Source organism: Schistocerca serialis, chromosome 2, assembly GCF_023864345.2.
Source record: "Schistocerca serialis cubense isolate TAMUIC-IGC-003099 chromosome 2, iqSchSeri2.2, whole genome shotgun sequence".
Taxonomy (NCBI): Eukaryota; Metazoa; Arthropoda; class Insecta; order Orthoptera; family Acrididae; genus Schistocerca; species Schistocerca serialis.
In genome coordinates, this window is record NC_064639.1 from 274,876,845 (window position 1) to 274,948,933 (window position 72,089).

Below are 72,089 nucleotides of genomic sequence, written 5' to 3' on the forward strand. Positions count from 1 at the left end.
AGTGGCGCTCGCTGTATTGCAGTAGCTTGAGCAGCGAAGATTTTTGTGAGGTAAGTGATTTGTGAAAGGTATAGTTTAATGTTTGTCAGGGCCATTCTTTAGTAGGGAATTTTGAAAGTCAGATTGCGTTGCGCTAAAAATATTGTGTGTCAGTTTAAGCACAGTCGTATGTAAAATTGTTGAAAGGGGACGTTTCACACTATTTCAAGTAATACAGTTTTACACACAAATTTCATTAAGGAACACGGTGCCTCGGCCATAAAGACCAATTTATGGCAACAGTGTCCAATCTTAAGTGAACAGAATTTCACTACAAGGAACTTTAATGTCATTTAAGACAGACACAGCGTAACTAAATTAATGACCAGAGGCTAAGTGAACAAATTTTACAGTTGGTGAAGGTGCTTCAGAATTTACACGAATTTGTTTAAAATCCAAGGGATCCAATAGCAACCATTTTGAAGGATCTTATGCTTACGTCTGAGCACTCATCCACGGGCAGTCAGGGTACCAAACTTACAAAGGCAGTGAGCTTTACGGCGAAACGGCCAAAACATCAGGTTGAATTCATACCAAATGACACTTGTAGACGGTGTTGCTCCGATTTATTTAAGAGGGATTCAGAAGAGCCCAGCTGGATTGAATCATATACAGCTGAAATATAAAACACCAAATCGAGGCAAACGCTTAATTTCAGAGGTTACAAGGAAACAAACAGTGGCGATAACTGATCAAATGTACCTAAACCCGGTTGGCAGAAACGGCAAATAAACAACGCATAAGATAATTATTACACTGGCGGCTAGTTAAGATAATAGTTAATGTCAAGTAATTTTGACTTACTAGCATCAGCTGGCCAGATGTCTTCCATAGATGTACGAGGAATTTACAGAATGATTTCGCGAATGCCACAAGAAAATGCCACAAGACCAACCAAAGCATACAATAAGGCCCCTTTCAAGGTTTGCCACTGGTTTCACTAAATAAGGTATTGAATAATGGCTAATCTGTCCTGTAACGCACACATATAAGCAGAATTAAATACTGTTCTTGTAATGGGCTATAGAAACTCCAAGGGATAAAACAGTTTTGGCAGTCAGTGAAAGTTTGAAACACTATTGTAATGAAATACAGACATACTGAACATATTAATGCTTGGTAAGTACTGAACACAAGTAGCTGCCAGTAGCTTCATAGTAAATGAGTTAAATATTCTAGTAATAAATTGATAAAACACCAATGAATTAAAGGTTAGCGATCACTGAATAGGTAACACACCAGACGGACTCGACAGGAAGTGCGTTCTTGCGTACACAAACAACATAGTCAGGCTACACACTTGTGTGACGAGTAGGCAACAAAAACTTAATTATAATCCTCATTTACCACAAATTGTGAATGCGTGTTCAGAAAAACACAAAAGAGCGGCTTTGCTCACAACAAGAAATAGGAGGAACGGCCACAGATATAAACTAGACCCCAAAGGAACCTCGATGCAGTTGGTCACAAATCAGTAAAGCACAAAATAACTCCCCGTTACACAAGGCCTCACCATATAGTCCGCAATATAGGCGCACAACGGTTCCCCAAGCAGGCTCGCTTCCTCCAACGTTAGCGTAGTTGACAGTTGAAACTCCGACCTGTCTGAAGGTTTCAGCAACTCTCCACAGGCCACGCTGCCACCTTCCAGCTATTTTCAGCCGACAGAGTGCTCACACGTCATCGGTAAACCCAGACAGTCAGTCATCTCCCTCCTGACTCGGACACGCCCCTGTATCACGTCCTCTGCTGCCTACACGCTTACTTGTCGCTCTGTATGTCAGTTTCATTATTATGTGCCCAACATTTCGTTAACAGTCATGTTAATTTTGATATTTACGTGGAAGTAAGAAACTGCGCGAAATTCGAAAATGTTTGCAATGAAAAATAGGTGGCACTATGAGTTTGGGTTTGATATATTTTATGTTATGTAATATGTTGATGTGTATGAAATATACATACTGAATTTTTCTTTAAACTTGGATGGAGGTCTCTATCTGTCCCCAATATCGAGAAAATTGATCTGACGTAGCACACTCATTTGGGATCGCGCCGCGCCAGCGATAAAGCCAGAGTAAAATATTTACAACATTCCTCGCATTTCATAAGCGGTTTGAGATATCGAAATGAGTTTTTGGCAAATGATAGCACGCAAAGTGGAGATTATTCTACCATATGGTTACTATGCATAACTTCATTATCTACCGTGTTATTTTACTACATGCTTATCACGCATAACTTTTTTATGGGTCGTGTTATCCCACTAACAACAATGAATGAATGTAATTTCAATGAAAGAACGTATTTTTTTTGGGGGGGGGGGGCTCTTCGATATCTGGTGAAACGAGAAATGCTATGGATTGTGGAATAACACAACTGAAGGCATTTCACATTTGTTTTGTACTGAGGGTGTGCTTTTTCATAAGATATTGACCTTATTTTCCCGCAGTTCCTCGCTTAATAGAATTAATCAACAACTGTTTCAAAATTCTCTCGCAGTTCCATTTGGGTAACATTTTAGTTAGGTGAGACTGCGTAAAATCTCTTTTTTTCTGCAACAGAGGGAAAATTTAGCATGGCAACAAGAGAAATGTGTAGGTTTTACTCAAAATTTGTCACTCATAAACTCTCCTCTGAAAGTTACAAATGGTGAAGAATACTAAAGTCTGCCCAAACAGGCCGTAAAGGCCCAACGGTACCGACGGCCACCGTGTTATCCTCAGCCCACAGGAGTCACTGGATGCGGATATGGAGGGGCATGTGGTCAGCACACCGCTCTCCCGGCAGTTTGTCAGTTTAAGAGACCGGGACCGCTACTTCTCAATCAAGTAGCTCCTCAGTTTACCTCACAAGGGCTGAGTGCGCGCCGCTTGCCAACAGCGCTCGGCAGACCGGGTGGTCCCCCATCCAAGTGTTGGTCCAGCCCGACAGTTCTTAACTTTGGTAATCTGATGGGAACTGGTGTTACCAGTGCGGCAAGCCGTTGGCATAAATGGTTAACAAGCCAGGCGAAAACAAATCGCTGCATTTTTGGCAGAGTTCTCTTTAAATATTAACCAAAGCAGAGGTGACAGGCATTTTTGAATGATCACCAAGCAAGTATAGGCATGGAGGGGGCCTGCTTAATATTTACAAAAGAATGTGAGTGTAGGCTTCAGTTTAGAATGGCACTTCCCCTCCAGCGTTCGGCATTTACCCAACAGCGCCTTCCCAAAACCCCCACCACTACCACTCTCCCTACATGTGTCCTGTCATCTGCACATCCAGTGGCCCCAGTATTCTGCGCAGACTCCATAATCGATTACCTACCACCAAGGATGCCGTACGCGCACGACACAGTTTATTTTTGTTACGTTTCAGGTGACGGGTAACTTAGCAGCTAGAAACGAGATAGGATAAAGTGTAAATATCGACTGATGTATTTTTTATTTAGTTTTCCACCACAGTTGCATGTGACTTTAAAATGTGTAAACGTGACAGAGAATTAAATAAATAATAAATAAACTGTGCTATTGGTTCTTTATGTCAACGCAATGTAGGAATTGCTCAAATAGTTTATATTTTCTGTTGCAGAAATGGTATCAACGTAAACCAGAAATAATGCAACAATGGACCCATATGGAAACCATTTTGCATCGCCATGAATGGAATAGCTTGCCATAATTTTATTTCCCTATGTATGAGATCTATCGAGATATGTTACTATCTAGCGCAAAAGCGATTGCTTTAGGCGGTGTGGAAAAACTGATCATCATTGAGGTGATAACAATGTCGAGTGTTAGGCAGCTTACGAGTAAAAACCTAGTGACCTACACCTGTCCAATTCACCACATCTGGCCCCATGTGATATTTTCCTCTTCCGTAAGGCACCTAAAAGGTGAAGCTTAATATCTGTGGGTACTTCGTGACAAGATCTATGGATCAAGGGCCTTAAATCCGATGGGTACTGCTCTGAAGATGACGTAATTTTGTAAACGTTCTGTGAAGTACAAATATCTAGTTACTCTGAGCACCTTGCGCCTACATCTGTTCGTATAGATTAATTCACAACGCTCTAACACAGGATGATAAGATCAATTCAGATTAAATAGACCAGATGGATTGTAATGGCACTGTGTCTCCCACAGTGAGCACAGCAGCTGTTGCCTACATTAGGGAAGATTTTCTACAGTTGTCTAGGAACATGGGGTGCTCATTACCCATTTCTGTAGTGTCCATAGAGTTACATATCGAATGTACACACATCAAACTTTATACACATCACAGTGAGATAGATCACGCGAATTTCCTCACTTACTGTACCTGACACATGGGCAACGGCTAGAGCAACCAAAAAATTAAAAGAATTGTCTTCTTACGATTGGTATCCGCCTTTTCTGAACGTTCTCATGCTACTGCGTAACGATATTTTTTTCGGGGGGGGGGGGGGGGGGGGGGGAAGGAGGGGCGTTCCAAGATCCCTATTCCCCACTGTGCTTATAACAAAATGACATCCTGGATAGAGTACATAAAACATAAGTTGTTGTGTTTTGCAGGGAAATAAGGTGTCTTTCTAAGTTCTTAAATTGCAGTCGCCCAGCTTACCAGTAGGCCGATATCTTAGAAGTCTTTTTATCTTGTCCAGTTACACAACATAATAAATAACTGACACATTACGTTGAAATGTTTTTCATAATGAGCTAAAAGTCGCAGTTAACGCCAAAATTAAAAAGGCACAATCAGACAAATCAAAATCCATCTCACAAGATTCAGTACAGGATCGCTACGACGGTAGAAGTGTCAAAATTTGCATGTGTAACGTTTCTTGCCTCAATATATGCTTGTAGCGCATCACAGATTGTACTTAATTTTCGATAGATTTAACTGTCTCAGCATAATTGTGTTGCAGATATCACGCTGTATTTATTATACAGTGTATTAAATAACTTGTGAGACAACACTCTGGAATGGACAGAGAGGACTTAAAAAGAAACAAAGAAGTTCATGTACAATATGGTAATTTTTTTAATTTCTTAGTTACAGACAATTTTATTTGTTACTCAACTCGTTTGTTTTGGAAAGTGTTAGGTTAGAGCCTTCTTATGTTTATTTTAGTTGTCATGGTATTACTACAGAAACAAATGCTTTAATATTCTGCGCACAATCAGTAATGGAAGTTTACTGTTATTCGATTAGTGTTTACTGTGTACTGAACATTCTCCCCCGCCATTATCGACTCTACGCTTCTGGCTAAAATGTATTATAATTAGCGTATGGCGGACACGAAACTGAATACGTCTGAAGCCAGACGTTTGTATGCTGAAACATCTCCAAAGAGACGTTTACGAATAATAAATCGTTTCAAAGAATAGATGAACGTATTATGGAGACAGGCTCTTTTGACAAAAGGTCCTTTCATTCCGGAAGAGGAAATATTATTAGAACACTTGGTTTAGAAGGTCCGGTTCTTCATCATATTGAGGACAATGGCAGCAGTATCAGAGAAATAGCAGAAACTGAGAATGTGAGTCATGTGACACTGTGGAAAGCGTTACGAGGTCAATTCCTTTATGCATATCGTTGTAAGAGTGTGCAAGGTCTTTTAGAAAGATTTTAAATTCAGCAATTACACTTTGTACTTGATTGCTGGCGATGTACCGTCCGGACCAACGCTTTCTATTTACCATATTGTTCTCTGATGAAGCAAAGTTTATCAAGAATTAAGTCCAAGATTTTGACAACGCTCTTGTATAGGCGGATGACATTCGTTTTGCTGTTTTGGAAACAAGACATCAACAACAGTTTAGCATTAATGTATGGCCTGGTATAATACACTCCTGGAAATGGAAAAAAGAACACATTGACACCGGTGTGTCAAACCCACCATACTTGCTCCGGACACTACGAGAGGGCTGTACAAGCAATGATCACACGCACGGCACAGCGGACACACCAGGAACCGCGGTGTTGGCCGTCGAATGGCGCTAGCTGCGCAGCATTTGTGCACCGCCGCCGTCAGTGTCAGCCAGTTTGCCGTGGCATACGGAGCTCCATCGCAGTCTTTAACACTGGTAGCATGCCGCGACAGCGTGGACGTGAACCGTATGTGCAGTTGACGGACTTTGAGCGAGGGCGTATAATGGGCATGCAGGAGGCCGGGTGGACGTACCGCCGAATTGCTCAACACGTGGGGCGTGAGGTCTCCACAGTACATCGATGTTGTCGCCAGTGGTCGGCGGAAGGTGCACGTGCCCGTCGACCTGGGACCGGACCGCAGCGACGCACGGATGCACGCCAAGACCGTAGGATCCTACGCAGTGCCGTAGGGGACCGCACCGCCACTTCCCAGCAAATTAGGGACACTGTTGCTCCTGGGGTATCGGCGAGGACCATTCGCAACCGTCTCCATGAAGCTGGGCTACGGTCCCGCACACCGTTAGGCCGTCTTCCGCTCACGCCCCAACATCGTGCAGCCCGCCTCCAGTGGTGTCGCGACAGGCGTGAATGGAGGAACGAATGGAGACGTGTCGTCTTCAGCGATGAGAGTCGCTTCTGACTTGGTGCCAATGATGGTCGTATGCATGTTTGGCGCCGTGCAGGTGAGCGCCACAATCAGGACTGCATATGACCGAGGCACACAGGGCCTACACCCGGCATCATGGTGTGGGGAGCGATCTCCTACACTGGCCGTACACCACTGGTGATCGTCGAGGGGACACTGAATAGTGCACGGTACATCCAAACCGTCATCGAACCCATCGTTCTACCATTCCTAGACCGGCAAGGGAACTTGCTGTTCCAACAGGACAATGCACGTCCGCATGTATCCCGTGCCACCCAACGTGACCTAGAAGGTGTAAGTCAACTACCCTGTCCAGCAAGATCTCCGGATCTGTCCCCCATTGAGCATGTTTGGGACTGGATGAAGCGTCGTCTCACGCAGTCTGCACGTCCAGCACGAACGCTGGTCGAACTGAGGCGCCAGGTGGAAATGGCATGGCAAGCCGTTCCACAGGACTACATCCAGCATCTCTACGATCGTCTCCATGGGAGAATAGCAGCCTGCATTACTGCGAAAGGTGGATATACACTGTACTAGTGCCGACATTGTGCATGCTCTGTTGCCTGTGTCTATGTGCCTGTGGTTCTGTCAGTGTGATCATATGATGTATCTGACCCCAGGAGTGTGTCCATTAAGTTTCCCCTTCCTGGGACAGTGAATTCACGGTGTTCTTATTTCAATTTCCAGGAGTGTATAAGACAGATTAACTGGACCTTTCATTTTCAATGGAACATTAACTGGAGCATCATACAGAGAATTTTTAACGGAACATTTAATTGTATTGATGGAAAACGTGCCACTACACTTACGTCGGAAGGTGTGACTCTTGCACGGTGAGGCACTACTTCATTTTGTTCTCCAAACAAGAACAATTAGATCGCGGGGCAGCAGTATCTCCGCCTGCTCCATCTCCTAATCTGTCTACTGGTTTTTTTTTCCGGGCACTTAAAGTAGACCGAGTTTTCAAGATCTGCTTAGAATGTTGATATTCTTCACCGTTACGTTCTAGAAGGGTTTCAGCACATACAGCAGACACGTGGAATATGGAAGCGAGCTCCACAGTCCATAATGCAGTGTTTAGAAGCTTCTTTTTGAGCTAGTGGTAGATATTTGGAGCATTTCATTTAGGCATTAGAAGACTAGACCCAAGCTAGAAGTCTGAAAACAGGACAACAACAAAAAAAAGCTTCTGTAACCAAGAAAATAAAAAAGTTTTCTGTATATATAGTTGAACTTTTTTCTTCTTTTTAAGTCCTCTATCGATTTTCCAAAAGTTTCCTACATATCAGTTAACACACGGATACAGGGCTACCCAGGAGAATGGGACAATATTCAGGGACCTGACACAACCTATCCTTCGAAGCAAAAAAGTCTTGTAGACATGGAGTCTAAAAATCATACCTTACCTTAAGAGCTATAAGCACTGATTCATCTTCGCCACTGTGAAACACATCTCTTTCACTGAGCAAGTGCTTATAGCTCTTGAGGTATGCTCGTTAGAGGCCATGTTTCCTGGATATTTCTTCCGTATTTTGGTCCCCAGTATCGCTTCCCAAAATATTGATAGTAAAATACTTACCGCAGAAAAGATCTGTATCACATTATCGACGTTGAAGAAGACCTGATAGCTCTTAACGAATGCATTTTAGAGCCCATATTTACTAGACTTATTTGCTTTGAATAGTCATTCCTGTCATATCCATGAAGACTGATCATTCCTCCTGGGATAGCCGGCCGCAAGTGGCCGAGTGGTTCTAGGCGCTTCAGTTTGGAACCGCGCGACCGCTACGGTCGCAGGTTCGAATCCTGCCTCGGGCATGGATGTGTGTGGTGTCCTTAGGTTAGTTAGGTTTAAGTAGTTCTAAGTTCTAGGGGACTGATAACCTGAGATGTTAAGTCCCATAGTGCTCAGAGCCATTTGAACCATTTGAACCTCCTGGGATACTCTGTATTTATGGCAGGGATAGACGGTAGCAGAAAAAAAACTAAACGTACTCGTAAGCTACAATATACGTAAACATAATATTGATAGTGGTAGTAACGAAGAATCCACAAATTTCAGATATAAAGAATTTCAACCATTTTTCCTTTTAATCACGTAATGTAGAGAATTTATTGGATTCTTTAACGGGCATATTTCGGTCTCTTCAATGATTACGCAACAACAACGCCACCAATTTAATATTTCCTATGAACCTATTGTAAAATTTTATATAGCCACATTTTTTGTTCCGTTTAATTATTCCACGAATTTAAGTCTGTGGACACGAAAAGAAAATTCTGTTTGAGTCGCAATACAATTTTCAATGTTACTGAATGTAACCTCCGTGTGGTTTTGAAGTTTTAGTCTAGTAGGAAACATATTATTTGTATCTATATAAAAAAAAATATTATGAGTGCGGAAGTGGCAGTCGATTAGCGGATAGTTCGTGGTGGGATTCGAGTGTGTTTGAATTAAGAGTTGAAACGTGGAAGATCAAACAGTTTATGGGAAGAAAACGGTTTTATCAGCGGTGGAAGGTGGATAAGATTGGAAGATCTCGATGATAGTGTACTGAAATACAGAACACTGTAATTTACAAGCAGAGACGAGTGGAACTTAGGACCTTCTGAAAACCCTTGCTTCACTATTGTTGCAATAATTTATCAATATTTCGGAAAGAAGTTTATTTTCTTCGAAGATCGAAGCAGAAGAGGCAGGCGCAAGCGAGAAGATATATTTCAAGATCAGTGTAGAAGACGCTGGGAAGAAGACGAAAGCAAAGATACATCGAACAGCCTAGAACCAGTAGCAGTGGCGTTAATAAAAGCAAATACACCGTGACTCTGAAAGCAGCTAAGCGAGAATAACACCTCCAGTATCAAAAGACAGTTAATGCCTTATCTACTGAAGCAACAATCATGTCAACCTTTACCTCTGTACGCACTCATTACCCTATTACGTCCTTCTTTGCATCCAGATCTTCCTCTTTGCAGTCTACTTAAATTTTATTTGCTCAGAACTTGATATACAAGAAAATATCGCTCTTGTATCCCAATAAATATTTTTGTACCTGCACTTGCACTAGTATTATTACCGTTATCATCATTATTATCGTTACTATTATTATTATTATCATCTTACGGGCAGCAGTAGTTGTCGTAGTACTAGGAACTAGTAGTAGTACTGCTGGTATTAATTTTTTTATTTCTCAGTCAGTACTATTTGTTCCCTTTGTCTCTTCATACATTAAAAATTGTTTTCAATTCTGTGACCGCTATTTTTATTACTGCTTTTCATATTAAAATTCTTATTATTTCTATAGCGGTTACAGCATGAAAAATACTTTATGTGTGAAACCCTGGACCGATGTAAGAGAGAAACTGAAGCCCCTTAACTGATCAGGTTAAAATATCCCGCCCCATATCCCACTCGGAGACGAAAGTTTTTGCAGAGTGTGTCCGATACCAGAGTACGTTTCGGAGCAGCAGCTGTAAATTGATTTAAAATTTTGGTAATTAATTTTCTGATCAACCAGCTTGCCGCCGCTATTCTGCTGTGGTCCAGTAGCCATCGCAACAGCAGCAAAGAACATCCTTCACCGCAGGTGAGCCATATCTGCGATTCGGCAATTATCATTCAGCCGCAACCGTCGTTGTTATGTAGTGTGAAAAACAGAATTTAGACAAACTGTCAGATTAAAGTGAACAAAGACAGGGTAGCACTGTCAGTTTTTTCTTAATAGAATATCATACAATGTAGGTTTTCACTGCCGATATTGTCTACACTTCAAATGACCAATCGACTGGTGAAAGCTTCATTCCCCTCCGACGATAATAAGCTGCTTTGTAAAACAGAAACGTGCCCACCTAGACTTTATGGTTTACCCAAAGTACATATCCCTGAGGTTTCGCTGAGGCTAATTGTCAGCGCTATAGGCGGTCCCACCCACGAGTTAGCTAGACACCTTACCTCATTGCTACAACCTCATGTCAATAGGAGTGACAGTCGTATTAAAAATTCAGCTCATTTCATTGACACGTTAAAGGAAATGAGCATGGCTCCGGATGATATCTTCGTCAGTTTTGATACTGTGTCGTTATTTACCATGATTCTGGTAGACGAAGCTGTCTCATGCATAGCGGATATTTTTTCTACCGATATTGTGGCATTATTCCAACACTGCCTCACCACAAGCTATGTTCAATACAATAATGACTTTTATGAACAGATTGACGGGGTGACTATGGGCAGTCCTCTTACAAGGGAACCTCCCCATCGCACCCCCCTCAGATTTCGTTATAAGTTGGCACAGGGGATAGGCCTTGAAAAACTGAACACAGATCCATCGAGAAAACAGGAAGAAGTTGTGTGGAACTATAAAAAAAATAAGCAAAATATACAAACTGAACAGTCCATGCGCAAGATAGGCAACGTCATGGTTATTGTGAGCTCAGCAGCGCCGTGGTTAGCGTGAGCAGCTGCGGAGCGAGAGGTCCTTCGTTCAAGTCTTCCCTCGAGTGAAAAGTTTAATCTTTTATTTTCAGTTTATGTGACAAACTCTTATTTTTTCATCACTTTTTTGGGAGTGATTATCACATCCACAAGAAAACCTAAATCGGGGAAGGTAGAAGAATCTTTTCAGCCATTCGCTAAGTGTACAAGTTAGGTGGGTCGACAACATACTCCTGTCATGTGACGCACATGCCGTCACCAGTGTCGTATAGAATATATCAGACGTGTTTTCCTGTGGAGGAATCGATTGACCTATGACCTTGCGATCAAATGTTTTCGGTTCCCATTGGAGAGGCACGTCCTTTCGTCTACTAATCGCACGGTTTTGCGGTGCGGTCGTAAAACACAGGCACTAAGCTTATTATAGTGATCAGAGACGTCAATGAACGATCGGACAGATCATAACTTTGCGAAAATAAAGAAAGTATACTTTTCACTCGAGGGAAGACTTGAACTAAGGACCTCTGGTTCCGCACCTGCTCACGCTAACCACGGGACCACGGCGCTCCTGAGCTCACAGTACCCTCTATGTAGCATATCTTGCGCATGGACTACTGGGTTTGTATATTTTGCTTATTTTTTCATAGTTCCACACAACTTCTTCCTGTTTTCTCGATTGATCTGTGTTCAGTTTTTCAAGGCCTATCCACTGTGCCAAGTTATAACTAAATCTGAGGGGGGTGCGATGGGGAGGTTCCCTTGTTAGTCCTGCTGTGGCTAACTTGTTTATGGAGACGTTTGAACAACGGGCGTCGCAGATTGCTAGTAAGAGACCAGCCAGATGGTATCGCTATGTCGATGACACTTTCGTAGTATGGACACACGGAGCAGAGGAGTTGGATACATCTAAACAGCATTAATCCGAAATCCAATTTACTATGGAGACAGAGAGTAATGGGCAATGGAATTTTCGGGATGTGTCTGTGATTAAACGACGGGACGGAACGTTGGGCCATAAGGTGTATAGGAAAACCACATATACTGATCGCTATTTGCATAAAGATTCACCACCACCTCAGACAAAAAAAAGAGGTGTAACAAAAACCTTGGTAGCCAGGGCGTACAGAATTTGTGAACCTGTTTATTTAAAAGATGAGAATGAACATCTACGGTCGACTTTCGTGAAGAATGGCTATTCCAGTAAAAAGACAGACCGTACACTTCGCTCTAGGCACAGAATCAGGAGCAACGACGAACAACAGCCGCCCAACCGCAAGGTCTTTCTTCCCTTCATTAGTAAGGCAATTGGGAAAGTGTTAAATAAGTATGGGGTGGAAACCAATTTCAGACCCACCAGGAAAATAAAAGAATATTTAAGATCGGCAAAAGACATCCTTTGGCTATACCAGGGGTATATAAACTTCCTTGTACTTGTAGACAGGTTTATATCGGTACCATTAATACAAGTGTGAAATCCTGTCAGGTTGAACATAAGAGGAATTACCGCCTGGGTCACACGGATAAATCGGCCGTAGCAGAACGTGTTTACCAGGAAGGTAATCGTGAAATAAAATTCTGCGAGACGAGCGTTATATCTAAAACCTCGCATTATTATGCGCGCATGTATACAGAGGCGGTCAAGATTGGTAAACACCGTAATAATTTTAACAGGAAAGACGGTGTTAAATTGGATAATATTTGGATGTCAGCATTGCACCGGAAGTGTGACGATCGCTTACTTTCAGTCGGCCGTGCGGTTCTAGGCGCTACAGTCTGGAGCCGAGCAACCGCTACGGTCGCAGGTTCGAATCCTGCCCCGGGCATGGATGTGTGTGATGTCCTTAGGTTAGTTAGGTTTAATTAGTTCCAAGTTCTAGGCGACTGATGACCTTAGAAGTTAAGTCGCATAGTGCTCAGAGCCCTTTGAACCATTTGAACTTTCAGTCGAGAATGTTGGCATTACTAGAGACAGTCTCTTAGCCGACGCTACGTGATAGGCAGTGGCGCCCTCTGCACTGCCTATATAATCAGCGCTTCCTCGAGTTCTCTTTGTAGTTCGCCACTTTACCTCTGAGGATGTCTCCCGCAGTCGGAGACGAAACGTCACGGGAGAGTTTTATACATCGACCACGGTCTGTCAGCCCGGAAGTTTTAAGTGTAGACTTAATAAAATAATTAACAGTATTCTACAGCACGTAAAACACATTAGCGTCGATGGAATTCTCTCTCTCGCAGTTTGAATTCTCAGTAATGCACTATAATAATGTGTAAGTAAACTGCACGGGCTGTATGCGATCTCACAATTGTTGTAAGCTGCATAGACTCAACAAAACGGTTATTGTCAGCGCTAGTTACTAAACGGAGATAAAATGCGTGATTTAATATGAAGGAATTAAACAACAGACTTGATTTCAGATGTCATGCAGATGCACCGTAGCCGTTCTCCACAGGCCTTAGTGTGAAAGGTATCAGAAGATTACAGAAACCTTGTCCGCCTCGGTAGCTGATTGGTCAGCGTGACAGACTGTCAATCCTAAGGGCCCAGGTTCGATTCCCGGCTGGGTCGGAAATTTTCTCCGCTCAGGGACTGGGTGTTGTGTTGTCCTAATCATCATCATTTCATCCCCATCGACATGCAGGTCGCCGTAGTGGCGTCAAATCGAAAGACCTGCACCAGGTGAACGGTCTACCCGACGGGAGGCCGTAGCCACACGACATTTCCATTTTTACAGAAACCTTGATTTCAGAGCTCATGCAGATCTGCTGTAGCCATTCACCACACCAAGCGCCTCTCTGGTACCACAATAACATGACTCTTCTTTGACTCTACACATCCATACGTGATCGATGCTTACGATAGTCAACATTCTGCTATTACGTACAGTATGAATATCGCGCAACACCGAACAGCTAATACAAGTCTATAGACCGTTTCCGTTCACTTGTCCTTTGCACAACGATTGCGTCAAACGTAACTGAGATACATGTTCCATTTCCAATAAGCAAGCAGTTAAAGTCTCAGTAATCAACATTACAATAGACCTTCTGGTATACGTATCTGTTCATCTACGTATGTATATATTCGCTTTACAGGAGTGACTGCAAGTGTGTGTGTGTGTTGCCTTGCTCATCTCAGTCTAGTAAAACAGGAAAGCTATCCACATGACGAATTCAGGGATGGTTTTAGTCAGATTTGAAGAAGTGTTAACCCGAGCCTGTCAAAGGAGCTTGGTACTTCATGCTAAATTTGGTCAGAAAGGTGTTGTTGTGACCACTCTGTGCACTAAGGTGTTAAGTATTTGTGACAGCGTAGTGAACGCTTTCTATCAGAGCATTACAAACAAGGTGGGGCGAGAGCACTGGATTCCCTCATTCTTACCACTTATAGCAAGAGGCACTGTGCTTTACGTCAGTGAATTGATACTTAATTAAAAGTTGTACAACTCTCTTAGCTTGTAAAGTAGCCATATTAGTAGTGATAGGTTGGGTTGGTCGGAAGAATCCCAGAGAAGTAAATTAGGACTGATTTAAGTTCTTGTGTGTGAAGTGTAACTTTTGTAGAGAAAGAGCTAGTACTGGTGATTACAGCTTGCACAGCTGTGGAGAAGAAAACATATCGAGTAGCTAAGGGCTGCATTAATTAATATCCAGATGCAGAATCTGGCCGTGGTAAGCATCCAGTTATTCGGTGAAGTGGCTATCGTGCCTCAACGACGCAAATAGTCACACCATAGGTGCAGTCACGTTGGAGGGCTGTCGTGTGGAGAGACCAGGTTAACATCAGCCTCCTGAACACAGGCAGCAGCCTTTTGAATAGATGCAGAGTCTGGTTAACAGACTTACCTGGCATTGTAACATTAACCAGCACGGTCTTGCTCTGTCGGTACTGCAAACAGATGAAAGCAAAGGAAAACTACAGCCTTATACTTCCCCAAAATATGCAGCTCTACTGTATGGCTTAATGATGATGGCATCCTGCTGAGTAAAATTTCCCGGGATAAAATAGGCCCCCTTTCGGATCTCCATCTGGGACTTCTACGGAGGATATTGTCACCACGAAAATCGTAACTGATGTCCTACAAGTCGCAGTATGGAATGTTAGACCTCTTAATAGGAAGGGGTAGGTTAGAGAATCGAAAAGAGAAATGGTTAGTAAGAAGTTATAGTGGGAAACAGCGAAAAGCGGCGGAAGCAGAATAGTACTCCTGGTCAGCACAAAATCAAATAGGGGTATTGGGGAATACATCCATAAATTAATATGAAAACAGGAATCTGCAATGAACATCATAGTGACCAATTTATCGCAGCCAAGATAGATAATCGAGACACAAGTACCGGGTGTCCCACATAAAACCTGAACACCTCACGTACCGATTAATCATCTTTAGTCGAGCTTCCCGTGAAGTGGCAACACTGCTTCAAAAGTTGGTTGCACTCCCATTTGATCCGGAAGCTGTGTGCAGGCAGCTTTGTGTTGGTGTGTCACTTTTGAAAAGCTCGCATTGTTTAGTTGTTATGAAAATGGGCACTTTGCATTAGAACAGCGAACGACATTGTGAAGCGTTACTTAAAGGGCTCCATTAAGGAACGTAAACAACTGTTTTAAGCGAAGTATCCTGGTATTAAACTCCCCACGATCAGCAGTGTTCAAGATACAAAAAATGGAGGGCTATAGGAACCGTTCAGAATCTGCAGAGGAATAGGCGACCGAGAGTGAGGACACCTGAAACTATAGACAGAATCCAAATGGGCGTTACTAGAAGTCCCCGCAGTTTGGTAAGGAGATTATCGCAGCAGGTTGGTGTTTGTCTATATGGTGTACTAAATGTTATGAAATGAAAAACTTGTCGTGTGAATGTGGTGCAACTGTTGGAATTTGAGGATCAGGATAATAGAGTTTTATTGTAAATGGCTGTTAACATCAATTGCTAATGGTTACTTGGACGCCTTCCTTTACCTCATATCAGGTGAGGTCTGGTTTCATTTTTCAGGTAATGGATAGCCCCAGAATTGCAGATGCCGGCCACAGGACAATCAACATATTCTGCATGAAGAACCTCTCCATTCAGAGAAGATAAGTGTTTGGTTTGCTTTTCCGGCATGAGCATTATTGGCCCCATATTTTTCAATTACAACATAAATAGTGCCGGCTATCTAGAAGTCTTTCTATGCACAATTGACAGTTGCAGAGAAGCTGTACGCAGTATTATAAGGGGCGTTCAAAAAGAAACAAGTCGGAGGCATAATTACGGAAACCAGAACCTGTATGTTAAAAGTATTGACCCTGCCTGTTGAGACACTTTCCCCACTGTGACACAAGGCGGTGAATGGCTGTCTCATAAAATTCCCAGGGCTGTGACGTTAACCAGTTCCGCACGTACAGCTAGACGTCGTCGTCTACACGTGTGCTGGAAAGGTTCTGCTGAGGTTCTTCTTTGACCAAGATGGCCCCTTGTTATTCACTTCCTGCAGCATGGGACAACAGTGAATGACCAGCGTTACCAGCAAACCTCGACCACACTTTGTCAAGCGATCAAATCAAAAGACCAGGCAGTCTCATCCGTGGGATCATTCTGCTCCACGACAATGCAAAGTTTCATACGGTCAGCACAGTCGCGGCACTCCTAAAGAAATTCAAATGGGAGGTTCTCGGTCACCCTCCGTACAGTCCGTACCTCTCTCCCTGTGATTACGACATTTTCGGTCCCCTTTAAAAGGCTCTGAGGGTCAAACGATTCACCTCGGACGACGACGTCCAGCTGTACGTGCAGAACTGGTTCACATCGCAGCTCCAGGAATTTTATGAGGCAGCCATTCACCGCCTTGTGTCACAGGGGGACCAGTGTCTCAATAGCCAGGGTCAATACTTCTAACATACTGGTACTGGTTTCTGTAACTATGCCTCCCGCTCGTTTCTTTTTGAACGCCCCTTATATAACAAGATGGAGCAACGGCTCACACATCTGACCAAAGTATGGCCCACCTCTCCAACGTCTTCCCAGAAGACTGACTTGTCAGCACACGACACTGGCCCCCAACCACCACGCAGTTAACATCGCGTAATTTTTATTTATGGGGCACACTAGAAAGCAAAGTGTATGCTGACAATCCCCGCACAGCAGACGACCTTAAACGAGACATTATTAGAGAAACTAAAAACATCACGCCTGCAGAATTACAGCGTGTTGCTGGTTTAATGTCATCACGCAGAAGTCAGCGATGCCCGTATGCCCATGGCCACCACTTCCAGTATCTGTTATAAACAGGCAACTGCAGGTTTTTAACACTACTATTGTCTATTCTTTTTAGTTGGTTTATTGTCACTAGGATCTCGGGCGTGAGGCGTACCAGTTTTATGTGGGACATCCTATATAACTGTAATGGGGAAATGGAATTCTGTATTAGGAAAATGGAAGAGAAGGAAAAATAGTAGGAGAAAAAGGTTAGTGGCAAGAGATAAGTCACTTTGTACAATTTTGCATAGAGGTCAATTTAATCATTCGTAACTAATGGTTTAAGAATTATGAAAGAAGGTACTAGCTAGGGTATTAACAATACCAGTGATACGAAGACGAACGAGCTACATATGCACCTAATGGTTAAAACAAGAACACATACATTCGTCAAGAAGAAGCTGAAATTTAAAGTTGGTTATCTTCAGAGTATTGAGAATGGGAATAGTTTGGAATGTATATAATCGGTTTGAAAATACTGAGGTCAGACGCGTCGTAAGGAGTCTCATGGTGCTATTTCTTATACTGAAAACTGAGGAATTGGAATGGGTAGTGAGGTGAGTTAGTTATAGAAAGTTCTGAATGACATTGTTCTGAACGCCTACGACTTTTAATATAGGCTCAATAAACTTAGATGACATTAACGTACGTCTTGCATAAGGTTCAATGGCTCTAAGCACTATGGGACTCAACTGCTGAGGTCATTAGTCCCATAAAACTTAGAACTAGTTAAACCTAACTAACCTAAGGATATCACAAACATCCACGCCCGAGGCAGGATTCGAACCTGCGACCGTAGCGGTCTTGCGGTTCCAGGCTGCAGCGCCTTTAACCGCACGGCCACTTCGGCTGGCCTTGCATAAGGACTCAGCTCAATAGACAAAGGTCTGAGCGTAGGAAACACTGTACTGTATTAGATTTTCCTCAACCACCCACACATTTTTGAGTTTATAATGTCACTTATTTAGTTACCAGTTTGTGTGTGACTTATCTATGAACGAGACAGTTCGGGAAATTGGAATAAAAAGATAATAGTTTAAGGACAGACAACGACGTGAGCAACCAAGTCTCTCGGCCGTTGTCAACTTTCGAGGTCTTGGAACCACTACTGTTCACTCAAGGAGCTCTGCAGCTGGTATCACGTCCCAGTCATCCAGTCACGATAAATCCCTGGCAGTATTCCGGACATGAACTCGGGTCTTGCACATGGCAGTCAGACACGCTGACCTCTCAGTTATCGAGGCAATTTTTTCGTTCTACATGTACCATTATTTCCTGAAGTATGCATCAGAAATATATTACAATATCTTCAGTTTTTCTATACTAGCAATGAACCGACAGAGTCACATTTTGCTTTGTAAGATGACTAATTTTGCTTCAGAGACAAAAGCATAATTGATTTTTTATTAAATTACCACGCAAATTATTAAACAAGTAACAACTACTCTCTGCAAAATCAATGTGTCTGAATCAGCACTAAACTGAAATAAAGATTGCAGTCGGTCTCCTTTACAAGTTTCAAGATTCCGTTTTTAATACACTGATGGAAAAAATCGCAACACGAGGAAGGAGTTATGCGACATAAACAAATGTTGGCACTCGTGTGAGTCTGCATCTAAAGATGACGTCTATTCAAATTTCAATCTAAGAGTGGCGCTAGTAGCACCAATATGAGGATGAAAATCAGGTTTCGCTTCTTATACACGCTGTAACTGACGCTAGCGTTAGTTGCCTGTGAGGAATGGACGTGGTGAGATACGTTAGTCAAGAGCTCTTTAAGGCAAGAAGGACACTATTATTAACAACTCACTTTGTTTGAGCGAGATAATGTGATAGGACTTCCTTCTGCGATACTGTAGAAAGACTTCGCAGGAATGTAGCCACTGTGCATGATTAGCGGCACTGGTGTTCACGAGAATGTACAGTCGCAAGGCCTCTAGAGTGTCACGTGTCACTGCCGAAAGGGAAAACCACCATTCTTGGGGTATGGCTCAGGCGCATCGTGCTACATCTGCAGCAGCAATATGAGCACCACAGTGACACAACGAAATGTTACAAATAGGTTACTTCAAGGGCAGATGCGAGCTAGACACCCTGTAGCTTACATTCCACTGATTCCAAACCACCTATATTTGCGGCTTCAGTAGTGTCTAGCGAGAGCTCATTGGAGGGCAGGGTGGAGGTCTGTTGTGTTTTCTGATGAAAGCTGGTTCTGTGATGTCAGTGATGGCCGTGTGTTGGTTAGAAGTAGGCCAGTTGAGGGATTGCAGCCACCCTATCAGCGTGCTAAACATACAGGACCTACATCTGGAATTATGGCCTGGGGTGCGATTTCGTATGCAGCAGGAATACTCTAGTGGTTACGAACGCACTTGGAAAATTAGCACTGTCTTTGCCATTAGGGAATCGGCTGGTATATGTCTTACTTCGGAAAGAAGCTGTAATATTATCGCATCAACAATAAGCTGTATGAAACGTCCCCTTAGAAAAATTATTGAATTACTGTGCTGATAAACCTCTTACATTATTTGATTTTCAAACAGCTGAGCAGAACTGAACGTACTCAGACATTTCGCTCTTTACCTATTCTGATGCCCACAGCTCGTGGTCGTGTGGTAGCGTTCTCGCTTCCCTCGCCCGGGTTCCCGTGTTCGATTCCCGGCGGGGTCAGGGATTTTCTCTGCCTCGTGATGGCTGGGTGTTGTGTGATGTCCTTAGGTTAGATAGGTTTAAGTAGTTCTAAGTTATAGGGGACTGATGACCATAGATGTTAAGTCCCATAGTGCTCAGAGCCACTTTTTACCTATTCTGATCAACACTAAACTGACACACAATATTTTCAGCGCAACGCAATCTGACTTTCAATAATCCCCACAAAAGAATGGCCCTGACTAACATTAACCTATACGTTTCACAAATCACTTACCTCACAAAAATCTTCGTTACTCGAACTACTGCAATACAGCGAGCGCCACTACTGCCAGCTAAATAAAAGATTCAAACTACTGAAGGCATAGTCAGCAAATGAAAGATTTTGATAGAGAACAAACAATGTATTTACCTTAATAGTGTTCAAAAGTCATAACATATATAGCAGTTCATGACATCCAGTCTTACAAATTTACTGTCTCTGATGGACACACGTCCAGATCATCCGCTCTCAAAACTCCGCCATTTCTCTCCCCACATCCACCACTGCTGGCGGCTCACCTCCAACTGCGCAACGCTACGCGCTGTTAACAGCCAACTGCCTAGCACTACAATGGCGAATATTCCAACCTGCCACAGACTGCACACAGCACAGCCAATGATTTTCATACAGAGCGCTACGTGGCGGTGGCGTTACCAATATAAGAACCTAAACAGCCTACTTACACGTATAACACAATGTCACTGTAGCTTCGATCTTCCTGGCTTCTATTTCTAGTCATGAACACTACGTGTTTGCAGCTGAGCCACTTGGGGCTGGCTTGAACCAACTGCTCACAAACAAGCCTTCAACATTATTTGCATATTCACCCAGTCAGACGCATAGTGCTGTTACGCGTACAATACAAGCAGCTATTTTGTACAGATGATCTGTGATTACTAAACACTGTTAAAGACAGGAACTAGTTTTACGAGTGGCACATTCTTTTCTTTTGATTTATACATTTCTGTAGTAGAAATCAATCCCTCACAAATGAAACTTGGATTTTGTTTCGTAACGTCACATAGGGCCGTAATACAGTGTGAGCAGTACTACAATTTATGGTTCTATGAGTCAATAAACGTTCTTTCTTGTGTTCGAATATTTCAACTTATAGCATGTTACCTATCAGTTGCAGGAGAACCTACAGTGCACTGTTTCTGTCCTGGTGCCTGATATCGTGGGCAGAGCGATATTCCTTAGATCAGCGGATCTCAGAGCGTTGTTTCAAGCCTAATTAACTTTTAGTGTATTGGAAGCTAATGCTTTTCTTTCGAGCAGATTACGCAATATTTTACGAGGAAACACAGATAAATCTTCGCTCTTAATGTTTCTGGCTGTATGCAAAGTATTACATCATGGGTACGCTTTGTGTTGTCGGAGAACGCTTTGAGGGGGCAAGGCTATGACATATCACCGAACAGTAGTGAATATGTAACAGAAAGAGTTATGTGCCTTAACTCGATCATAGGAACACATGGAATAACATGCCTTTTACTGTCTACTGTTCGTAGTTTCGAGTATATGTCTTTGTGTTATCCACATGTTCAACATCGTGAAAAACATTCTGGCAAAGGCTAACAGGAATGCAACAGGAAACGGAGACCAGTATCGAATATCAATTAGACACGAACACTTCAGCCCATCGTTGTAGTAAATATGTGGAATTACACTCCTGGAAATTGAAATAAGAACACCGTGAATTCATTGTCCCAGGAAGGGGAAACTTTATTGACACATTCCTGGTGTCAGATACATCACATGATCAAACTGACAGAACCACAGGCACATAGACACAGGCAACAGAGCATGCACAATGACGGCACTAGTACAGTGTATATCCACCTTTCGCAGCAATGCAGGCAGCTATTCTCCCATGGAGACGATCGTAGAGATGCTGGATGTAGTCCTGTGGAACGGCTTGCCATGCCATTTCCACCTGGCTCCTCAGTTGGACCAGCGTTCGTGCTGGACGTGCAGACCGCGTGAGACGACGCTTCATCCAGTCCCAAACATGCTCAATGGGGGACAGATCCGGAGATCTTGCTGGACAGGGTAGTTGACTTACACCTTCTAGAGCACGTTGGGTGGCACGGGATACATGCGGACGTGCATTGTCCTGTTGGAACAGCAAGTTCCCTTGCCGGTCTAGGAATGGTAGAACGATGGGTTCGATGACGGTTTGGATGTACCGTGCACTATTCAGTGTCCCCTCGACGATCACCAGTGGTGTACGGCCAGTGTAGGAGATCGCTCCCCACATCATGATGCCGGGTGTTGGCCCTGTGTGCCTCGGTCGTATGCAGTCCTGATTGTGGCGCTCACCTGCACGGCGCCAAACACGCATACGACCATCATTGGCACCAAGGCAGAAGCGACTCTCATCGCTGAAGACGACACGTCTCCATTCGTCCCTCCATTCACGCCTGTCGCGACACCACTGGAGGCGGGCTGCACGATGTTGGGGCGTGAGCGGAAGACGGCCTAACGGTGTGCGGGACCGTAGCCCAGCTTCATGGAGACGGTTGCGAATGGTCCTCGCCGATACCCCAGGAGCAACAGCGTCCCTAATTTGCTGGGAAGTGGCGGTGCGGTCCCCTACGGCACTGCGTAGGATCCTACGGTCTTGGCGTGCATCCGTGCGTCGCTGCGGTCCGGTCCCAGGTCGGCGGGCACGTGCACCTTCCGCCGACCACTGGCGACAACATCGATGTACTGTGGAGACCTCAGGCCCCACGTGTTGAGCAATTCGGCGGTACGTCCACCCGGCCTCCCGCATGCCCACTATACGCCCTCGCTCAAAGTCCGTCAACTGCACATACGGTTCACGTCCACGCTGTCGCGGCATGCTACCAGTGTTAAGGACTGCGATGGAGCTCCGTATGTCACGGCAAACTGGCTGACACTGACGGCGGCGGTGCACAAATGCTGCACAGCTAGCGCCATTCGACGGCCAACACCGCGGTTCCTGGTGTGTCCGCTGTGCCGTGCGTGTGATCATTGCTTGTACAGCCCTCTCGCAGTGTCCGGAGCAAGTATGGTGGGTCTGACACACCGGTGTCAATGTGTTCTTTTTTCCATTTCCAGGAGTGTATTACAAGGAGGAGTGAGAACCCGGTCCTGTGTGAATCTATCTGTCTTTAATGGTACAAAGAACTCGTCACACTGCGTTTTGGACGCTCCCTTAGTTGACTGAAACAAGGACAGGATGAAGGTAACAATCTGGACGTAACGACGCATGTTAATAGAATAATGACTTTATTTGATTAGAAATCTTACATGTTTATTATTTGCAGACATATAGAGTATTCGTACATATTATGCATATTTACTTCTGCAACATTTTCTTCAAGGCTTCTCGATACTCTCTGGCGACTTCTCCGTATTTTGTGTGAGAACTTTCAACCCGTGAAAGCCATTGCTTAACGTTAGGCTGCTTAGTAGGATCAACTCCACTATTTGGGTTAAACTGAAAAAGAGATACGAACATCGGAAATTAAATAATTTGTTAATATAATCTTATGGGTCATATAAATGAGCTAATTTTTCTTTGTGCGTTTTAACACGTTGTATCTGATGGGGTCAGTCAACCTACGCAGATGATTTAGCTCAACAAATTTCAACACAATACTTGAGAGCCTCTGTAAAATTTACAATGTTCGAAAAGGTAATCTTTTTTAACTGGTAACGGTAAGAAGAGCTACAAATGATGTAATACATTGCCTGATGGAACATAAATTATCTTTTACTAGCATAGCGCACTCTGCTTCGCTCCATTACACTGTATGGTCTGCACAGATTTTTTTTTTTTTTTTTTGCTTTTCTTTAATCGATTTTACATGCTGTGTACTAATTGCAACATCTTCTAAACTTTTCACGCTAATTAAGGCCATAGAAGCAGTATCTTTTCTAATGCACTTCCGACCAAAACGAGATTCTGGTAGCTGGAGTCGAAGGTCTTTTTTAATGCAGCCTTTTGATTGCCTATAGTGATATTTCCATAGAAACTTTCATTCCTGTCACATATTTCCTAAGAAGTCAAACACAAATTTTGGTAAATTTAACTTTAAAAATATTATAAATATACTGGTAACGAAATAATTTCATAAACAGTTTCATCCTCTGTTTCAACCTCTTTAGAGACTGAATTTCCACTAAAACGAAACACGTACTTTTTATTTCCAACCGAGACGCTAAATGCAAATTTTCAGAAATCTTTCATACTGAAATATCTCCCCTTAGGGGTAGTAATTCCAAAAACATTGAAATACATATTTTTTGTTACTAATCGAGAAGTCGAAAACCAGTTTTAATGGATGTAGCTTTAAAAAGAATTAGTAGTTTTTTAGTAATGACTTATTTAAAAAGCACTTTCACCCATTATTTCATCCCGAAAGAGGCTAAATTTACAAAAGTGCTGAAAAATGTATTTCTTTATGTCTAATCGAGAAACCAAATACCAATTTTCGTTGTTCGAGATTAAAAATTTCCTTAATAGAGTCGTATTTTCAAAAGCCTTTCGTTCCCTATTTCAACCTCTTAGGAACGGAAATTCGACAAATCCCTTCTTAAATGATGCCTACAGTATAAGATCAACACCCTCTCCAAATTTGAAGTTACTATCACTAGCCGTTTGGACTGGGCGATGATGAGTCAGTCAATCAGGTCATTTTCCTTTTACGTATAGAGAGTGGTGTTACAAGGAAAACAAAAGTTGAATAGATGTCTCCAGTAAGTCGCCAAAATAAGCTTTTCTACATCACAATTTTATGACTCGCTCATATTTTCTTAACTTTCTAATAGTAAGTTTGACAGCTTCACGTTACCTCCAATGCTGACAGGCTATTAGCGACGGCGTAATCAGCAATAGTGACGTGATCTCCGGCCAGCCACTGTTTGCCATCCAGCATTCGGTTCAAAGTTTCCAGACTGTCGTTCGCTTTCTCGATGTGGCTGGGTTCCACTTGTTTGCCTTGAAATACTGGCATCTGTAGACAGGAAATTAAAATCAATGCAAAGGTACACAACTGCTACGAAATAGTAGGAAGATGGAATACAAACACGCAAGCCATCAAAGGCACAACTCTATATAGCGCAGATCACAAAGTTGTGTCGTGGGATAAATGATGTCATGCTATGCTCAAGGCCCACATATTTTCACAGCATTAAATACACATACGACACATTTGAAAATTATAGTTATGGTTATAAGACGTGTATATTTCTATTGTCTATTGACAAATCACAATTTATGAAAGATGTTTGTATTTTATTAATAGGATAAAGTAGGAATAATTAATATTTGTCATGTTGGAAGTAATTGTGGTAGCAGGGAATGTCTGCACCAAAGTATTGTTGGCAGGAGAGACCGCACATTAATACAATTTTAAAAAGGGCGGGAAAGACCGCGTATCGATATATTTTAAGAAAAGAGCGGGAAAGACCGCGCATTGATACATATTGTAATGCTAGTAGGGATTGTCTGCACCAGAAAGCATTGTTGGCGGGAGAGACCGCACTTTAGCGTTCGTAGGAAGTCAGTAGTAAGCGAGAAGTGAAGCGAGTCGGTAGCAGGTCTGAAGCGAGAGGTTGAGAGGAGCGGTGTGCCTGCCAGCCACCAGCTATGACTTGCAAGAGATTATAAACGGATGTACAGAGACATCAGCTAGCTATTATCATAAGAGGAACTAATATTATTGAATTATTTTTTTGAGAAACTCAAAACTACTGAAGGTATGTTTGCGCAATGCTAGTTGTAAGATTATTGTGAAAATTAAGTCCCATTTGAACGTTTGTAAAATAATTTCATTCTGAATATAATTAATTTTTGCCAGCAATATTGCATTACTGATTATAATACATCCCAAAAACCATCAACATAATACTATGCAAAAATTTTATTGTTGTCAAGAAAAAGTTTAACTATGAATTACGTAACGTCAGTCAAATTGATTAAAGAATAACGTCAGCTTTGGTAATACATACAGCCACTTATTATGACAGCCCACCAGCAGCTAGTAAAGTATAGTAAAACAGAGTAAGTATATTCATGTCGCAGTTCGATGTAGCAGTCAAATGGCGATCCAGTAACAATAAAAAAGTCATGGAACAGTTTTGGGTTATTGCAGATAACGACTGAGGACCACGACGACGACACATTTTATGTTTCGTCGAAATAGTCAGAAAATCACTTTTAATAAGCAGCAATGTATGCGAAGATTGAGAAAGAGAATAAATTTCAAAAGGAAGATTTCATTTGTTATTATTAAGCAAGAGATAGAAATCCTAAGAGAAAGTTTCATAGGTTATTGTAGAAGGGAAGGTTGCGTAACAAAAGAGATATAGAGGAGACGGGAAGGTTTCATGGTATACACATCACTTTAAAATCCTGAAGTCAACCAAATGAGGGTTTACAGTCGAAATTAGCTTCACAAAATTTTGGCGGCATTGTGGTGTTTCATACCTAACAATATTATTTATACAAGTTATAGAAAATAATTTAAAGAAGACATTTACCGGGGATCAACAAGTCAGTATAAATTTGAAAACTTAATAAACCACGGAATAATGTAGATAGAGAGGTAAAAACTGACACACATGCTTGGAATGACATGGGGTTTTATTAGAACCAAAAAAAAAATGCTAGACGCATGAAACATCTCTTGCGCGCGTCGTTTGGTGATAAACGTGTCCTCAGCCGCCACTTTCGTCATGCTTGGCCTCCCAGGTCCCCAGACCTCAGTTCGTGCGTTTATTGGCTTTGGGGTTACCTGAAGTCGCAAGTCTATTGTGATCGACCGACATCTCTAGGGATGCTGAAAGACAACATCCGACGTCAATGCCTCACCCTAACTCCGAACAGGCTTTACAGTGCTGTTCACAACATTATTCCTCGACTACAGCTATTGTTGAGGAATGACGGTGGACATATTGAGCATTTCCTGTAAAGAACATCATCTTTGGTTTGTCTTACTTTGTTATGCTCATTATTGCTATTCGGATCAGATGAAGCGCCATCTGTCGGACATTTTGTGAAATTTTGTATTTTTTTTTTTTTTGTTCTAATATAACCCCATGTCATTCCAAGCATGTGTGTCAATTTGTACCTCTCTATCTACATTATTCCGTGATTTATTCAGTTTTCAAATTTATACTGACTTTTTGATCACCCAGTATATCTTTAATGAAAACATTTTGATTGCTTTGTAGATTCTCATTCCGTTGACCATGTTGATTCTTCCTCCTTTAGCGGCAGTCACCCACACCAAGAAAACCAAAATGCGTTGTATCTCTCACTCTTCCGCCCTCATTGACATTATACACCATATTTCTTCGGCCACCATTGCCGATGGTTTCTATTCAGTATCTAAGCTCGAACTAGGATCGATACCGTGAGCCAGGATGTTTCGATTAGCAGACAAATAAAGCCTTGCCCCTCGCTTGCTATTGTCGGCTTCTTCGACATTCTCCTCCTGTCTTCTAGAGAATATTTCCGTGTTGTTAACCGAAACTGAAATGCTCTTCCTTTATATCAACCGTAACATAGAGCATTTAAAAATGAACTCTGCCGCAAACGTGCTGTAGTTGTCTTCTTCGTCCCCAGATAAGAGTGCAAATATGGATCAGTGCGTGATGGAAAAGAAACATCACACAAAATGAGTAAGGAAAAGAAAGAGGAGTTATAAAAATAAAATTAAAATCCTCGTTGATGGGTTCTCTTCTGTGATGGAAGGTTAAGAAATTATTGTGAGAAATTTTATGTGCGGTCTCTATTATTCCTCTGCCAGTGCTATTGGCAGATAATTTTTAAAGGTGACTTAATATTCGTTATGCAGCCAACATTTCGGATTCCAGGGTTCTGAAAGAGCTAGCCCTGGTAGTCCTGCTTAAAAGGGTGTATTATATTCAACGTGTAGTAGAGGCAGAACCCGACCAACCAACTACATCTTGATGTTCTGCGCTTCGATATACCTAACTGCCAATCTATTCGTAGCAGGGTCGTGATCCTAGTCTGTTGAAGGGAGTCGCCCTTGCTGTCATTGCCAGTTCCTTCATCATTCCTAGAGGTTTGGGGCTTACATTCTAACGATGTTGGCATCTTGCCACGATATTCCGGCTGACAAGTATTCAGTCATCTTCAGGTGAGTTTTCCACTGGATACTGCCACTGCACGTCCCTGATTTTATACCAAAAATTCGCATAGAATTATGTGACCAGACGTCGACGTCATCCATTTGCAAGCCCGAAACCTTATGGGATATTCACTACGCCGGGAAGGTCTTAAGAATGTTTTCCTTACACAACTTAAAATGCGTATAAAAACGTTGGACAAAAATATGGAAACACAGCGAGAAATTTATGCTTTAACATAAATGTGTATGCTACCCAAGCGTGCAAATGCTCAGAACAGTGTTCTGTGTAGTCGTGTTCTGTGTACTAGTGAGTGCTCTACGTCGAAGCCAAGTGAATTCGAGCCAAGCAAATTGTTGGTGCTCATACGGTGGGTGCTCCCGTAACCGAGATAGGTCAAGTGTTCTGTGTTTCTAAAAGGGATCACATCGACGATTTGTATCGCGTACAGGGAAAACGGCAAAACATTATTCGCTAAGTCACAATTCGGACGAAAGTGTGAGTTACGTGACCGTGACGGACGGTCGTTGAAGAGGATTGTGAGGAAAAATAAGAAGACGACAGCTGCAAAAGTCGCTGCAGAGTTGAATGTCGCACTCACGAACCCTCTCGTCACCAAACAAACTCGAAGGTCTTCTCCAAAGCAGAGAGATGTAGGACGAGCTGGCATTCCAAAACCGCTCTCAGTGATACAAATGCCCGAAGTCATAAATCCTGGAATATTGAGCAGTGGAAGAATGTCATTTGGTTGGATGAGTCCCGTTGGACACTGTTTCCAACTTCTGGCTTTTACGTCCCAAGAGTGAAGCACGATGGGGCTTCGTTGATGATGTAGGCAGCCATATCGCGGTATTCCACGAGCCCCACGGGTTCTCTGCAAGATCGCATTACCGCCAAGGATTATGTGACAGTTTTGGCTAATCAGGTCTATCCTACGGTATAGTGTTTGTTCTCTAATAGTGATGCTGTGTCCCTGGACTGATTGTGTCAGCACGGGGATGAACTGTTGCATCTTCTCTGGCCACTGTAGTCACCAGATCCGAATGTTATTGAGTCTTTGTGATCTACATTGGTGAGAAGGGTGTGTGATCGCTATCAATATCCGTCATTGTTACCTAAGCTTGCCACTACTTGGCTGGGAGAATGGTATACGATTCCATTGAAATCAGAAAACCATACAGAACCTATTTTTACCGATTTCGAGTCAACTGGAAGCTGTTTTGAAGGCCAACTGTTTCCCTCACCATATTAGGCAGGTTAATGTGTGTTTGGGGTGCCATGTTTTCGCCCACCTCCTGTAGATTCTCCACAAAAAATTTGTGGGAAAAGTTTACACGGGTTACGAAATTTCCTCTCCATCAGTTTTAGTTTAAATTTACTTTCAGCTGTTGGTAATATTACCTAAACTATGTCATAACATACAGTTCTGATGTTTGTAGCCAAGGCCGAAGTGCGAATGAAAAAAAAATGTGGTAAGATGTAATGGGACCAAACTGCTGAAATCATCGGTCCCTAAGCATACAAATTACTTAGTCTAATTTAAACTAACTTATGGTAAAGACAACACACAGACCCATGTTCGAGGGAGGACTCGAATCTCAGACGGGGGGAGCCACACGAACCGTGACAGGACGCCTAAGACTGCGTGGCTATCCCGCACAGCAAGTGGGGATGTTTTCCGAACTTGTGTCCCAGTTATTCGTAGACATTTGACAGATATGGGGTGCCTGGGATTGTTCATTATTAGGGGCTGATATTTTAAGACTATGATTTGAAAATTTGTTCACAGACGTTACTCATCTCTAGATAGTAAGATTCATGTATATCCCGTGTGTGGTTGTTAGATCCCCCATGGGGCGCCTCCCCAGGTGGTAGATAGGGGAAAGCCTCCCAGATATAGGTGGTACTGGGAAAATGAAACACCCAGGGCAGACCAAAAACTAACACAGACCTAAGCCTGTTCTGGAATCCAGCGGCTAATGGTCAGCGTCTGTTCACCTAATTGGCGAGGCTGCTACAAATAAGTCTTGATCTCACCAGTCAAGTCTAAGAATTGTGACCTCCAACAGAGGTAACCTTCAACTTGAAAAAATCACGATAGAACAACTGGAAAGAGACCCACTACCGCAGGCCCCAGTGAATTTACTGGTTTTTCCTGGTCATCGGATTCTGGGGTATCAGGAACATCATGAAATAGAGCAGAGTCGGAGCTTCTCGAAACCTCTTCGCAAACATTTTATTGGCACACTCAACACCAACTCACTGGTTAAGATAGACAAACTTAAACAGTTTACTGATGTACTAGAAAAATTACACATCAAAATCCCCACAATAGAAGAGACGCGTTACACTGACGAGTACCGTTTCAACACGGAAAACTACAGGATATATAAAGGAAAACCTGCTCTCAGGCGGGGAAAACCCACAATGTTTGGCACAGGATTTGCAGTATACAAATCTGCCATAGACAACATCATAAATTTCAATTCAGTATCAGAAAAAATCTCCACCAATAACCTTCAAATCAGGAAACAAAAGATACACAATCATCAACGCACATGCACCTACAAATGATCACAACAGGAAGAGACCACAAGAAGTCAACGACTTGTGGGAAGACATGGAAGAAATGACAAAGAAAATACCAGAAAGACACGTCAAAATTGTGCTAGGAGATTTCAATGCACAAATGGGCCAAGAGAAGAAGTACAAGCAAATCACAGGCCCACATACAGCACACAAAGGCACAAACAAGAATGGGAAGCATTTCATAAAGTACTGTCAAAATTTTAACTTAAAACTTATGTGACACAATTTCAGAAATCAAGATGAAAACTCATAACATGGAAAACACCCAAAAACATGTGGGGAGAATTTCAAATAGACCATATAGCCATAACAAGTAAAATTACAAGTGAAATTGCAAATGTGAGAACTCGCAAAGCAGTCTTCGAGTCTGACCATCACTTGCTACAAGTAAAGATTAGGCCAATTCTAAGGAATAGAAAGACAACACAGAACAAAATTATAAGACCATATTCAGAACAAATAAAAATAAACAAAGACGAAATTATTGAAGAAATTAATCAGAATACAACAGAGAATTGGACAGACCTGGCGAAGACAATTCAGAAGGAAATACGTTGGGGTCAGCCTCACAGGAAACACAAATATAGGTGGTGGAATGCAACTTGTGATCAGGCATTTGAACGAAAAGCATGGAAGAAGCTTAGCAGCAACAGAACAACAGAAACATGGCAGGATTTCCACAAAGTCCAAAAGCGATCCTCGAAAGATATTAGAGTAGTGAAAAGGGCCTACGACAAAAATAGACTAAATGAAATCGAGGAAGACTTCAAGAAAAATAATACGAGAAATTTGTACAGAATATTCAGGGAAAATATAATGGATTATCAGCCTCCAAATATCTCCTTCAGAAGAACAAATGGATCTCTAGAAACAAACACTAAAGAAAATTGCAATATTCTTAAAGGATACTTTGATACACTCCTCAACTGTGAAAAGCCCAAAGAAAAATTACACTTCACGAAAACACTTCCAAACCCATACTCGAAGCCGCCTACAATCACAGAGGTAGAGGTGTTTATAAGACAACTATAGAACAACAGAGCCCCAGGGACAGATGGCATTACCGCTGAGATCTGGCAACTCGCAGACCAAAATATTACAAAGAAAATTCATAAAAATCTCTTGGAAATATGGAGTAAAGCGAAAATTCCACGGGAATGGAAATGCGCACTGATTCACCGACTCCACAAAAAGGGTGACAAAGCCTGATAATTACAGAGGGATCTCATTGTTACCGGTTACTTATAAAATTCTGTCCAAGGTGTTACTGAACAGACTGGAACCAAAAGTGGATACAAAGATGGATGAATACCAAGCAGGGTTCAGAAAGGAAAGATCCTGTATTGAATAAATTTGGAACCAGTGAACACTCTTGAAGGTCAGACTAGCAAACAACACTGCAGTTACATTTGTGGACTTTAAGAAGGCCTATGACTCCACTGACAGGCAGGCACTCTTTGACACACTAGAAGAATACTTAATAGATAGAAAAACTAGGGTACTGATAGAACAGACGCTCACAGACACCACATGCGAAATAAAATTTATGGGAGAAATCTCAGAGCCATTTGAGATACATACAGGGGTCAGACAAGGAGATGGTCTCTCACTACTTCTATTCAACATAGTTCTGGACAAAATTATCAAGCAGTGGCAAGAAAAAGCAAAAGGAATTCAGCTAGGAAGAACACGAGCGAACTAGACAATTATAAAATGCCTAGCATTTGAGATGACTTGGCAATACTCAGCAACAACAGAGAAGAAGCGCAAGAAGCCCTGGAATATTTACAAGAAGTCTCTGCTAACACGGGGTTACAGATATCATATGAGAAAACACAATAAATAGAAAGAAAGAACAACAATGCGCAAGTCATGCACACCATATACAGACTGGTTAATAGAGTGCAAAAATTCAAGTATTTTGTAGAACACATACAAATAGGAGAATCAAACAAGGGATACAATACAGAACAAACAGAAAAGCTTCAGAGTGTACAAACTTACGTGGACGCACTACAGTAAAAGAAGCATCTCAAGACAAGCGAAACTCAGGCACTACAATACAGTTGTATTGCCAGAAGCCTTCTTTGCATGAGAAACGACCTCAGTCGGGACATCTGGAATCACAGAGACAGAAAAGATAGAACGTAATATCCTTCGAAAATTTTTTGGAGGAGTACATGGAGGTGGTGTGTGGATGAATAGCCCAACCAAAGACCTGTACGAACATACAGACAAACTCACAGACATAATTAGGCAACGTTGGTTAACATTCTTTGGACACATACACAGAATGAACAACACCAGACTCACAAAGAGGATTTTTGATGTAGTCAACAGCTCAATCAAAAAAAAAAAAAAAAAAAAAAAAAAAAAAAAAAAAAAAAAAGAGGCAAATGTTTTCATGAAATAGAAGAAGAGGTAAACCAAGTAGGAGCCAATAAAGAAATGATAGATGAACGAGACAAATGCAGAAACGAAATTATGAACACGAAATCTGAAGTAAAAGAAAGGAAGAGACCGGGGAAAACATGGACAGAACAAAGGAAACACGAACACAGTCAAAGAATGAAGAGGTTTTTGGAAGAGAAAAAGAATAAGAAAACATAAAAAACGGGAAAACTGAATAATCATGTAATATTCAAGCTCAGCCACTGTCTTCTGTGTGTGTGTGTGTGTGTGTGTGTGTGTGTGTGTGTGTGTGTGTGTGTGTGTTTTTGTGTGTATTAAGTTAATAAAGAAAAGAGAATCCATTTTAATAAGTATAATATATAATACTTACGAAAACATTCACAATTCTGTGGAACAAGTCTTGATCAAAAAATAACCTCTGGTCGACGAGAACACGTTTGTTTATATCCTTCGGGTAGAGAGAATCATCCTTCGCATACTTGGAGACGAGGTACATGGCAATGGCGCGGCTGTCAACAAGGCACCAAAATACTAGTGTCATACAAGCTTAGACATTTCACTGTACATGTGAAATCGTTTACTATGGTTTGTGGATACCTACTGAGAGCTTGAAGTGAAACGTTTTCTGATGCGATATCTGAAAGTCCAGACTATTGAAACTTGTTTCTGCAGAAAACTTTGGCTTAATAGTAGTGTTCGACTACAGAAAACACTGCAACAGTTACAATGTCATCACGACAGTTAACGATATTCCAACCAGCTAATGAAGATAAATGTACTACGCCATTTGATCATTACCTGCCTCAGATGGAAACCAGTAGTAGTGTCACACAATGAAATTATTTCAACGTTACATTTACTGAGTTTCCGGTAATCGATCTACTGGTTGCGCCACTTTACTTCCTGAGTTATTCCCGATATCTAAGATTTAACTAGCGACACTGTAGTAATTTAGTTAATGCCTAAAACTACAATCATAACATTATAACCACGCTTCTGCAGCTTGTTTCAGCTCTGAAATTAGCACTTAGAATTCATTGTCTTCAGGACAGTGAGGCTACCGTCATGTAGACAATTGCACAAGTGTACACATTAAATGTTTAACCTAACTATAATTTACTCAAATTTAAGTTAATATTAACATTAAACATAAGTGGCATCTCCATGTTCCTTTAGTTGTTTCAGCTGAAATGGAAATAGCTTTTTTTTTTATTGGCAGAGTAGAACGAAACCAAAGTTAAGATACGGGATTGTTTAATTTATTATCACCTACCTTTCCATCTAGTGCAGAGTCTACTTTGCTTATAAGGCTCTCCTTTTTGAGAACTTGGGAAAAAATACTAAGCTTATTGCTACGTTTTCAGAATTATTGAAACCAAAGGTCTAGTACCTAATCCATCAATTTTCCGATAATGTTTTCATTTTATCATATTCTAGTCTGTGAATGCAATTTACTCTCTGCTCGTCAGAAAATTGATAGATGTCGCAATCTCTAACAGCCGTAGATGATTTATTGCAATGTAGTTACCAGACTAAACAAAGACTCTGTCTCCAACATAGTTATTGGAAAGTTAAATAATATCTCAGCATACTTTAGAATTCAGCATTACTTTCCGTCAATGTCTGTTTCGTTTCCTCTAGATAATGGTGAGTAGACATCTAATGCTTACCTTTCACTAATGTACAGGCCATTGTCTTCCAGTATAGGAACTGTATGTTGGGGACTTTTCTGAAAAGATCGAGAAAACATAACACATCAAAAATGTTGTTACCTGTTAGTGTTTGTATTATCTAAAACAATAAATAGACCGAAATTTAAACTAAGAAAGTTGCTGTCAGTTAAGCTATCATATAATATTCATGTTACTCATTATTTCAAAATATAAAAACATGTCAGATGTTTCAGTAAAAAAATAACAGCCTCCTATTTTCCTATACATTACAAAAAGCGTGACTTTCGTTAATGATTAGAACGTTATTTTGAAATACATACGCTATCACACACATGGACTTCTTTGCTCGTATTTCCATCGTTCGCTACAATACTTACATCAAACACGAACAGAATTAGAGGTAACAGTCTTGTTAAGAAGAAAGTGGTACTACGATGCAGCAGTCGAACATGAAGTCATTTGTGTGAAACCCGCAGTGCGGTTGGACTAAATGCTATCTTCTATCACATTTTATGACGTCCTTGTCATCGGAGCTCCATATGCCCTCACGCGTCGAGTCTTTCACGGGCAGCGGATGACTGGCACGCTGTGAATATATAAATATGAATGAAGTCACCACTGTCAGGATCATATGGTGCGTTCAATAACATGTATGCCTCGGTTCTCATCGGCTGACTCGAAATGTTACAGGAAATACAGTATATATTTTTGTATGTCCATCCTTTTGGCAGGAGGTCTTTGGGACTACGGCCGTTTAGTAATGTGAGAAAATAAAACGTCTGCAGATGTTCTTGTTGTTGTTGTTGTGGTTTTCAGTCCTGTGACTGGTCTGATGCAGCTCTCCATGCTACCCTATCCTGGGCAAGCTTCTTCATCTCCCAGTACTTACTGCAACCTGCGTCCTTCTGAATCTGCTTAGTGTATTCATCTCTTGGTCTCCCTCTACGATTTTTACCCTCCACGCTGCCCTCCAATGCTAAGTTTGTGATCCCTTGATGCCTCAGAACATGTCCTACCAACCGGTCCCTTCTTCTTGTCAAGTTGTGCCACAAACTTCTCTTCTCCCCAATTCTATTCAATACCTCCTCAATAGTTATGTGATCTACCCATCTAATCTTCAGCATTCTTCTGTAGCACCACATTTCGGAAGCTTCTATACTCTTCTTGTCTAAACTACTTATCGTCCATGTTTCACTTCCATACATAGCTACACTCCTGACACTTAAATCAATACTCGATGTTAACAAATTTCTCTTCTTCAGAAACGCTTTCCTTGCCATTGCCAGTCTACACTTTATATCTTCTCTACTTCGAAACATCATCAGTTATTTTGCTCCCCAAATAGCAAAACTCCTTTACTACTTTCAGTGTCTCATTTCCTAATCTAATTCCCTCAGCATCACCCGACTTAATTCGACTACATTCCATTATCCTCGTTTTGCTTTTGTTAATGTTCATCTTATATTCTCAAGACACTGTCCATTCCGTTCAACTGCTCTTCCAAGTCCTTTGCGCAGATGTTCTTATGATTTTATTTATTTTGTTGAAACCAGTTTCGGTACGTCAATGCGCCATCTTCAGGCTGTAGCTGATGTAGAAGGTGTTGTTACGACCCCTATATATAACGTATCAGTAGCCAGCATAACTGGATACGCAGATAATGTGAATACGTAGGTGTCAGCACTGTAACCATCAACTGCCAACTCAAATATATGTGTTACTGAGCAACAATTCCCTCAGGAATTCACTGCCAGTGAACAACAAAAATTCAAGCAAGAGCCACATCCCGGCTATGATTTATTCACTTCATACATTGTGTACCTGCTAATTAGTGCGCGCAGTAATCAACATAGTCGTAGAATCATCATCATTGGACGTTATAACATGAGAAAGGTCTGCTAGAAAAACGAATTAGTTGTTGGTACATGGTGATGGTGAGTTAGAAGTTAAGTCAGGGTGACCGACCTCTCGAGCGTCGTAGATAGAGGACTGTTTGTATAGGATCAAATTTGAAGCGAGATGTTTCAAAAATTCAAATGGCTCTGAGCACTATGGGACTTAACATCTGTGGTCATCAGTCCCCTAGAACTTAGAACTACTTAAACCTAACTAACCTAGGAACATCACACACATCCATGCCCGAGGCAGGATCCGAACCTGCGACCGTAGCAGTCGCGCGGTTCCGGACGGAGCGCCTAGAACCGCTAGACCACCGCGGCCGGCCGAGATGTTTCAGTTGTGGAGTAAGGCAGTTATGTGTTATACATTTCAAATTGTTATTATTACTTCTTTTTTCTTGTGTTATATTTGAAAAGGTAATGTACGGTGCCAACTCTGCAGAAATGCAGTCAGTGATATTGAACGAGAGGGACGATTATTACCACTCTATCTGGACAGGCCTTCCTATATGCTCAGGTAGTGCTGGTGAGGCCAGATAATACTTTCAACTGATCCCACTTACGTGTTAGTCCGCAAAGCGAGCATTTTATGGAGAAATAAGTAGCTTTATAAAGAACGATGCTAGAATAATGAACATATATCTCAAATAACAAAGAAAAATAAAAAGGCGAAACACATCTGCGAAAAATAAATTAAGTGGCAACAGGGACAGGCGGTTTTATTTACTAAACAAGTATATATTTTAAATTTTTGAGAACGATAGTTTGCGGCAGTTAAGACAGATGAGTATTTACATAAACTCTTCTTGATTATTTAAAATGAGCTTTTATTATTTCTTGAATTCAATTACATTTTTTCAGAAGTTCTTTCTTTTGTCCATATCCATGGAGAGTTAACAGTGACTCAGGCCAAATTTCTTACAATGAAAACAAACCTATTTTCGGGTAATAAACTTCGATAGTTAGAGTAAATTCCAGTTGGACAATACGCTTGTAGAGACGAAATCGATATCATTTATTTGAACCAGGAATGTTGAATAGCATTAATACTGTTATGTTGTTCACCGTAACTAGTGACAGAGAGAGACAGAGTTTTAGATGATTTCTCTGACGAAAAAGTTTTAATATTTTGAGTAATCTTTTTGCCGTATGGATGGCAGTACTATAATTTGTAGAGTTACGGTGCTATTCAGATCTATCGTTACAAATGTCTCACTATTTACGTTAACACTGCAATTACCCCATCAAGGTCAAAATACGTATTGGTTCAAGTGGCTCTAAGCACTATGGGAAGTCATCAGTCCCCTAGACTTGGAACTACTTAAACCTAACTAACCTGAGGACATCACACACATCGATGCCCGAGGCAGGATTCGAACCTGCGACAGTAGCAGCAGCGCGGTTCCGGACTGAAGCGCCACAGCGGACGGGTGAAATAAGTGTTGACACACCAGCTTACCAGATAGCTAGTACTTACTACGTTCCCTGCACAAATTGAGGAGGGAATGTCATTATTCAGAAGATGGGTGTGACTAACCGAAACTGGCAGTAATGCAGTCTGAATACGAGCAACACTCGCAAAATCTTGGTAATGATTCAGGGACGTTCTCTGAGTACTTTGCTATGAGGACCCTGTGGTATCCGGTAGATCGTTATAGAGCACTAATTTAATTATTATTTGTACGGTTTGTTACCCAAATATCTTTTGTCTCTGTGGAAACGCGAGAGGCGTTCATTAAGTAACGCAACACATTTTTTTCCCGACTAATTTCAATTGGAAAAGTCAGAATTTATTGTGGGACACCGTGGAATATTCCCGCTTCAGCCACTAGAGGTTCAAGACGTTCCGACAGTGGCGGCGCTATACATGGCCTTCAGAATGGAGTCTGTAACGAGGGTGCTTTCCAAGCAGACAGCTGTCCCTGAGTTATATTGTACTATGCTTAACTAACTACACGAAACGTGAAATGATGCACACAGTACTTAGGGGGACCGATGCAGACGCTCACTTGCAATGCATGCACAAAGCTATACTTTTGTGAAGGCTATATTGTATGGGGTGCTGGTTAGTCGCGAACGAGGTGGTTGACATTGCTGTATACACCTTTCGTTTTTAATATGATATTAGGAGGGGGTTTAGTAAGTAATGCAACACTTTTTTCTCGGCAGGTTTCGGTTGAAAGAATTCGGAATTTGTTATGGGACATCGAGAAATATTTTCGCTTCGGGCCCTATACCTTCATGAAGTTACAATATTTGGTCGCGCTATATTTAGACTACAAAATAGCATCTGTAAAGGAGGTGCGTTCCCAGCAGAGAGCTGTCACTAAGTTTCATTTGGTGGAAAACCAGGGCATCACAGATATTCATCGATGATTGCAGAATGTCTACGAGGACCTGGCAGTGAACAAAAGCACGGTGAGTCGTTGGGCGAAGCGACTATCGTCATCACAACAAGGTCGTGCAATCCTGTCCGATCTCTCGCTTGCCGGCCTGCCGCACACAGCTGCAACTGCTGTAATGTTGGAACGTGCGGACACTTTAATTCGGGATGATCAACGGATCACAATCAAACACCTCGCTGAAAAATTGGACGTATCCGTTGGTAGTCCTGACACACTCGTCCACAAGTTGGGGTACTTAACGGTGTGTGCCCGCTGGGTTCCTCGCTGCCAAACAGAAGACCTTAAAGAGCACAAAGGACAATCTTTGCGGAATCGCTGGCCCGATGCTAGGCCAATCGCAACAATTTTTTTGTCGGACATTGTCACAAGTGATGAAACATGGGTTCCTAACTTTGAACCGGAAATAAAACGGCAAGCCATGGAGTAGCGCCACACCACCTCTCGTCCGAATAAAAAGTTCAAAGTCGCACTCTCAGCCGGCAGTCATGGCGACGGTCTTCTGTCTGATGTCCTCCCTCATGGTGCAACGATCAACTCTGAAGTGTATTGTTTTACCCTCAGTAAAATGAAGAAACGACTTCAGTGCGTGTGTCGCCACAAAAATGTAGACCAACTTCTCTTTCTCCACAACAACGCAAGGCCTTACACAAGTCTGCGTACCCGAGAGGAGCTCACAAAACTTCACTGGACTGTTCTTCCTCATCCACCCTATGGTCCGGATCTCGCACCTTGCGACTCCCATCTGTTTGGTCCATTGAAGGATGCACTGCGCGGGAAGCAGGACGTTGGTGATGGGAAGGCTATTGATGCAGCGAGACTTTGGCTCCGGCGTCGACCAATAGCGTGGTACCATGCGAGCATACATGACCTCCCGGTAAGGTGACTTAAGGCCCTCGCACTGAACGAAATTATTATGTTGGAAATAGGGTTTTGTAGCAAAAAGAGTGGGGAATAAATGGTGTGCTATGATCCTGAACAAAAGCCACCAACATGCTTTCAGAAAAAAAAGATGTGTTACATTACTTATTGAACGTCCCTCGTACGTTCAAAAGTTTCTGACAGCAATCACCAAAATGTTCAACAGAAAACACAGAGTAGACCAACAACTATCAGAATAAGCAAAATTACTGTAACGTGCAACTGTCAGTTTTGTGTTGAAGTTGCCGCCGCTTTGACAAGAGCTCAGCACAATATCATTCTGCTGCTCTTCCACTGCATTCAGTGAAACCACACACGAGCTACACAATGGCCAATTTTTCATCAGTAAATCTATCCATACTCCTGTATATCACTGTTAACGTACAACTGTAACAGTCGGAAAAAGGCAGAGACAGAACCAAGCCGTCTGAATGCAAACCTGAGGGCAAAGAGTAAAGTACCGTGAGCGAACGGAACAAGTTACTCTACATACAAGACACAGACAGACTACCGTAGATATTTTCACTGTAGGTTAGATATATTAAGCGCCAATTAGATACTCATACATATGGAGGTAAGAAATCAAACGCGATGCAATTACTCTGTAATGAGCTACCGAAGTCCACTTCTGAATCGTATTAAAATATTCAGCAAATATTCCTGAAAAACTCCAGGATTGTATCTATGGAGTTTGGATTCATGCAGTCTACTCGATTAACAAGCAGACAGTAACAGTGGTTCTGTAACCTGACGATCTTAAGTCACCTTAGTTACGATTGTTATAGTTGTTATTAATTTTTCACAGAGATCGGAGAACTTCTGTCAGTGACAAGTATATGAAAACGTATTCCTTTTGATCAGGAAGTAAAGGTCACTCATTACGAGATTTTTCTCTGTGAACCTACAGGGTGTTCGGAAATTTCCGTTACAAATTTCTAGTACCTTCTGAGGGGAGTCAGTACATAATATTTTGAATAGGAACTCATGTCCGCAAACGTACCGTTTCTGTTCTACAACGTTTTCAGTTAGATGCCTAACTCATCCACTTCTGCTTTAGGATCTGAATTAGGCGTGACGCTTTACAATTATTAGGTAATAATTCGAAAAGAAACATAACAAAACATCTATCACCTAAGCACAATTGTATTAACACATAAACATTACGTGTTTACACTATTCGAAATCAAAAAAGAACCCAACATCTTGTACGTACAGAATAGTACTGATGTATTACAACAGCGACACGATATGGCGACCACCTACGTTGTTACAGACACTGTACCTACGAAGCATATTCTGGTACACACTCTCTAAACCATCCTTCAGTTTCCAGCGCAGCGGCCAGAACTCGTTCCAGCAGATCTTTCTCTGTCTCTACAGGAGTCTCATATAGTAAACTTTGCTTTCGACTCACAAGAAGTAGTACACGTCATCGGGTCTACCCTATTGTATACCAGCACAAGCCTCTGAAAGTTTTATCTTTCCCTCAGCAGACGTGGACGCGTTACACATCGAATTGAAACCGTCGTAGAACGGAAACGGTACGTTTCCCAACATGGGTTCCTGTTGAAAATACGAGGGCCATTCAATAATTAAAGAGACAAATTGTCTGGGGGAAAAATTGTTTGTAGGGCAAGTTTGATACTTTTATGGCTTTAAGTTGGTATCACTGGGATGAGCCCTGATCAGCTGATGTAGCAACACTGTTTTGTTTATAACCTTAAAAGTACATTGTTTATAACCTCAAAAGTAAATTTCAAGATGGCGAGTCCACTTGAAACGTCCACATTAGTTGAACAACGTTCTATTATTCGTTTTTTTATTTCTTGAAGGCGAGAAACCAGTGAATATATACTGTTGCATGTCTAAAGGTTATGGTGAAGGTTGTATGAATCATTCATATCAAAAATTGTCGCGACTCAGTGACTGCCGAACACCGTTCTGGCCGACCAGCAGCAGCTTCAACTCCCTTACTTGAAAGTCAAATTGATGGCATTATTCGTGCTGACCGCCATGTGACTGTGGAAATGATAGTTAATATGCTTCAAGTTAGTAATGGTACACTTCATAACATTATCTGTAACAAGCTGAAGTACCGAAAAACAAGTGCAAGGTGGATCCCAAAGGAGTTGACGCGGCTACACAAAGAAACAAGATTGAGAGTGTGCACAGAGCTAAACGAACGTTATGAAAGAGAAGTTGAGAATTTCCTCAACACAATATTAACTTGTTATGAAACTTGGGTTCACTATTATGAGCCAGAATCAAAAAGATAAAGCTTGAAGTGGAAGCACACCAACTCAACTGCCAAGAAAAAATTCAAAACCTAAGCATCAGCAGGAAAAGTCATGTTGACGATGTTTTGGGATGCTGAAGATCCAATTTTTTTGTAATTATCTCGAACAGCAGCTTACAGTGAACAGCCAATACTACTCGGATTTACTTTTAAACAAGGTGACGCTAGCCCTGAGAGAGAGACGTTGTGGATCTCAGGGGAGGGGTGTGATTCTCCAGCAAGACAACGCACGTCATCATATTGCTCAACTAACCCGTGAAACAATCGACAAAATGGGCTGGGAAGTACTGCCACATCCCCCTTACAGTCCTGATTTAGCACCTAGTGATTTCCATTTGTTTGGTGCACTGAAGGAGGCATTATGTGAGAAGAGGTTCCAGGACAACGAGGACGTGAAAAAGTTTGTAGGAAATTGTTTCAAACATCAAGATAAAGAGTTTTTTGCAGCCGGAATAAAAAAGCTTGTAGCCCTTTGGAACGTGTGCATAAATGTTCAATGGGATTATGTTGTAATGTAGGAAAAGTATTGTTTTGTAAAAATAAACTCTTTTTTCTCCAAACCAATTTGTCTCTTTAATTATTGAAGTATTTTGTACTCACTCCCCTCTACAAGTCCTAAAAGTTTGCGAACGGGAATTTCGGAACACCTTGCATATAGTGATGCTGTAGGAAAAAGTGAAGTTGTAGCAGTTACATTTCAAACAAGTAAGTACTGCTGTTTCTTTTCCTGAAGGTTGGCTTCAAAATCCCCTGTGCCTTTTTAGATGTGGTCTTGTTGAAGGCGGTATGTCGTTGTCATCTTCCAACCTTTGACTCGACTTGCCCATAGATTTAAATGGTGGTGTACGTTCTAATTTGACTGCGAAGCATGGCGCAGTTTTCCATTTTTCACATATACCCTTGTATCTCGTTCGGATAACGACGTCGATTCCGCCACAGAAGATACCGATGTTTTCTAGTCAAAGAGGCTGCAGTGCACGGCAAGTGACTATAGGGGCGCTTGCAGTGACTCACTTGGTTCTGCTACTTAGAGGTCAAAATGCCTTTATAAGCAGCGGGCAAGAGCTCAACTTACATGGTGTTTGCCAAGTGAATGCTGTTGACGTCGTCCTCGTCAAGCACTGGATCCTGGCTGCTCGCTACTGGATAGGTCTTCGGATGGCTACACGGACTTTTACTTGCTATGCTGGTAACTACTTCGCCAGGACAAACAGCCTTCCTGGTATTATACTTCCACAATAAAGTTTGCTCGCTGCCGCCCAGATAGCGCGTTCAGGTTTTCTGAATTTGTCCTTTGTTCTGTGGTTGTTTAAATTGTGACTAAATAAAAACTGTGCACATTGGTACACAAGAACCAAACAAACGTTTACAAAATATACAAATCATTGTCAGAGAAGAAAGAAGCGAGAAATATGAGAAAAAATGTCCTCGTTCTATTTCAGCATTGAAACACACAGGTATGGAGATCAAGTCTAACTGTAACACCATGGCTCTAATGTTGTACGGATTTATTTTGCCTTTTGCTTTGGTTTAGTGTTATAACATTGAGTATCTGTAAATGTGTTTGAATCGATAACATAAAATTGCATACTCCTTTCTTTGTTAAAACTTCGATGTTGTGGTTTGATTCTATGCAATGTAGTATATCTGTCATTTAAATTCTTTGTCCCATTTGGAGGGAACAAAACTTACTGTGTATAATTGTAATTTCTGTGTGAATAATTTTTTGTAGAAATGTCAATATGTGAAAATGTTCTGTTTTATTTAATGTGTTTGTTTGCTGTAATGTAAACTGCTGACCTTCAGTCAGAATTGTTAGTTATCTTGTTTGTAAGCGATAGTGTGGTTCCCCTCGGGAACGGAACTGGATAGCGCGCGCAAATTGTGGTTGGGCTAGGTAGAAAAGGTGGAACAAGAGTCAGTCGGGGACGAGCTACCAAACTGTGCACTGCCATGTTAAAATTGTGTATTGTGCTGGTTCGGAGACAGGCTTTTTCTGCCACTTTCCAATGCCTCGGATGGATAGATAAATAGCTGGAACGATTCTGGAATTGGTATCCATCATCGCCACCAAGCAGGGACAGAGTCCAGCAATTCTGCCTACAAATCAACCTACCAACATGCAGTTGCCACCACATTGCGCAATCACTGTATCGGAATGCTACAATAATGTACAGTGAAGGATCAGCTTATTGGATGTTTTAGTGCGCACAAATATAAGGTAACTTATAACTGAATTCATGTACCTACCTTGATTTTTTCCCTATCACATCACCTCTCAGGTTCCTCTCCATTTAAACTATGATTACTGAGTGTCCTAGTTAGTGGAAAAAATGAAAGCCTCAGAACATTAAATAATGTTGTTTGATCTTTGGTAAGAAGGGAGTATTCAGATTTACCGTGGATTTAATGAAATTGTGGGAAGTAGTAAATGTAGTCTTGTGAAAGCCTCCCAGGGATGGAAACAGTCTAATTTAAAGTTTTGTGGAGTTTCAAAGCCTCCTATTTAATCATTTACTTGCAAATAGAAGACTGTGGTAATAAAGACAATTTGCAGTTTCTTTTAAAGATTAAAAGCTCTTAAAACTGAGGCTTATAAAGTTTTGCTTGGTTAACGATCATAGTGCTACCTGTAATAAATTCTGAAAGGTGAGTCAGTTTCTTGCAATTCTGTCAACATTGTGTTTCACTATAGTAAAAGTGGAAAACTGCAACAGTAGAAAATTATATGTTCATGATTGCTAAGTGTTTGTCTCTCTTGTGTATTGGAAGTGCATATTAATAGTATAACAGGATCCACAGTTTGTCTATTGTGCTAATGCTAGGTAAAAAGTAACGGGAAGACCACTATTTATGAAAATCATAATTTCTTTATTCAAAAGATAGTGAGAAGTAACCTGTTAGTGAATTCCATTTAACTTTCATTCTAAACAGAATAGTATTTAGTTGAGAGATACTTAACCTGTGAGCAGTTCATAATTTTGCAGTTAACTACATTTATTATTTCATGCCAGATAGGAAAATGTTTGAACAATGATACTGAACTTATGTCCAATTAATGATTCTGCAGTGAATGTTAATAGTAATGTTATAAAGACCGTTCAGTTTGAACAAGCCCTGAAAGTAATAGTGTATTTCGGTATCTGTTATATTTTTGCAAATAGTTTGTGCTGCTCTAGCTGTTAGCTTCAATCTTACCGTAAACATATGTATGTGTCAGAGGTCATTGCACTCGCGTGTGGCCAAGTCTAGGTTGTGTTTGTCCGTTAAAGTTACTCATACCTACTTTCTTAAACGAGAACGTTAATCTTTCTCTTGCCTAATTAGGCTGGTGACCGTTTTCCTTATTCTTTAAACAGTATAGCTAGGCAAAAATATTGTTTGTTACTGTTCGAATACTCACGTAATTCTGACTTTCACTTCCGATAAGCCACCTCCGTTAGGTACAATACGGCCAACATAACAAAATGCCTCTCAGAGGGTAACACTGCTCTGTTACTTTATACCATAATTGCTTTAACAAGATAGTTTTATTTCACTACCTGCCTTCAACTTTAAGGTTATGGTATAGCAGTAGCAGAAAGAAGTGTTATATGTGGCTTTTCCGTGACAGGACTATTTGTTCTGTTGGGGCATAGTACGCAATAAACAAAATTTGCTATTTGATTTCATAAGCTACGCAAATGCTGTTGCAGTGTAATATAACCATTGCCCCCTTAGATACCGAGAGTCTCTGTTATTGCTCACTGTTACAGTGGTGAAGGCATGACATATCCACTTTCAGCACCCAGTCAGTAAGTACATCTACTGATTTCTGCTTTTTGGCAAACCTCGTGATCTTCCACCATCATCTGCACGCGGTTAGAATATACCAAAATCAAATTCCTCTGATTGCCCTACGAAAAGAGGTCCACTGATGTCAAAGCTAATGGTGGCGTTTACGGCACCCTAGAATGATAACTTAGTTTTTTGAGCACTGTCTCATGTAAAGCATCCGATCGATGTGGCGTAGCGGTGAGGCGTTGGCGTCCTATTTGGGAGACCATAGAGACAGATGGTTTTCCATTAATTCTGTAAGCAACTTAAAGCGAATTTCTGGATGTTTCCTATGAAATTTCCTTTTGTCATCCGAAGTAATTTAAATAGTGTCCATCTATATGAACTTTCATCCATCAAAATTTGTAGAAGCATTTATGTGCGCCCTATAAGTAATGAATTCGGTTCAAATGGTTCAAATGGCTTTGAGCACAATGGGACTTAACATCGGAGGTCATCAGTCCCCTAGAACATTGAACTACTTAAACCTAACTAACCGAAGGACATCACACACATCCATGCACGATGCAGGATTCGAACCTGGGACCGTAGGGGTCACGCGTTTCCAGACTGAAGCGCCTAGAGCCGCTCGGTCACAGCGGCCGGCAATGAATAAGGTAGTTTAGGTAAACAGTAACACACATATTACCTTCAACATTTCAGGCGTCTTCAAGTCCTTATAGACGTCCTTTACATCCTCTATTTTGAGATCAACACCGATGATACCGGCGACCAGTCGTACCAGACGGCATGGAGGGCTCAAGGGATGGTTGTAAAGAATCAGCGGAGCCATTTTGATTTCTGAAAAATAAATTGAACATTAAATGATTAACTTTCGCAAAAGTAGCCTTTTCTTCACACCAGTTTGGGACTTGACGCATTGTTCAATAAACGGGAGAACACAAGTAAGTTTTCTGACTTTGTTAAGAAAATACGAAATATAAGAGTAGAAATGGTGCAGCTTATTTTGAACTAGCGTTATGATCAGCCGGACATTTTCAATTTGATTTACGTCACAGTATCACCTGTCTTAAATTCTGTAAAAAGACAATGACACTGAAGGTTACTTGGATACTAACATCACTTTGTAAGGGAGCAGTTTCTTTCTCTCACACACCTGTGTTAAGAAGCTTTTGCCCTCCAGGAGAATACAAAATGGAAATATTGTTATAAGTTCATATCTCATTGACGTTCTTTTTAGTGTTTGTGGCTAATGAGAGTAGACTCTGAAGCGTGCACAATTTACTTTCATGATGTGAAAACGCGATGCACAGTGATTTTCTAAAAACACACAGGAGCTGAAACGTTATGACGACTGGCCACCGCGTGTCTGGTCTTGCGGACACTTAACTCGGTAAGGAAACTACGTTACGTATGCAAGCGGAGCTGATATGAACTGGGATTCATTACAACGACAATACGGGCTGCGAACGGGGAAATCGAGTTAAGGGACTTTGACAAACGGCAAACTGTTATGACCCGGCGACTGAAAACAAGCATCTTGGAAACGGAGAAACTGGTCAACTGTTTGTGTGCTACTGTCGTGAGCGTCTATGGAAAGTGGATGAAGGTCCGTGAAACTGGAGTAGGCGAAAAGGCATTGAGCGTACATACCTCGTCACAGAACGCGAAGGTCATAAACTTCCCCATCATGAAAAGCAGGCCAGATACGTGATCTGTAGCAGATAAGACAAGAGAAATCAATCATGGTGCAGGAAAAAGTGCTTGGAGTAGAATGCACATTTTTGAACAGTGGAGTCAGCAGCAGACAGCCTATAAGTTTTCTCATGTTGACCCAAAAACATGGTCAGTTACGATTTTCGTGGTCACGGGATAATAGAGATTCGACCGTGCATCACTGAAAACATATCGTTTGAAGAGATGAGTTACGTTTTTAGTTACGGAAGGTCTATGGTCGTATCTGGATACGCCTTAATGCACGTGAACAGCGATTCCGAACATACACAGCGCCATTGACACAGACCGGTAGGAAAAGCATTAGCTGCGGGGTGACATTCATCTGGGTTCTATGTGACCTGTGGTAGTAATCGAAGGTACCATGACAGCTGTAAATTACATCAACTTGTAAGTAGGCTGTTTATGTTTTCTCTATGTAAGTAGGCTGTTTATGTTTTCTTGTTGGCAACGTTAAGTAGGCTGTTTATGTTTTCTCTATGTAAGTAGGCTGTTTATGTTTTCTTGTTGGCAACGTTACGTAGCGCTCAATATGTTCTTGTTGGCAACGTTAAGTAGGCTGTTTATGTTTTCTCTATGTAAGTAGGCTGTTTATGTTTTCTTGTTGGCAACGTTACGTAGCGCTCTGTATAAAAATCACTGGCTGTGCTGTGTGCAGTCTGTGGCTAGTTTGCATTGTTGTATGCCATTGTAGTGTTGGGCAGCGGCAGCTGGATGTGAACAGCGCGTAGCGTTGGGCAGTTGGAGGTGAGCCGCCAGCAGTGGTGGATGTGGGGAGAGAGATGGCGGAGTTTTGAAATTTGTCATGAACTGCTATATTTATATATGATGATATCAAGGTAAATACATTGTTTGTTCTCTATTAATATCTTTCATTTGCTAACTATCCCTATCAGTAGTTAGTGCCTTCCATAGTTTGAATCTTTTATTTAGCTGGCAGTAGTGGCGCTTGCTGTATTGCAGTAGTGGGAGAAACGAAGATTATTGTGAGGTAAGTGATTTAGTGATTTGTGAAAGGTATAGTTTAATGTTAGTCAGGGCCATTCTTTCGTAGGGATTTGAAAGTCGGATTGCGTTGCGCTAAAAATATTGTGTGTGTCAGTTTAAGCACAGTCGTGTATAATTGTTCAAAGGGGATGTTTCAAACTCTGTTGTGGACCACCTGCGTATCCTCAAGCTTGTCGTCTTCTCCGAAGGCGATGGCATCCGCCAGCTGGGTAACTTCGTGACACAAGGCCAGAAGCGTGCTACATTGGTTTGAGAAGCATGACAGTGAACTCTTGTTGATTCCTGGGACACCAAATTCTCCTGCCCTAAACCCGATGGGACACATCAGGGAGGCTAACAGGCGTCAGCTCCATGCTCACAGACCACCGACCCGTACTTTCTGAGTACTCCTTGACCTGTGCGTAAGCATCTGGTGCCATATTCCTCCGAAACCCTACCCAGCACCTCTCGAATCCATATTGTGCTCCGGCTCCGTAGGCGAATCAACACGTTATTAACCAGGTGGTCTCAATGTTTTGGAGCATAATCAGAAGTTAATCCGCACCACCATATACTTTCATCTGTAGTAGACAAGTGTCACCGTCTCTGTGGTATGCAGATGTGGGGTCACGCAGTAGGTGCTAGAGGGGCTCTGCCGAAAAACTATATGGTATTTTACGCCATAATGGTAACAGGTCCTGTTCCTAGCCAATGTGATTTAATATTTGAGTTCAGCATCAGCCCTCATGCTGTCAGCAGTTAGTCATAAATGTCAAAGTATTTACCTACTTTAATTCTTAAATTTTAATGAGCGCTGTGCATACAACTTTTTAACGAAATGGACCTGCTAATGTCAATAAGAAATGGAATAGGCTGCGTAAAGTGAGATGACTGAGTACTGTTGTGCCCTAACTGGCTGCAGTATATTACCAGTATGTAAGCATTAGAGGATGTATGATGTAACTTTGATGTTGAAAGAAAACTGTATGTGTACAGGGTGCCTAGCGAAGGAATCCCTGATTTCAAAATTAAATAGACCGAAAAATGTGATCGATAGGCGAGCGCAACAAACGGTATGGGTATTATGAAAGGCGTAACAATTTTACACAAATGTTTCGAAATAGTTTGAAACCTGCTAACAAATGACGCTGTGATCACAATACGTAGTGCCTGTAAGTGCTGCGCCGCAGCTCAGAGCTACCGGTTCACCATCGAAACGTGAATGTAGGTTGAAATCGGACATCCCACTGGACAACGTGTTTTTCTGGTGCTGGTTCAAATGGTTCAAATGGCTTTGAGTACTATGGGACTTAAAATGTGAGGTCATCAGTCCCCTAGAACTTAGAACTACTTAAACCTAACTAACATAAGATCATCACACACACCCATGTCCGAGGCAGGATTCGAACCTGCGACCATAGCGGTCGCGCGGTTCCAGACTGAAGCGCCTAGAACCGCTGGGCCACAGCGGCCGGCTCTGGTGCTGGAATACTACAGTTTAGAACACAGTCGTGCCGTAACGAGGCCCAGTTTTAATGTACCAAAAGAACCCGATGACAAAACCATTCGCAGGCACTTAGCCAAATTCCAACGGACAGAAAGCGTTGCTTATAATATAGAGGGGAATGTTGGCTCGAGGCCAATTGTAGTTACTCCTGAAATGTCGCCACCTGGAATTATTCAGCAAATTCGAGAAAATCCGTCGGAAGAACTGCAGCAAAGACTGATTTGCAGCTTTCCAACATGCAGAAAATACTAAGACAGAGCCTACACGTTTCCAGTCAAAATTCAAAGCCAATAGGCCATACCTGTACGAGCTATGCGGCAGAGGGCTGACTTTGCGAACCAGATTCTCTCAATGATTGGTAATGAAGGAATAAATGTTGACTGCATATGTTTCGCAGATGATGCACACTTCCTCCTGAACGGAGTCGTGAATAAAAAGAACTGGCGAGTCTGTGTTTCCGAAAATCACAATTTGTGTGAAGGGAAACCACTACATTCTCTCAAAGTTTCTGTTTAGGCTGCGGTATCCATCAGATGCAGTATAGGCCCTTTTTTCATGAGAAATCACTATTGAACGTTACGTTGCAGTTTCGGAATAGTTTTTCGTCATACAGCTATAACTGGAGGACCGACCGCGGTGGCCGTGCGGTTCTGGGCGCTCCAGTCCGGAGCCGCGCTGCTGCTACGGTCGCAGGTTCGAATCCTGCCTTGGGCATGGGTGTGTGTGATGTCCTTAGGTTAGTTAGGTTTATGTAGTTCTGAATTCTAGGGGACTGATGACCACAGCAGTTGAGTCCCATAGTGCTCAGAGCCATTTGAATCATTTATAACTGGAGGATCGATCGGGCACAGAAAGCCATTTCCGTTGCAACACTGCAGGATGTGATGGCAAACTTCGTTGTTTGGTGTCGCCACCTCCATACTGCGAGCGATGGATATTTCGAAAAGACTGTGATGTGATGGCATAGACTCTCTGCAGAGGACGAGTTTAATTATGTACGCTGATACTGTAAGAGCTTGCACAGCATACAACGCCAACCGTCAGCACTTCTCCATCTATTTACAAACTTCCGTATAACTTTTATATAAAATTCTAACAGTTTTCGCTATAAATATATCATTTCCTGCACTCTTCTGTCAGCCTTTGTTTTCGAAATATTTAATTTTGAAATCAGAGACTCCTTTGCTGGACACCGTGTATTAGACGTGGACCAGCTAAGATCAGTAAATAATACAAATAACGAATAAGGTCTTATCTATTTTCAGTGGAGACCGCAAATCTACCAGAGTAAAATACTCCCTATTAGGTATTTGGTTTCGTTTTGTCCTCATGTTGAAGGAGAAGGTAAGTGATCTGTGTCATGTCTTGTTTTTATGAGAGTTAATTGCCTAAAACATTATATTTTTTACTCTTTGTATTAACGACTTAATTAGGAACGTAAATCCTGGCTGTTCTTTATATTTAAAATTAAATTTGGAGCAGAAATGTTCTAGTTTGAATGCAGAAGTTCCAGATGAATTATCGTCGCAACTTTTTGAGAAAAGTTACTGTTCTAAGATGTTGACTATTATAGTACATAGCGAGTAGGGTTGAACCTGAAATTTCCATAATTGTTTCCCAGTTACAAAAACAAAAACAAAATAAAATAAAACAAAAAGTGAAACTGTACTTAAAAATATGTAATCTGTGTGTTTTCATGGCAGAAACTTTTTCTCAAAATTTACAAGTGTAAATAAAAAATACGAATCCATTTTGAGAAATATAGTTCCTCATCTTGTCACTGTGAAGTGATTAAGCTGCAATTTTTCTCTGTTTTGACATATTTCACGTTGAACTGGCAAGCTGACAGGAAAACAATCAAGCGTCTTACCATACTGCACTTTACTGAAAGCGAAGTTACAAATTATATGCGTGAGTATGAGTCATTAGTTATGGATTGCTCAGATTTCTAAAACCATTTTGTTTATTTTGATGTAGTTACAATTGTAAACTACAGCAACAGAAGCTAAAATGTGGAAATTTGATATGTGCGAACAATATTACGGTTTCCTTAATCATAAACGAAATCTAAACATAGTACAGAAGAGAGTAAAATCTGAAGAACGCTATTCCTAAAAATATTTAATGTTAGATTAATTGCTAATTTGCTGCGTGCCATAGCTACAAATTCAATGTTTTTCGGGGTAGTTTCACTTTGGCTTACTATGAAGCCACTTCACAATACCGGCACAGCGTAATTTATTACAAAGCAGGCTCAGCTACTAGATGAAGTGCGGTACTAAACCGAAAAAGAAGGGGGCTATCCATTCTTTTCCTATAATAAAAGAATTAGCAGCATCAAAGTTGTGACACTGACGCCAGCAATCGAAATGCCATTGCACTTACTTCTTCAAAGTCTCAAGCAAAGCATTATTAAGATGTCTATGAAATGCGAGTACAAATCCACAGTACTGGACGCGTGACTTCAGGAGAAATTGTACACGTATGATGAAGACATCAGTTCCATCAGGTGTACCTTAACGTTCACATGGATTTTATACTCTATGGTGTAGTGTAGAGAAAAACTTTTAATTGCAGCTGTGTTCCTTACAATATTACATAATATCATTCGTAACACACACCCCTGGTTATAACTGTAAATGAAATAAGAATCCAGTTAAATAATAACTTATTCATTCATTGGTAAACAGGAGGATATTTATTAATATAGTATAGTACGAAATTACGTAATTTGTCCTTACAGAGATCGAGACGACGGCCGAACATGATGGCAGTAACGAAATGGAAAGAGCAATATCGATGTTCGTGATTCGGCTACTGAACTGATGTTAGGATAAGTTGGAACTTACAATAATACTTATGCAAAAACATATACGTTTGCTCAGAAATGTTTGCGGTATTTGCTCTAACATAAGGCCTGATGGCTCCAATCTGGCCATCATAATTTCCTAAATAAATAAAACTGATAACTATTACAATTCTTGCGACATTCCCTATAGTTAATATGAATTCGTATGATAAAAAGCACACTGACGGAAGAAAAATCGCAACGCCAAAGAAATGTTAATTTCGAATAATGAAATTTTGGGAATACTTAAGTCTAGGTAACATATTTAAGTGATTAACTTTAAATGCCAGATTTTTGCGTGCAAGCATGAAGACGTGCATGAATTGTGTTATACAGGCGCCGGATGTCAGTTTGTGGGATGGAGTTCCATATCTGTAGCAATTGATTGGTCAATACAGGGACGGTTAATACTGTTTGTGGATGACGCTGGTGTTTTCGTCCGATGATGTCCCATACGTCCTCGATTCGTACAGATCTGGTGACCGAGCAGGCCATGGTAACAAGTCGACACTCTGGAGAGATTAATGTGCTACAGCTGCGATATATGGACGAGCGGTATCCTATTGGAGAACACCCCCTTGAAAGTTGTTCATGAATACCACCAAAACAGGCCGAGTCACCAGACCGACGTACAAATTTGAAATCAGAGTGCTTCTGCTGTCATACGAAATCGCACCCACAGAAGAGAACTCCAGGTGTAGGTCCAGTGTCTTAGGACGCAGACACATTGATTGCAGGCCCTCAACTACGCTCCTTCTAACCAACACACTGCCATCACTGGCACCGAGGCAGAACCAGCTTTCATCAGAAAACACAACACACATCCACCCTGTCTCCCAAAGATCTCGCCTGACCCCAATGAAGACACGTATGGCGATGGTATGGGGTCGGTATAATACACGCTTCAGGACGTCTGGCTCGGAGATGTCCTTAAAATAACCGATTGATAACAGTTCGTTATGTCACTGTGCTGTCGTCAGCTACTGCTCAAATTGCTGCTGCAGATAGAGTACGATGCGCCTTACGCGGAACATGATAGTCGTTCCTCTCGGTAGCCATGCGACCGTGCGGAGCACGGTCTTCTTGTACCTGTAAATTCTCGTCATCACCGCTGGCAGCAATCATATAGAGTGGCTACATTCCAGCCAAGTCTTTCTGCAATATCACAGAGGGAACATCCAGCATCTCCTAGCCCTATTACACGACCTCGTTCAAATTCAGCGTAGTGTTGACAAAAGGGTCTTTTTCGCCTTACAGGCAGTCTTGACTAATATTAACTAACCAAGTATAATCTAAAGGTAACTAACGGTCACGATCGTTACAGCGTGTACTTAAAGCAAACCTGATTTACGTCCTCATAGCGACACTACTAGCGCCACTCTTACGTGATGGTGTGAAATCTGAATAGACATCGTATCTCTCAGACGTACCTCTAGAAACACGCCTACCGACATTTTTTTTTTTGTGTTGCGATTTTTTTTCGTTAGTAACGTAACAAGACTGATGTGTGAGCAAAGAGGCATTTTTACACAAATAAAAGTTTCTCATGTTCACTAAATCAAGAAAAAAAAATCAAATGGCTCTGAGCACTATGGGACTTAACTTCTGAGGTCATCAGGCCTCTAGAACTTAGAACTACTTAAACCTAAATAACCTAAGGACATCCCACACATACATGTCCGAGGCAGGATTCGAACCTGTGACCGTTGCGGTCGCGCGGTTCCAGACTGTAGCGCCAAGAACCACTTGGCCACTCCGGTTGGCATGAAATCAAGAGTCATTCATTAAGACAGCCTGGGAGTTTCCTTTACATTTCACACATCTTATGCCACGAGCACCTCATGGCATATTTTAGCACACCAATTGCTAAAGAACTGGTTGTAGGAATTTTTATAGTGGCTGTGTCCATATGTTTAGACAGTATCGTGGTGGAATTATATGTAAAGTAGTACGGTCTGTAGAGAGACTAATGGTCATTTTGTCACATCGAGTGGCGTCTTATTTCTCCCTGAGTTACTACCATAATGAGTTGCTGACTTGTCTTGGTCAGTGGCAGCAGCAGCGCTTATCAATACTAGTACTGCTGTACCATCTTTGGTGTGCCCACTGTATTTCTGTGTGGTGGTGTGTGTGGCAGTCAATCAGTTGGGACAGAGCTCTGAGGAAGTCTCCGTGACGCGCGGCCAGCCCTGGACCGCTGGTGGCGTGCACGCGTGGTCAGATTGGGAGGCACTAGCTGCGAAAGCTACAGAGTTCGTTGCCCACCAAACCTGGGCACTGAAGTTTAGTGATCAGTTAACCTGTTATGAAACCTCAACTGCTGTACCATCTCTTCGTTCATCGCCAGTTGCTGCTTCCTGGGCCGTTCCGGTTAGTGCCAATGTATGGTGTGTTGCAGTCGGGGAAATATTGCAGCCATCTTACTGTATGGTCCTTAACTATTAAATTAACTACTGCTTATCAGTGAAGTGCATCAGCAGTATTTTCTGCCTTGTGGCCATTAACGCCCCAGTTACCTGTCCCGGTCGTTAGTGTAGTTTTCCAGCAGTGTGTTTTTCCTCACCGTGTTGATGCTGTCCGGCAGGGTGTGCAGCCTTTAATTGTTGATTCATATTTTTTTCTTAGAGTGGTTATTGTGCCTTGGCTGTTGTTAGGCGCCAATTATGAAGATGTAGTGCTGCTGGTATCTTCGACCTCGGCTGATACTTTTCGTTGTCATGCCATTGGTCAGGCAGAAGGGAATTGATTAAGTTGTTGGTCGGTCCTTCAGCCGTTCGCGTTGCCATCCAATTATTTAACTTGGCTACCTGTCTCACCTCACCTTAGGTTAGAACTACCTCCTCAGGCCAACCCTTGGAACACTTCTGAGCACCACCGTCTTGTTAGTTTTAGATTGTGATTTTCATTTTAGTCTGAAGTACTGTGCGAGGCCTTCAGTCGTCTATTAAGTTTGTCTTAATTTTAAAATAAGGCCTTCAGTTGACTCAAATTAAAATTTGAAGATTGATTTGTTTAAAAACTAAATTTTGAAAGTTTGGTCTATCTGAAATTCTGTTGTCCAGGCCTTAAGTCCTGAGTTGTTCAGTGTCCAGTGTGTGGCCTTCAGCCGAGCTCTTATGTGAAATATTCTTTTAAGTAAGGCTTTCAGGCGTGTGTATTCTTTAAGGCAATTTTTTATATCTTGTGTTCAGGCCTTCAGCCGTTCTTGTTTTTGGTGTGGTTTTGGACCTTCAGCACAGGAGGTATCTCAAGTTTTCTTAACTAGGCCTTCAGCAATATTGTTTTACTTTTATCCTTTTAGGGCAATGTATAATTAAGTGGTTCTTAGGAAAATAAAAGTTTGTGTGTTTTGTGCAACTGACAGTAATTGATTATGACCCCCTCCACAACCATAACCTGATCTGCTCTATCCTGCGAAACCAGATTTAAACTATATATTTATTAATGTAAATAGTTTTTTACGAGTTTTCTTTGTCGTGGAGCATTTGGTTATAGAGAAGAATAGGACTGTATTACAGCTACTAATTTAAATATTTGAAAGAAAATAGTGAATGAGTCGAACTTCCATAGCTCAGTCAGTAGAGCACTTGCTCGCGAAAGGAAAAGGTCCCGGCGTCAAGTCTCGGTCCGGCACCCAGTTTTAATGTGTCAGGATGTTTACTGTCAGGGCACGCTCCGCTGCTGTATGAAAGCGTTATACTGAACATGTTACCAGTTTTAAATTAATGTTCGCAAAGTATTTCCTTTACACAGTGAACATGTTAAGTGTTTCAGGAAAAGAAATATGGCTTAATATATAACTCACTTTCTACGCAAGTGACATAAACTACAAGCCCTATGTAGCTGCCAACATAATGCTACGTTCACTTCGAATAAACCTTGGACCATGCCCGAGTTAAATGCAGCAGATGAAATTCTAACTACAACAGTGTTACGAAGTGACAAAAAAATTATTTGTACATGTAGGATTTGATGTGGAGGTCATCCACAACTGATTCAACACATTTGGAAAGTAAGAATCCGCTTCGTTGTAATACAAATTTATTCGTTTAATGGGGAGACCGGTTTCAGATCATTAGAGCCCCATCCTCAGGTACTAACAATTAATTAAAACCAATCATACTCGCATAGTGGTCGGCCAGTCAGTATGGAACGTCAAGATTACTCCGTCCCACGTGAAAGGGAGCTACGAGCAGCCTGCGGAGCGTTTCACAGTGGACAACAAGCCGGAAGTTGCTTGTTGGCCTCGTGTTTCGCTTGAGCTCTAACGCTCTGAAACAGGTCATGCAGTTAAGCGAACAAACTTTTGTTACAACCTGCTTTATGAGTATTTGGATGCAAATTGACACCACTGTAACTGAAATCTCTACAGCGTTCCCAGTATAACTCCTCTTTTGTACTTTTACTTGTTCCCTAAAAATGATTACACTGAGACTTTTACGAAGTTAACAAAACCATCACAATTTTTCCACATGGGGGTAGGCAAGTCTGTCTAAACGAAAATAAATCCACAGACGTGAAAACAGCTTTGGGTGTGCCCCATGGTTCTGTTATAGCACCCTTACTGTACAAGACATACATTGCAAGTTCCATGTCGCTGTTAACAAATGGTTCAAATGGCTCTGAGCGCTATGGGACTTAACATCTGAGGTCATCAGTCCCCTAGAACTTGGAACTATGTAAACATAACTAACCTAACGACATCACACACATCCATGCCCGAGACAGGATTTGAACCTGCGACCGTAGCGGTCACGCGGCTCCAGACTGAAGCGCCTAGAACCGCTCGGCCATATCGGCCGGCCGCTGTTGACAGATGGTGCTCTTACATGTAAGGAAGTCACAACGTCAGAAAATGGCAGGAAAAACTAGGAAGACCAGCTGAGGATCAAGGTTCGGTGCTCGGGCTGGCACTTGAAAGCCAATATAAAAATGTAAAATATGGACCAAAATAGATGGAAAAATCCATTTGACTCCGATTACCCAATTGATTCATTGCTGGAAACAGCAGCGGCCTCAAAGTGCCTACGTATTTATGCACGGAACGGCCTGAAGCGGAACGGCAACATAAAACGCGGGTGCCAGCGGAGAAAATATAATTTACCTACGAACGAGGTAACTAACAAAATTTTTTTCAACTCTTCCATCAATGTTACCGGCGGTCTGAGACCGTACAAAACAAGACTGATAGAGGAGACAGACATGATCTGAAGAAGAGTAGCGCGTTCCATCACGGAATCACTTAGTAAACGTGAAACGTCCCGGGGATGCTCATGCAATTAGAGTGACAGGAGCCGAAAGAGAAGTAGAGCTGTTTGTCACGTAAAACTTTCCAGGAGCGTATGCTGCGTATCACGTCACTATAAGCTTTCTAAAGACAAGTTAGATAATTTTAAAACAACGTACATCCAAAAAAGTTCTTCCACAGTCAGATAAAAACGTAGTTCTAAATCGCTCTCAGTGACATTCCAGGGGCTACTTACCTATCTTCGAATGCTGCCGGATGGAAAATGTCACTGTGTGTGATTTAAACTGAAAATATTCTACGAATGTTGGCATCACTAATATCTGCTTTCTAGAGAAATAGTACGGTCACGGCAAGTGGTAAAACTACGTAACAAATGGTTTTTATTTCGGTTGCAGGGGAAAAGTAAAATTAACAGTCAAGATCTGTTACAGGATGTGTAAACGTCAATGAAAATCTGCTCGTTATTCTGACTTCAGATAGTCAAAACACACTGCACCCGTTTACACAGAATCTGTCGGGAAATGAGTGTAATACTCGTTGTTTCTTCCTCATTTCCTAACATCAGCTGCTATAACAGTTGTACGAATCCTAATCTTGATCTCTAGGTTCTATTTTACAAAATATTGTAACAAACAGCATAGCACAGCACAAGTGTAGCACAGATCACGTATCACTACGAGTGAGAAATCTGCATTAACTTAAGGAAAAATTTGTGTGAAACTTAACATTGATACAAACTCCAAAATGCACCACGTAACAGCTTCAGAACTGAGTTTCATATAACTATTTGTACACTTTCATTCATGCCACATATTCGAGGCACCGAGGACGGTGAAATGCAAATAAAACGCATTGCGTTGCTCTAAAACGAAATGCCATTCAAATAGCTGCAAAGATAGGGACAAGAAAACACTTCTGACTGCTGTCGCTACTATGCGAAGCTCAGTCATTATAAAATTCGTCATTAAAATAAACGGAAACTTAAATAAGAGGATAGCCATACATATGGTAAATGAAGTTATATCCCACTCAATAAGTGTGATTCCTTTGAAAGAGGTGCAACGTGCATTTATTAGTTAGTGCCTGCCTTAGTACGTCGGGAAGGCACGTTCCGTACAAATGTAATGAATGATGAATACGTTTTAGTTACAAAAGTGGTATCTGCACTTGATACAAACATCCTGATATCTGTGTGATAGTATAAACGAATATAAATGTGGATATAGGAACACTGTTGTAGATCCTCTGTTATGATTGTTTCTGAAGAAATGACTCCATAAAAATCACCGTTTCATATCAGAAATTCCTTGTAGCAAGTTTGTTCGTATGGTGAAGTTGTAGTCATCTCATATGCACAGGCACACATTATCATTAGTAAAAATCTCTATGAGAGGAACTAGAATTTGCAACTATTGTCAAGGTTGTTGACTTCATTCAAGAATTTTTGTTAAAGCTGAACTATAATTCGTATGAATTATGACTATATCATATGACTGACGATGAAAAGTGGATACACAATTACTTGCAGAAGAATTTCCAAGTGGGTTGGCGATCGTGAAAATTTACGAAACTAATGTGAAAATCGTTTTGTCGCTGTGGAAAATAAAGACACAGTTGTTGTTGGAGAGGGGCACAGAAGACATCTCAACTAAATATTTGGAAGCGCATAAAAACTAAGCTGCTCTCATTAGGCAGAGTTATTGGACACATTATACAAACAGGAGAAGGAGGCACGTCTGAGATGAGAACATTGTGCCTGTTCAGACGTGACCTGTCAGGAGATCGAGCTCCATCCTGATCTTCCAATTTCGACTCGTGAGTTATTTCTGTTTCCTGATCTCATTTAGTGATCTGGACGCAAGGAATTTTTTCCAGATGAACAGATTATCTGGGCAGAAAAAATATTACGCAGAGAGAGGAATACATAGGAGAACAGAAATACTGTAGTCTCAGTGGATGAAATGAACTGAAATGAAGCAAATTTGTGACAGGTTACAGCTCTTGAAGACCCTAATTATTCTTGTCATGCAAAATGGAGAATTCGTGTCGATAGGTAAGAGAGAGACTGTTGTGCATAACGTACCAGATGTGGCGTCTGACTCTGGAGTGTTGTGCGTTGTGGAATTTCCGGCGCCTGTTATCAGACTGCGAGGCAGCAGCTTGTTTTATACCGTTGAAGATGCTGCGTCACGGTCGCCGCTGACTCAGACAAAATGACGCAACAAGATAAACCGAAGTAGCGAACTACATTCACCGGCTCCACGAATCTTAGATTGCAACAACTACTGTATTATTTAGATTGTAAAGAAACAACGGTTATTTTGTTAAACGTTCACTCCGTTGTTTGAAGGTCATTTGGCGAAAGAATAGTTACTTAACAAACCTGCCAAAACTACACAACAGGCGTTTATTCTTCCGCCAATTTAGAGCTGCATGATTCAGGTGCAAACTCAAATCCCTTGTTATCTTTGTGGCGCCAAGAAATGTTGCAACCGCTACGTCAAGAGATAAACTGAAACTTGTCTGCTATCTCCGTCTACTTATTTCATAAGCGAACAAATGCGCCACTCGCAAGTCTTCCGTTTCCTTCCCAAGTGTATTATTTTTGTCAGGCTGCCACGGAGATCTAATAAGATGGCTCTGCAGACTAACGCCGTGCGTTGCTATGTAGCCGGCGATGCCGTTTTAGATGCTACGAGAGATTGTCAGACTGCTGTTTACGATTGCTTATCCCTCTTCATTTTTGTCGTATGTACGCAACCGTTGTTTTAAATGGAAAATATTACAATGCTTTCGCGAATAACACGACAGCAGGAAGGCATTTTTAGACACTCCTTTGGTGTTAAACGCATTTTTGACATTTCGTCTCGTTAATGAATTTTGGTTTACATATTTTTAATAACGAAGAAGAGAGTGTGTGATATGCAGACACTGCTTTCGTAATCCGGCATTTTTCTTAATATGGACAGACGAAACTGATGTTTGATATACGCCCTCTTCCCGAAATTTTTAAAAGCGTATTTTGCAGTGTTCTGTTGGTTTCCAATCTTTCCTTCACGTCATCCTAGCCACCTTTTTGAGTTGGACTGACAGAAAGTCTAAAGTCAAACGGCAGAAATAAAAGCGCTATAATACAAGTGAGCAGAGCAACAAAAATTCATTTATACAAAAGAAATTAGAGCTTGAACGAGTTCGCTTACGAATGGAATGTGATTCCTTTATACTTTAGACCAGGGCTTCCCAACGTGTGGTTCGAGGACCCCTTAGGGGTCCGCCGGCTCTTTCTAGGGGGTCCGCGGCCACCTTTCACCAAATCGTGTAAAATAATGAGTAAAATTATTGAATAAAAATGCGAAAATCAAATTCATCACAATTTTTTTTCGTTTGAAAGACATGGGTACTTTTACTTCAGGTCGTATTCCCAAGCAGCCTTTGCGGTTCCTAAGTGAGAACGCATACACAGTTTAGTGCCGGAGAATGCGGCTTCTCTGATCGACTGTTTCGCAACTATACGGGGGTCGTTTGTGCGCCAGCTCACTGCACTAGATGCGCTGAAACCTGTTATGCATGCGCGGAGCGAGCTTTGTCGACCAATAACAGCGCTCGCTGGCACGTATGCGGCCCCAGGAATCATTAAATGTTAAACTTGCTTTGTCAGTGCACTACCTACTTCATAAGTCGATTTTTGACCTTCAAGTTGTTTTCACTCATCTCTAAACCAAAGACTATTGATACAACGGGTGGGGGTAGGGGTGGGGGGTGGTGGGGAGGGGGCGTCATTGGGAACATGGCACTTGCATTAAGAAGCTTTCGGTTGCCATGGGTTTCGCTCTGAAATTTAAAGTTACTTTGCTCTCTACTGAGTAGGGGTCTGCAATGGATTTTCGACTGAAGAAGGGGTCCGCCAGCTGAAAAGGTTGGGAATCCCTGCTTTAGACTATTATCAGATTCATTAGTGCAGCCATAAATGATGCAAGCTGGCATTTTTTATCAAAAAACTTCCATTTTTATCAAAACACTTCCACCAGGAGCTAATGTTTGGGGCAGCTAACACAGCGAATATGAACTTCAAGTTTGTGACGTCAAGACAACTTCCCATTTTATACGCACATGCAGGTTGCTCCACCTAGCTCACATGCGACATTATCTCTGTGTAGACATCAGTGAAATCATCATGGGGCTCAATGACTTTGACTTGCGCAAGCCAGCCAGTGACCTTAATGCGAATTTCAGTTAGAGAGTACATGTCCTGCTGGAAGAGTCACCATTCTGTCTGGTTAGAGTTTTGGCACCAAACAGTCGGTAACCTCCGATGCTGCAATATCATAAATGAGATTGCTACATGCTCCTAACTTACACTGCATATTCCATGTGTACTTCACTTACGTTCCTTTAAGCGTATATTACTTTTGAATCACTTTTATTGCAGAGAAATTTCTCGTGTTGTATGTTTATTTAAATACTAACGGTACTTATTATTCCTTCCTGGTACGTTCAGAAGCATGGACGCACGTGGACATAGACATCTGTAAGCACACATACAAATCAGTCCCGCTCTCACTTGAGTATTAGTAAGCAGGTTATGCTGATCACGTTCTTTCGTTACTTATGGTAAAATTAGGAGTTCAGTGGATTTTTCGACCACATTTGAGATGGTTGCGGTTGTCCATTCTGCGCAACCTATCACGTAAGCAAAGTACTCGAATATTATATCGCCATTATTAAAATTACCAGCACTTGTCTTTTGCACTACATTAAAATTTCTGTTTGTTTGATCATGAATCCGAGTGGCTTTACTTCAGACCTAGCAATGGTTTTCACATGACTCGTTGTCCCATTTAACGGATCCTTTGCAAAGAGTAATGCACATGCTTTGCACCAGCATGCACTATGCTTTATTTTACATAGTGTTTTCAGGTCCACATTATGTACTGCTGTTGTAGTTCGGCTGGCAGTCACAGTTCAGATCAGCCGTCGTCTATAAGATGAGAATCGTTGCACAAAAAAAAAATCATTATCCATGCAGAATTCCAAGCTAAGATTAATCAGTCACTTTTCTTCAGAAGCATGTGTATGAAACTTACGTTACACTTGTGAAATTTTAGGCATGTGTCAATATATCTTCTGCATCAGAGTTATCAAAGAGTTATGACTGAAAAGTGGACACGAATCAGTTTACAAGTTGTTACAGAATTTCTCTTGGGCTTTTATGTAAAGTTTGAGAAACAGTGGTTTCTTTCGAACTGAACACCGACAAGATCCATGTGCCGCAGTTTTAATGCCAGCCTGTTATTACATCTGTGTCTCACTGTAACGCAGTTTTTTGACGATTTACTTTACTGTTCCACTTAGTTTTGTGTGTTTAACTATTATTTACATGTGGTTTTTGTACACCTCAGTCTTACAGCAATAGTTGTTACATTTCTCAGTTATCATGTTACTACTTGAAAGAATCCAAGTGGTCACTGCAGACTCTGATAGCTTCCTGCATTTTAGGGACCCTGTATAAGGGACTCCTCATCTTTATGTATGAAACGAAAGTGTACAGGCCAGCTGAAAAACAGAACGATATTGTAATGAAATGCGTGCCGTTATGGAAACGGCACCATTTCAATGGTAGCGGCGTAGCATTTGAATTTCGTAGTTGTAGTGTCAAGCAACGCTGCTTGGACATACAGGGGGCGGGGCTGTCCCTGCACCGCCCGAGGCGGATAGATAAGCGTCGAGTTCTGGGACCAAGTTGTACGCAACGGTAAACGCCAGGCCGGCTTGCCCGTGGTGAATTTGGGTGAGGTGACAAATGTCAAGGGACTGCTCCTAATATTGTGCCAAACGCCTTCTACCCAGCGTGGTTCAGAAACTCGACGAGGTATCGAATCAATAAGTTGCTGGAAGTCACCTACAGAAATAATGAGCCATACTGCCTCTATAGCCGTACACAACTGCGCATGTGTTGCTGGTACGGATTTTGTGCACGAACTGACCTCTGGATTACGTCGCATAAATTCTCGGCGTGATTCCCGTCGATCGGTATGCGTGGCCTAATCATTCGCTCGAATTGTCCAGAATGTTCTTCAAACCAATCGCGAACAATTGTGGGCCAGTGACATCGCACATTGTCACCCATAAAAATTCCGTCGTTGTTTGGGATCATGAAGTCCATGCATGGCTGTAGATGGTCTCAAAGTAGCCGAACATAAACATTTCCAGTCAAAGATCGGTTCAATTTCACCAGAGGACCCAGTCCATTCCACGTAAAAACAGCCCACACCACAGCCCACACCATTATGTAGCCACCACCAGCTTGCACAGTACATTAATGACAACTTGGGCCCACGGCTTCATGGAGCGTGCGCCACACTTGAACTCATGAGACTAGTCCACGGTATTACAGTCGTATAGGACACAACTGAAGACATAAATTCTGAAAATGAGTCCGTGTTCATATTTTTGGCACTTTATTGTGCAGCTTCGTCTTAATCATACAAACTTTTACACTTAAGTATTACCGGTTTCGGCTACTGCCATCTTCAGGTTAGAAAATATTTGGATGTAGTATCAAACTAAACATGTACGCACATAGTAAGTGTTCATTATGTACCTACATGTTTAGTTTGACGTTGGTACTACATCAGAATATTTTATGATCTGAAGATGGTAGCAGCCGAAACCGGTAATAGTGAAGTGTAAAAGTTTGTATGATCAAGATGGACCTGTAAAATAAAGTCCAACCAATATGGTCACGAGCCCAGGAGAGGCTCTGCAGGCGTTGTCGTGGTGTAATCCAAGGTATTCGCGTCGGTCTTATACTCTACGCAAAATCCGCTTCTCTCGGTCATTAAGTGAAGACCTTCGGCCACTGCGTTGTCGGTGGTGAGAGGTAACGCCTGAAATCTGATATTCTAGGCACACTCTGGACACTATTCATCGGAGTACTGAACTGCCTAACGATTTACAAAATTGGAATGTCTCATGCGTCTAGCTCCAACTACCATTCCACGTTCAAAGTCTGCCAATTCCCATAATCACGTCAGAAACTTTTTCAAAGGGATCAAGTGACAGCTCTGCAAGCGCACTGACCTTTTATATCTTATGTACGGGATACTACCATCATCTGTATACGTACATTTCGCTATCCCATGACTTCTGTCGCCTCAACGTACTTCACGGTCAATGTGGAAGCATTGACGAATGTGTGAAGATTCCACCACAGCACCAGTTGTAGTGTAGCTACTAGAAACGCTCCGATTGATGGAGTTATTATGCAGTTCTGTTAAAACGATAACTACTGCTGAGCGCAAACTGAAAATTTGTTAACACTGTTCTCAAGACTTTATGTTAATATGTTGTAATTTGAGCAAATGTTTTTATTCTTTGTGGCGCCTGATATTTAGTATGTGTTTTGGAAATATGTTCGATATAAATTCTGTGAAACATAGCACACGGAATCTGTCCAACTCTATCTCAGCCCTACCTCTCCAAAACCAAACGTTTGCCGTCTCACTAAGGCTTGAGGCAAATGGGCGCATTCCTAGAGCCGGTTTGAGGACTTTCTTCGCTACAAGCGATGTACGCTTAACACTTGGCGCCCAAAACCCTCCGTTGCCGGTATTAGTTGCCTTTTTTTGCGTTCTTGGTAAGACCATTTTAAGGCAAATTGCATAATCTTTAACTGAATTATACGAAACGTGAAATGATGCATACAGTACTTAGGTGAACAGATGCAGACGTTCACTTACAATGCGAGGACAAAGCTATACTTTTGTGAAGGGTGTACTGTATGGGGAGCTGGTTAGTCGCGAACTATGTAGTCGACACTGTTGTATTCGTCTTTTTTTTTAAAGATGATTTTACGAGGGCGTTCAGTAAGTAATGCAACACTTTTTACTCGGCCAGTTTCGGTGGAAACAATTCGGAATTTGTCGTGGGGCTTCGAGGAATATTTTCCCTTCGGCTCTTATAGTTTCATGAAGTTACGACATGTGGTCGGGCTATATATAGACTTCAAAATGGCATCTGCAAAGCAGGTGCGTTCCAAGTAGAGAGCTGTCATTGAGTTTTTTTTTCGCGGAAAACCAGAGCATCGCAGATAATCATACGCGCTTGCAGAATCTCTGCAGAGAGCTGGCAGTGAACAAAAGCTCGGCGAGGTGTCTGCCGTCATCAAATCAAGATCAAGCAAACTTGCCCGATCTCCCGTGTTCTGACCGGCTGCACACAGACGTGACTCCTGCAGTGTTGTAACGTGTGGGCTGTCTCATTCGAGGTGGTCGATGGATCAAAATCAAACACCTCGCTGCCCAACTAGACGCCTGTGTTGGTAGTTATGGCACTAGTCTACTAGCTGGCGCCATGTCACGGATTCTGCATTCTGTGCTTTCTTAACTGCAATAAGTGGAGCACACCTTAACCATATCTTCATTTCGTAAAACCACCTCCTCCGTACCGCACTGTTGGCACCACACATGATGACAATAACATTCTCCAGGATTCATCAAACTCAAATATACAATTTTTTATAACCAGCAGAGCCGCGCGAAGTGGCCGCGCTGTTAGAGGGGCCATGGCATGAACTGCGCGTCCCCTCTAGCTGGAGGTTCGAGTTCTCCTTCGGGAATGGATGTGTGTTTTGTTCTTAGCATGTTAGTTTATGTAGTGTGTAAGTCTAGGGACCGATGACCTCAGCAGTTTGGTCCCTTAAGAATTCACATAAATTTCTACTAGTTAGGGTACTCAAACTCGTGTGCCCGTTCTTCTTCCTATAGTTCGGATCTTGCACCTTCCGACTTCCATCTGTTTGGCCCAATGAAGGATGCACTCTGCGGGAGACAGTACGTGGGTGATGGAGAGTGCTGATGCAGCAAGATGTTAGGTCCGACGTCGATCAGTAGACTGGTACCATTGTAAGACGTATGCTTTGCCGACGATGGGCGAGGTATGACAGAATCTCTGACCAGAGAGTAGTTTATCGTTAGTTGTTGCTTGTCGCTAGTCTGCGCTTGTCTGCGCGAGTCGACACTAGTAGTCTGGTGTAGTCTGCGTGAGTTGGCGTTAGTCGGCATGCGTCGGCTGTCTGCTCTGCTCGCGATTCTGGTCAGGATTCTGGAGGGTGAGTATTGTTGTAGAAGGTAAAGAAGCAGCCTTGCGCATATTTAATAATGTATGTTAATTGTAATTTAATTTGTTCAAAAAAATGCCCCAATAATAATTTTTATAATATAAAGTAACTATTTTAAATAAAAGCATTCATTTCAATTTAAAGAATTTTTCCAATGCATTATTATTGCATCCAAGAATGAAAAAAAAAATATACGGCAGCATTGCATGAAGCTGTGTCGAAAAATGACTAATTAAGAGCAGATATAATTGCAGTTTTATTGAGGTAAGAATTTTTGCTTTTTTTATTCAGAATACAGGGCCGAAGGGCAGCGCTGCTGTCCTCATAAAATTCATCAGGTTACAAAACTTTTTTATTATTTTGGTGTTTAGGAATTTTTCTATTTCGAACTTGACATTAAATGAGAAAACAATTTTGTGGTAACATTAAATGTGAATGCATTTCTGCACACAGACTATAAATGGGAGCCGATTTTGTTCAGAGATTACAATATTAAAAAATTCATTTAATTAGTATTTTTTTGTCACGAGGCTACGCTTGGCACATTTCCATTTAACAATATTTTTTGGGGAGGTTACACTTGGCGACATCCGGCCAGGATCGTATTTCTTTGTGAATCTTCTGATAAGTAGTCATATATCTGCTCTTATTTACTTAAATGTAGTTTGCATCTGGCGCAACGCATTTACTAATTTGTCACTCTTTCTTTCACAGATCAGCGGCAATTTGTTGCTCTTTGTTGTATTTGTGTTTGTTGTATTTTGCATTGTACATGTTTTATTTGTGCTTAATTCTGATTTGTGTAAAAATGCCGCGAAAAACTGTAGAATGAGTGAAATAGCCGATTCGAATAATTTGACCAATAGTACTTGCGAAACGCAGTGTAATGATGACAATCCTCCATTTACAAACAATGAGTGCGTATCGACCGCTAGTAACGATTTTGATCCTAATGAAGAACAAATAAATTCAATTGTGTTCTCTGTTAATTTGACGACAATTGATGACACGGGACGTTCTGTTACAATGAACGCTGCCCAGCTTGACACACCCGGTTTGCAAAATTTACGTAACGAACAGACAAATTTTACTAACGAAAATGAACAGAATACTCAAAATACGACAGATTTATTTAATTCCGATTTAGTGACTAACAGTGCACATCCGATTAGCAAACATTTTCAAGAATCACAGAGTATCCAAATGGATACACAAAACGTGACAATTGCAGGTACGCCATCAAACAGCACAGAGAATAGAGTAGGTAATATTGCGTTGGATCAAATTATGGCAATATTGCTACGACAGAATGAAAGACAAGAAAACAATCACAAACAAAATAGTGAAAATTTCAAACAACTTAATGAAAATAATGAAAATCTCAAACAACAACTTAATGAAAATAATGAAAATCTCAAACAACAAATTAATGAAATTAATGAAAAACTAGACAACAATTCCAGACAACTTAGTGAACAAATTACAGCCGTTGCCGCGCAATGTCATGATACTAAAGAGCAATTACGTGAGGAAATTGAGGCTTGTGCTAGGAAAAGTAGTGAAGAAATTAGATCTGTTGCTCAAGAATTAAGGGATATGCAAACAGCTACAACAGAATCACTTAGAGGCCCAACAATGCTCTGAAAATGCAAAACAGTTACCGACGAGTTTAATGTCAGCAGAACTTTCGCGTAAACTGGATGCAAAAGTAGACGCGAAATTCGACCAGCAGAACAGTCAAATTGATGAACATTTTAATCACCACCTACAAAACAGTGAAACGCGTTTCCGTAAATTTATACAGGAACAGAATAAAGTAAAGCGACAAGTCATGGAAACAATTACCGCACAGAGGCAGGAAGATAAACTTAAATTGTTTACGAAAGCAAAAACATACGTAGACAACAATATTTCTACAGTATCAGACGAAATTAACACTATCAAACAGTTGAACACCGAATTGCGTGATGAAATTTCCGATCTTAAATCAAAAACAGACACACACACAGTAGACTTTCTGACAGTGACCGACAGACTTGAACAATTAGAACTAATTCAGGATCCCGATGTCATCAAAGCTGACGTTAAAAAATTGAGCGAAACCACACGTAAAATACAAAAACAGATTAATGCTTGTGACACTATAACGATGATCAGGTAAAAATACTGACTAAAAAATATGATGAATTGGACAGTCGTATTGATGTTATTGAAAGTAATAATGACAGCAAATCAGACGATACTTCACTGATTTCGTTTAATCAAACACTTGAATTCCAAAATCTACAGCAGACAATCAGTGAGATAGATTCGTCTAATAATACATTACGTAGAAAAATGTCAACTTTACAGCAAGAAGTGACAGAGATAAAAAATATTTCAGTTAATAACACGTCACAGCATACGGCACATTCCGAACATTTCTCACACTCACACAGCCAGTATAATTTAGGTAATTTACAGAGAGTACGTGAGTTAGATTCCAAACAGTCACAGTCAAACAGATGCTCATACAATTCTGAACCTGTTCAGACGTACAGAGACGATAATTTTGATTACAAACATTTTCTATCAGTGAGAAAATTTTAAGTATTTAAAAATGACAGAACACAGATCCACCCCTTGGTTTGGATACAGCAATTTGCTTTTGAATTTTCACCGCCATTGCCTGTAACGCAAAAGCTAAAATTTATTTGCAGCGCGTAATTGACCTCAGGGGATTCATTACACTTTAATGAATATGTGCCGTAGCGTGCACTGGGTCCCGAGCCGTAGTAGTGCTGTTTAATCTTTAGTTTTCTGCACTGCTGCCTTCTCTTCTACTATCCTTTACATCTATCAAAACGGCTCTTCAACTATCGCTCTATCTAGGATTAAGAAATGAGTAAAGAAAGCCCAATATGACAAATTTTACCGAAAGTGACAGTTCTCTTTAGACACTCCCGAAATGAGAACTATCGCCGTAACTTTAATAACAGACAAAATTTTAATTATTAGTATCATCAAGATTATCAGCAACAGCGAATGCATTTTGGTAACAATACAGGTTTTTTCTCCGCAACAGCAACAAAACCAGCCGGTTAGCATACCTAACCAACAATGCAGTCTACAAGGTCAACCAAGCTTTAATGTTTCGCCACGTACACGTATAGCATTAGCTCCAACAAATAGTAACGCACAGCAACAAGGGAATCAGTACGTACAGAAAACACAGTATTTCAATTCCTATCGCAATGCGCCGTATAGAAATGACTATCACGACAGACGTAAAAATAATGAGCACAATTTTCAGCGTACATTTAATAACAGTCTATCTTATCAGCAGCAAGAACATCCGCAACAACATATAACCATGAATGAACCAGACAGTAGGTATTATCCAGAACGTAAGACGTCAGGAAGAAGTGACAGAACAGTACAAATACTGGAAATGCCACAGCATCCTCCCGAAAATAATAGCACGTCAGATGGAGTTTGACTGGATGCAGTGCAGGTTGCATATTCCAGTAACGCGAGCAATAATTTTGACGCGCAGAATCTTGTTCACGAGAATGTTATTTGGAACATGATTTGTAGAATTCACCACTTTTATCGCACACAGATCTTACCAGAAATTTTTTCCATTGCCACCGACAGTTCTAACACCGCTTTAGGCGTACATGTTTTTCAGGAAATTGAAGAAGATGGTTCTACAGTAATTAAAAACATCGCCTTTGCGAGTCGCATTCTGTCACCTGCTGAACGAAATTATTCTGTTACAGAACTTGAAACATTATGTGTTGTTTGGGCATTTACGAGATTTCGGCATTTTCTTTATGGAAGACATACCACCGTTTACACACATCATAGAGCGATACAGTTTTTACTTTCGGCTAAATTTACACACGGCAGATTAAGTAGATGGAAACTTTATTTGCAGGAATTTAATTTTACAATTGTTCACATTCCTGGTACACAAAATATTGTAGCAGACGCACTATCCAGTTCTCTTAACAACAATCAGCAAGACATCGCAACCAACTTCTGCAAAGCAAATTTCAGCGTCATGTACATTCAACAAGTTGCATTTGAAAATTTCATTTCGTCGTCATTACAAGACATAGCACAAGGGCAGAGTAAAGACAACATGTGGAAAGAAATTAAACACCTTTGGCAAGATAGGAATAATGTTACCATTAGAAACCATTACACTGTACGCAATGACATTCTGTTTCGCCGCTCTCATCCTGACAGCAACAATTGGTTATTATGCATTCCTGACGAACTTGTTAACAAATTAATCTGGTATACTCATTTAAGTTACGCACACTACGGAGCCAGAAAATGTTTTCTTATACTGAGACAGAACTGTTATTTCACTAACATGGAGAAACGTATACGACGAGTTTTAGCGTCATGTAAAATCTGCCAGAAAACTAAATCAGATACGACTTCACATATTCCTCCATTACATCCCATTGTACCTGTTAAATTGAGACACATGGCCGCTGTAGACATTTTTGGTCCGATTCCCAGAACTAATAGAGATTTTTGCTACATCTTTGTCACTGTTGAACTCACTTCAAAATTTGTTACCTTCACTCCGTTACGCAAAACTACTGCTAAAACTGTT

At 41.4% G+C, this 72,089-nt stretch overlaps 1 protein-coding gene across 1 annotated transcript; it reads right to left on the reverse strand.

Annotated features, from left to right (window-relative positions):
- Positions 1-23,178: 23,178 nt before the first annotated feature.
- LOC126457032 (glutathione S-transferase D5-like) lies at positions 23,179-60,543 on the reverse strand. Its single transcript, XM_050093016.1, has 6 exons — positions 60,443-60,543; positions 46,724-46,875; positions 34,739-34,797; positions 33,439-33,577; positions 24,764-24,925; positions 23,179-23,406 (listed from the first exon to the last, which is right to left on the reverse strand). The coding sequence occupies exons 2-6, from the start codon at positions 46,865-46,867 to the stop codon at positions 23,266-23,268; spliced, it is 645 nt and encodes a 214-aa protein (XP_049948973.1). The 5' UTR covers positions 46,868-46,875; positions 60,443-60,543; the 3' UTR covers positions 23,179-23,265.
- Between the last annotated feature and the right edge of the window lie 11,546 nt (positions 60,544-72,089).

Excerpts from the sequence above, each read along its gene's own strand:
- LOC126457032 (XM_050093016.1), bottom strand. The coding sequence starts at position 46,867 with ATGGCTCCGCTGATTCTTTACAACCATCCCTTGAGCCCTCCATGCCGT. Across the intron at positions 33,578-34,738 it reads GGCCTGTACATTAGTGAAAG|CCGCGCCATTGCCATGTACC; the intron begins GTAAGCATTAGA and ends CCTTGTTGACAG. Across the intron at positions 23,407-24,763 it reads ATAGCCTGTCAGCATTGGAG|TTTAACCCAAATAGTGGAGT; the intron begins GTAACGTGAAGC and ends TCTCTTTTTCAG.